Raw genomic sequence first — 72,089 nt, forward strand, 5'->3', positions numbered from 1 at the left:
CTTTTTTATATGGGCCAATCCGTGCCGATCCATATCATATCAGTATCGTATCGATTTTCAAGATGACCAATACACTATTCGATATACTGACCTGTTGAGTCAAGCTATGTCGAGCCTTGGTATGCATGAAGTTATTTTTACTTTAGGCTGGGTTTGTCAGGTAACCGTATCAACATACATAACACTCTATTCAACGTTGAACATGGTTTCTCCGGTGTCGGTGATTTTTCATTGCTCACCGCCCAAGATGCTTTGGATGCCGATAACGATTAGTTTTTTTATGTCTTCTTTTTTAGAAAGATTTCTTTTCGGCCTCTTTGGACAAGTATTTCCAAGGGGCATCGCTTCTCTATAAATAGAGAACCCCTCTGGCAGTTTAGACATTCATTCTTATAAGTGCATCTGCTTTATTAGACAATATAGGTTCAAATTTCCGAGACTGCGAGTTCGACCTAGAATGCATACCAAACACAGCTTTAGTCTTCTCTTACCAGGTATGGTAAGCCAAAATCTTCCTAGGGCGCACTGTCACTTCAGTGTTCTCTGCCACAAGAGCTAGCCCCTCTTCTAAAATGGCCAAACATTTGACCTGGCGTTCTACTCTAGATTGTTCTGAAAATTTTAAAGGCAGAGACACCAAACAAAGAACATGTACAGAACTGCCTTAGTTGAAACCTTCAACTTCCTGTTTCAAAACTAATCAGAGAAATTCTCAGCTCAACTAAGCCTTACACATCTAAAGGAATTGGCTCCTGCAACGCCATTCAACCCTACTCGGTGCCATACTTCTAGATCAAGCCTAACCAATGAATGTGTTTTCTCAAAACTTATCTTGAAGTTATTTTAGGCCTGCCTCTTGCTCTTTGTTTTTATTTATTTATTTATTTTTTCATTCATACGTAGGCCCCAAGGAGAGTTGAACTCATGGCCTCTTATTCATGAGGCGTGGTCCTTGCCAACTGCGGTATTCTCTTGGGACCAACCTTGTGCATGTATCCAACCTTGAGGCCAAAGGTTCGTAGATGCAATGTATCCCTTTGGGATTAGCTTCTTGTTTAGCTTCTACAATCAAAATAATGTCACTCCTCCTTACTGGTGCATTCAGAGATCTTCATTGTATGTATCGATACTACCTCTAATGACTTTTTATTATCTCACCATATATTAGAGTTACAAAAACCCTAACTAGAGAAATTCATTTCATTATATACCTTTTGTGGTTATGTGCTACATCTCCATATACTTAAAACCCTATCTGTCAAATGATCAACAAAAACAGTTACGGAGGATGACCAGTTTAATCTGTTAAACAGCTTGAAAAACCTATAGATTGATAAAAGAGAAGAGACATGTTAGAAATTCGTAAAATTGCAATTTGAACCTATATTGTCTAATTCTTCATTTCCCTCCCTCCGAAAAATATCACCTTAAAAACAGATAAAATCCTTGCAACTCCTAAAATTATGTTGAATATTTACTATTTATTTATCTTATAAAAAAATTATATGAGCATTTCACCATGAAGTAATGATAAAACATTAATGCTGCAAACTACTGAGGCCCATGTAGCTTGAGGTAGTGTGATCATTATGATTGCAGAGGAGAGTATTCAAACTTGCCTTGGTTTTGAAAAAGTGGAGAATATTTGATTGGGTGAAAATAAGTTAGCACATGATCTGGCTAATTTGAACCATATCATAAATTTCTTTTTGTATGATCACATTGTAGATATGTAATTAACCTAACTAGTTTACTTGGGTCACAGAAATTTTTTTTTTTTGTGGCTAGTTTTATACAATCACATTCTTCATATGGCAATCTTTAATGCTACCCTGCCTTATTTCATGCTTCTAATTGCCTATTTAAAACTGGTCAGGTGTACCTCTTAAAGCTTTTGGAAAATCTCAAGCATCAGTTTAGTCTCAGGTGTACTTCTCTTATTACTTAGTCTTACATACCTGAATTTAGGGGTGGCAACGGCTCGATAGGATTGGATAATAGCCTTAGCCTTGCTCTCTGAGTAGGTTAGAGGATCTTTTACCCTTATGTAACAGGATTGGGGAAGGATTTGACCTGGAAAAAAAAAAGGTTATGGGCTATGGGTTATGGTTACAAGGATTGGAGTTTGGAGTTGACATACAAGAAAAGATACATAATTATTTGTGACGACCTTCCTCACAAAGAGATCTTCAAACCAATTAATAGGAGGCAGATTTCAGTAAAACGTAAAATTCTCTCATTTTTATTGCAGAAATTTTGCGCAATACCATTAAATATGAAGTTACAACATAACATGAAACATATTGGGGCCTAAATCAAGCCTTCAGGAAGAAATAAGAGCTAAAACCTTAAAATCATCACTATTGTACATCTTCATTATGAAGGCCACCAGACATGCCGACTAGCACGAAAAAAGGCTAGTAACGACCATATCCCAGAGGTGGCGGTGGCCTTTTACTTGCTCCTCTGTCTAATGCAGAGTACCCGTTATTGAATTGCTGCGGGTAACCAACAACCCTTTGATCTGATTTTGGTACCCACACACCTCTCTGTTGTCGGTGTTGATTACTAGCTCCAGATGCTTGGTAACCCATGTGACCATTGTATCTACCATCTGGAAAACTTGCTCCAGTTGCAACAGGGATTTGTGCTACATATCTAGGAGAGTAATAACTGGGTCCCCTAACATTCTGAAATGGACCGGGAGGATGGTTATGCATGGGATGCTCTCTATTATGGGAAGCTTGCTGGTTACTTCTTACATGCTGAGGATGATGAGATGATCTTTCATAAGGATTGGGAGCAGCTGGTGGAGCATATGGTTGCCCATAACCATGGTCTGAGTGATTCTTAACGCTGGTTGTAGGTGAAAACCTACTACTGTGATTGGTATAATTAACCCCAGGTCGTGCTGTTCTCTGATGTTCAAGATTATGGTATCCACCTCTCTGATGTTCAAGATTGTGATATCCACCACCATTTGCATAGGTGGAAGGGGGTGCACCATACGTACCCACAGCATAAGGTGGTGATTGGGCATGTATCTGCTCACGCCCATTGGTGTACCTCTTTACCTGTAAGCTGTTAACAACGAGCCTACGTGCTGCCTCACCGAGCTGTCGACCTGAAATGGTTCCAGGGGGGTTTCGCCTGAAAGAAAAAGGCAAAAACCAGAAGTCTCTAAGCTTCTCTTTACTCCCATATTTCCTCCATCTATTAGTCATTTATAATCAGATACAGCTATGGGGGGCCATAATTCTTGCCTGCAACCCCAACCCCCCAACAAAAAAAAAAAAAAAGACAAGACAAAACCAGACTTCATACCTGCCATTGTCAAATGGCTTCCTCCCTGTATCTTCATGCCACAAAATGGGCGGTGGCTTGAGATCCCCAAGAGTAACAGTCTACAACAGCACAATAGAACACTCATATTATATACTGCACAGTGCAAGTGTACAACCAGAGCCAGAACCCACATGTATCAGCATCAAACGTGCATACATATTTCAATGCAACGCACAGGTACTAAAAACACAAAAGCTCAGCCAATAGCACCAAATAACTTGAAATCACCAAGTTATGCAGAAATCAGCATTTCGTGTGTGTGTACTCAACTAACAGGAACTGCTTCCTTGAGCCACACAAGTCGAGGTTCCATACATTAGCATCACAATCCTACTAAGACATTATTTATGGAAATTCCACACAAACTCAGGCCGTGTGGGTACAAATGCCTGAGTACTATATGTTACAAGTATGCTTCTAATACATTTTTAGAAACAATCAATGGTAAGGTAGTAAGCCATTATTATGAGCTGGAGATGAATGATTGGTAAAGCTTTGTGATGCAACCTAAGGTTTCAAAACCCTAATTAGGTCGTTAGAGCAATAGTTGTCAAGGCGTCGCCGTCCAGTCGACTTGGACGCCTTGGGTATCTTGTTGGTGTCGCCTTGATTTTGGACCCTCTCCAACGCATTGGTTTGCCTAGACGCCGTGACAACTATGGTTAGGGCCCACCTCAAGATAATATAACCTTCCCAAATTTTAGAACAGTTTTGGACATTTTTGGAAAGACACAGTTTCTTGACAAAATGGTAAATAATTTTTAAGGAAGGAACTTTGTGAAATTAAAGCTCACAATAGGAATAAATTATGGAAATTCAGAAAGAAGGGTTTTGAGTGAATAACCAAAGAATCTGGCCTAGTTGCAAATAGAAGAAGAAGACTTCTTCAACCTCATGATCCCTGCTACTGAGACTCCCCTCCTTTCCTTTGATTGAACACAGGATTGACCAAAGCTTGTGAGACTTTAGGCTTAAGTTCCCAACGCCCAGACCACAAGTTTGACCAATAACAGACCAAGAATGTGACCCCAGAATTTGGGGCTGTACCAATAAGAAATAGAGAAACTAAAGAATCTTATCAGTCCACAAAGGCACAAACTAGCGTTAAACAGATCACACAGAGAATATTTGATCACTGACTCGATTGTGGAGAGACTAAGCTAAGAACACAAAAGCAAGAAGGGAAATCATAGAATCTGCTATTGATTAGCTGAAGAAGAAATTCCAGTTCACCATGAACCACAGATCAGTTCCCCATGAACTGACTGAAGGTTGCCCATCCACCATTCACCCAAGAGAACCATTTTCTCTATGGAAGAAACCAGAACCTCAACCATTCCATTCCAACCAATTATGTAGTTACAATATTTAGACAAACCAGTGAAGAAAATAAGAAACATACCTAAAACTAAAACTCAAAAGTTTGAAAGCTTCTACTCATTGTATCTTCCTACTAAGAACTAGATTCCAAACAAAACCAAATCAACCTGCCCAGGCCCAAAAGCCAATTGCATAGTAACCCAATAACCCATATTCTAACTACATCACTTTGCATTCACCCATGATAACAAAACAAAATCAACCTGCCCAGGCCCAAAAGTCAATTGCATAGTAACCCAATAACCCATATCCTAACTACATCACTTTGCATTCACCCATGATAACAACGGATTTATGATAGCCAAGGATTTCAGTAGTGACTTCTCTAGGCATATCAAGAAACTCCTATGTTCCATGCTATAATGAAGGAGCCCAAACACATAATTGGTGGTTGTCTCATGTAGATATATCCATGAGTTCCATGTTGAACATTGTGCAAGTTCTAAGGAAAGAATACGCGCGTGCACACAAACACACACACATATATATGGGAAATGTTAATATTCACCAAGGCTAATCAATTTGGTGTTACAAATGGCAAACATGGGTGTTCATAGGACCCAACACTTGTAGCCTGTAATGAGCATCACATGGCCCAAACTGAGTTCAACCCTTTTATAAAAAATTATAAAATAAAGTGAGTTCAATTTTTTTTTATTCAAGTTACAGAGTGTACCATTTTAATAATTTTTAATCAGTGTGGACTCATTCCCCAAACTGGATGCTCAAACTGAGATGGGTGTGGGTCCTCCATTAGGAGGCACCATGTTTTTCCCACATGGCAGTTCATGGATGTCACCAAATTCATTAATTTAGAGAAAGCTAAACAAGCAGAAACCACTATAATATAAGCCTTCTTATATTTCCATTAGCTCATATGACATAATTACTACAAATCCTCTACACTTATCATCAGGACATCAGAAAGCTATAACAATACAAAATATTTGATAAATTAACATTTGTATTTTTTTTCAAGATATAGCACATAAACTTCATACTTCCACTATGAAACAAAGAAGGTTGATATTTCCTACGATTTTCCGACCTAGAAATTCTAGAGGATGAGATCATTAACTACAGCCTATAGATTCTCCATAAGTAAACTCAGTATGAAATCATACTCAGAATCTCAGATCACAAACCACAGCAAAACAATGCAATAGAGAAAACATGGACTTACGTTGTCCCAGCTCCAGAAAAGTCCTAGGATAGACAATATACCATATTCAAAAAAATTACATGGGGAAATAACTAAGTGACATGAAAATTAGCAAAGAAACAAAGATCACTAGTAAATTTGGCAACAGAAAATGTACAGTGCAGATATGTCTACATGTAATTTGGCTTGATCACTAAGAGATGAGTAGACAAGTCCTTATATTTAAAATATTAAATCGGTATCTATTTTTTTGGTAGGTGATTACTTTTTAAATATAAATGTATCTAAACCAACAAAAAAATATGGCAAAATATATGATAAGACAGAATAAAACAGCGAAAATTTAGAAAGGCATGCCATAAAACAGATGAACCTTTCCGCATCTTCTAAGATGAGATTTCACACATATTTTTCAAAAATTTAGTACATATAAAAATTTATTCGCAAACTATACATGGATTTACTATGGGCAAGCTTTCTTTTTTTCTTGCTTTGATCCCTAACAGACTTGCTTCATCAAAAGAAAACTGAATCATTCATAATCTACCATAGGGGGTGCTTAACTTGCAAATAATTAAATAGAGACAAAAAGCGTTCTAACATGGAGTGTTTGTTATGTTGAGGATAGAAAACTAAGAAGAGAACAAAGCAACTAGTAAATGAACCTCATCCAGACTGAGGGATCTTACCTTTTTGGGGAATGTAACCCCTGCAGGTGGTCGAGTGATATGCTCATGTGTATCCGGAAGTCTGTATATGGCACATCTGGAAAACAGAGAGAATATAGTAAGGAAAACAAACAATACAGAAAAATCAGCCATCAATATAGGACTGGTTCAGTTTATCTATCTTCAGTTTCAGGGAAAAGCTTACATGACTTGATTGTTCATAATGTCTTCCATTCCAGCAACAGGAGACTTGAAGACTGGAGGGCAAGGATCTCCACTACAAAGTGATAGGTACCCATTCATCCCACCACTGCAAGTAGCCCTAAATAATCAGAAATTGAACCAGAAGTTCTTAAAATGAAAATATCAAAGTAAACAAATGCGGAACTAAATCCAGTTAGCACACAGGAATTATTTCAATTACATGCAAACTGAATATCAAAATAAAATGTTTACAAAATGAGGACTAAATCCTGTAGAAGTAGAACACAAGTTAGTGAACTAGCAAAAGGTATATTAAGAGAGTTGTGGTAATTCAGAGCTGGGAATCCTTGACCTGACCCATCAAATCCCTTCTATTTCCAGGATATGGTGATACAAAGCAAGACCAGCAGATCTAGTTGCCAGATCTCAGACACAGGCTTCTCAACCCAAAACATAAAGCCCAATGATCTAGTGGACTCTATCAAGTGGAGTAGGAAGCTTAGGGAGACAGCAGTGGTGCTAAAAGAGATTGAAGACGTGGTATTCTTTGTTCATCTTTTTCAGATCGACCACCATGCCTTTGTTATTCATGGTATGGCAATAGGAGTAAGTTGCAAGCATTAATTTCCTTGGTTATTTCTGACAATAGATTAGGAGTAACTTTACTTTGGACACGAGCCTTAGTTATGCTAGTAGAATCTTACAGAAAATTTTCTGGCCAGGCCAACTACTCTAACATAGAGATATAAGATTATATCTTTTTTTTTGGTCTTCTAGGTAGTGCGTCTAACATATATGAGTATAGAATCAGATTGTATTTCTTTTAAAGCACTGGTGGGTACATTGCCCCTCTCTCATACTTCTACTATATGCTTGTGTTTTCTTTCATCAAAGTTGTTACAAATTAAAAAAAAAAAAACAAAAAACAAAAAGCAAAAAGAAAACAAAGCAATCTTCTATCTCAAAATGGTTTCCTTGTCGTGATTTTCACAGAAATTTTTTTTATCTCAGTAATATCAACCAGAAGGCGGGAGATCTAGATCCAGCCATGTAGCTTTGCTCCTCTGATCTCACTGTTGTAGCTTGCTACACACAGAAACCCAGATTTTAAGACTGCCATGCAGCCATATTCTCATAATACCAATCTACAAATCTATTCATTGAAGATTAGATGAGTTTTGTCCAGTTTTCTTCTTATTATCAATGGAAGTATGAATTCTGGTTATTGATTTTTAAGTCCACTGCAAAGGCAGCATTCAAATAGGCTGACAAAGCTGCACTAGTATCAACCTGCTGGTTTGGTTTTCTCTTAATATATATTCTGATTGTTTTCAACCAGAACTTGCAAATTTGTTTAGCTTCTTTCTTTTCTGTCCTCAATCAAATCTCGTATCCAAGCATCAATCCAGCTGTTAAGTTTGATGCCTTCACTCAAGACCACGAAGGAAAGAAATCCTTGCCACCTTAAAGACTATGACTATTTTCGAGCTTCACTTGTCTTCTTTTTATGAGCTAAGGATGCAAATTTCCATAAGGTGCAAACAAGAAAAGAATGAGTATTGACATTCTGGTTCAGCATCTAACCCTACTATTACACAAGAAAATGGTGATGGTGTAGTTACCAACTTACCATAGCCCCGCTACGTCCATGCTCAGTCATCAATATCAACAGAAGACAATCCTGAAGAGTGCTGAGGCTGGCGAATGCTGGTCTCTGTTACAAGGACACTTCATGTACTCCCAATCACAATTGTCATTGGAAAGTGGCTGGACACGGGACATCTAGGCGACCCAAGAAGGCGCCCTAGGCATCAGCCTTGACAACTACGTCCCCCACTCCCCCCTCCCCCAATTACCATGTCTAAACTTCATGATACCCAGAAGTTGAAGATTTGGACATGGCCATCAAGAAGAAAATTAACACCCACCCTCTTTATGCCACATTAACTCCCCCCTTCTTTAGGCATATTTTGGCCAAGTCCCCGTACCACTACCTATTTTTATCGCATGTGCCCATATCCTAAGTTTTAGGTATTAGGTGGATCACCACTCCTCAACATGTATTATACCTGATCCCCTGTACCTGAACCCATATAACATAGAAGCTGACCCTAAGAGAGTAAATGAACACCTTATTTGATTGCAGTCCCCATACATGGAAGGCAACTTATATTTTCACGATGGTCGATGGTGCAAGGTAGATTGAAATTAGGCCCAATAATTCAGTTTGTGGCAACAGCAAAAAGTGAATAATGCCCCACAATAATTTGGTGGAAATAGCAACAACCTTCAATTTTACATCTAGACAAGAAATAGGGACTTGGGATGACATGAAGGAAATTTGAATTTGGTGAATTCAGTTCAAATCAAGCAATTTTTACATGATTTCACTCGATTTCAATTGACATAACTGAAATTCTTTTTATTTGCCAAAGATTTGTCCCTGTCGAAATTGAAATATTTAGGGATTCCAACTGAAATTTGTCAACTTATAATTCCATGGAATATGCAAGCCACTTGATGGTTGCAGCAGATTAGTACGCCAGTAAAGAACTTCTCAATAATTTACAGGTTGCCTAAATATTCTAGATGCAAGGACTGACAAAATATTCTGTTTGATTTTCTTATAGCATAGTTTTCTGGAACGAACGATGCTATCCACTCTCCCCTTCAGATTAAGAATGATTTGAATAGGGCTGTGCATTTTTTATGAGTTTCCAGCGATGTTTAAAGTAGAGAGATGATGCCTTATATATAACGGTTCAAAGCTAAGTCAATAAGGAGGATCTAAAGTGGCTTCAGATGTAGTAACCCACCCAGAGTGCCCTCAAAGGCTCTTGCTCAAGTTGAAGATGAGAAAGAGTAAGGGAGAGACAGAAAATGCTTGCCAAAGATAAAACCCTCAGATTGATGGCCAATTGAGTTGATGCACACTTTTTCCCCTCGATTAATTAAATTCATGCACTCTGTTCTTGGGTTTTTGATAATGGGATAGAGGTTAAAACCACTGTTAACTGTTTACAAGTTTGATTGGCTACTGACCGTCACCTGGAGGCTTTCCAAACAGCATTGGAACGTCTGATATACACTTAAAGTAAGATATTATACTTGAGGCATACCATTGCCATTGCCATTGCCACACCAGGGTAACATAGACTATACCACATCTTAAGCCATTTCGTTCATGTGAATCCACAAGTCAGAAGCTGAAAACCAGCACAAGATGTTTGGTGAAATCTGCAGTTGGTGATAATGCAGATCAGCACCGATAAAATGACACCTCTACAAAGGTTGTCAACATCCAATTTGAAAAAACAGTGATTGTCTGAGGTAAAAGTAGTTAACAATGGTTTTAAGAACACCATTATATTCAGGACCAAGGCAATAGTGACAATCCCAGCACATGTAAAGAGTTAGACTCTGCTAGAATGATAGTCGCAGTTTCTCCAATGAAGCGGTGACAAATGTAAGAAGGATGCAGGCTACACAATGATTCCTAAAGAAGGTTAAAATGTTGAACAAGCTATGCCAAAACTTATGGCATATATCAAAGTTCAATTCAAGCAGAGCACATCTAGCTCCCCATCCGAGATAATATCTCCTTACAAGTCAAAAGGATCAAGTCTGACAAGGAGGGAGAATCATAGTTCAAAAACTCAACGAAATTTCGCTAATTTCAACTTGTCCGAGATGAAACAGGAGGCGAAACCCAGAATCAGCACTGTTTCTCCGAAATTTCACTCATTTCGATCACAAATATGCACGATTTCGTAAAAAATTTCAGTCATTTCAGCAGTTTGCCCCCCAAAAATGGCCAAGCAAAACTCACGGAAAAAATACACTTTCTACGAAATTTCAGTATTTCGCTCATTTTGGTCTGACCAAATTGGCCACCCAAATGAGATTTTGAACTATGGGGAGAATAGATGCAGAGCATGAGTAGCAGGTGCATGGGCCATAAGTTCTAATGCAGATTTTACAATTTCAACCTCAATTGATTTCATCATTCATTTTGAATTAAATTCGCTTCGGGATGGAAGGTTATATACTTATATGTGGAATGAAATAGATTGCTACTCGATCTCCCCGAAAGGCCACTGATGTAGAATTTAAGCAAGAAGAGAAGATGGGCTTATTGTTTTGGGTTTGTTTCACTTTCTTGGCTTAAGTTAGGCTTAATTTTTGTTGAATTCCGTGAATATTGGCTAGAGTCAGAGTGACTACAGCCATTCTTTATTTATAATAAGAGAAGGAACATTCTAGAATAGGTACAAGGACAAAATTAACCCTATGATAATTTTACCCTTTTTTTTTTTTGGATGAATAAAAAATTAACCCTATGATAATTTTACCCTTGAAACCTCATATTACAACAATTTTGAATGCCCAATGGATTATATGGGCATTGGGCTTCGTATTTTTGAGTTCTCTATTCTAATGGTAATGGGACAATTCTATAAGCCCAATAATTAGAGATTTAGGTCCCATACGGGATAAAGTAGTTAGTTTCTATTTTCGTTATTTAATAGTATCTTTAGTTTCTAATTTTATTTCCTTGATATACAAGGCACCACTACTACATGTGTGGGCTACTAAGGTTTCTATTTAGTACTTTGCTTTTGGGAGGTAGTAGAGTCCTCTTTATATTGTAAGGGCCATAAAGCTTCACCCACGACTTTGACAGCCAATCTACGTGTGCTTGCATGTGTGTAGAGGGTGAGAGACAGCAAACCTTGGTGAGATTCCAGGCCATCTTCTAGTTGGGGGGCGACCAGAATATCCCTTTCTTTCTTCTTCCACTTAATCCCTTGATCCCTATAACTTGTTTCCTGAACCTGTCTAAGCATTACTTTTGAAGTTGTGTTGCTGATCTATTGGAGAACTTACTGCTGGCAGTTTCTCATCTCTATCTTCTGTCAGTTCACATCAGAGCATTCTGTTTGTTGTTTTTTAATCAAAGTCTTCAAGTCTACTGACCTGCACATGGTGCTACAGGTCTATAGATCAACAGCAACTGTTTCCAGACAAATTAGAAACTTCCATTTCCCTTACTTTCTAACCTGGTTTGCAGTATTTCTTTTAATAACTCAAGTACTGTATTGTCCAGGTGATTATTGTCAGTTTTATTCTCTGTTTTACTCAACTTTCAAATTCTGGTTTTGGTAGTTACTAATTCTGTGATAATGGCATACATACAATCAAACCATTGGATCTAGACCAGACTTTGATATTTTGTTCAGCACCCTAGTAGGCAGTTTCGACCAGCATTCAGGCCCTATCTGAGAAGCTTGTTGTGAGTTATAGAACAGTCCTTGTTTCTGGTTTAATTTCAGTCCTGGTTACTCTTGGTTTTCAGAAAAGAGTTATAGCGATCAAGGGATTAAGGGGAAGAAGAAAGAAAGATAGGGTAAAGGTTGCTCCATTGTGACCAAGTGTGGCTGTCACGGGTTTGAGTCTGGAAACAGCCTCTTTGCGAAAGCAGTGGTAAGGCTGCGTACATTATGACCCTCCCTATACCCCGCTGTGGCGGGAGGCTCGTGCACTGGGTACGCCCTTTAAGAAAGAAAGAAAGGGATATCTGTTGGTCTCCCACCAACTAGAAGATGGCTTACCAATCTCCACAATTGGAATCTCACCAAGGTTTGCAGTCTCTCACAATCGCACACATGCACAAAGTACACATAGGTTGGCTGTCAAAGACTCAAAACCATGGGAGAAGCTCTATGGCTCTTACAATATAAAGAGGAGTCTACTACCTCCCAAAAGGAAAGTACAAATAGAAACTACTAAAAATAGGCTCACACACGTAGTAGTGGGGCCTTGCACATCAAGGAAATAAAATTAGAAATTAAAGATACTACTAAATAACAAAAGTAGAAGCTAACTACTAAATCCCGTACAAGACCTGAATCCCTAATAATTGGGCTAATAGAATTGGCCCATTACAATAGAAAACTCAAAAATACAAAGCCCATGACCCATATAACCCATTGGGTATTCAAAATTAAGCCTAACTTGGCCCAAGAAAGTGAACCAAACTCAAATAATAGGCACATCTTCTCTTCTTGCTGAAATTCTGCATCACCCACTTTAAAGGAAAGAATGAAAGTCTGATTGTGGCCATGGTACAGTAAGAATTGGGTAATATATTTAGGAAAACTAAATAAGTCATATACGAAGTGCTACTCACCTAAATTAGTTAATAGCGGAGCTCTATCAGGGAGAGCTAAAGAAAGAGATCAAACGGAAGGCTTGAACTTATTCCATGTGGTGTCCCAGAAAATTACAGCGTCTTCACTTGATTCACTAAATCCCCGAAGTTCCTTAGTTCTTGTTGACTTTATAACCTTATGGCTTGGATAATCCTAAACCGATTTGAATCCAAGCTAAGCATTTTATGACCCGACCCAGATCAACCAATTTCTAACACAACCCCATTTTCAAAACAAACTACCAACCAATCCCCAGTAATAAAAAATAAAAAAACCGAAAAAGAAAGAATGGTTGCAGACTTGCAGACGACCAAGCACAACCTGGTTTTGATTAAGGTTAGCTCCTTTTTTTGGGTCGACGGTTGGCTCCGTCTTGAACGTAGCTGTTTAAACCCTTACCATTACTGCTTAACTAGTCTCAGTAAGACACAATCCTGACTCTCAATGGGTACTACGTGAACTGTTAGAGATGGGAAATGACCCTCTAGATATTATAAAATTAAATCATCAGTCAAAATGGTGAAATTAAAAAAGAAAAGAAAGATATATTCTCCTAAATTTATCTAGTGTCAACTGTCAAGGCCATCATATTCAAATGACAAACACACATGGAGGGAGAGGGAGAAAGAGAAATCATTCATTCCTTCCACAACAAATAAATTATTGCTGAAGTTATGGAATGCCAACCTCACATTTGGATCAAGTCTTTCTTTGACTTCAATCCGATCCTTGTCTGACAACTGTTTGCAACGGTCATCAAGAGAAAAAATATATGGAGAGAGAGGATGAGAACATGCCACAAAGAGCATGTCAAACATCACACTGTTCCTCCGAACTTCCTCCTCCTACAGCGGCATGTAAAATATCATAAATTTCATTGGAAATAAAGACTGTTAGAGTAAAAACAACATCAAGAAATCAATTTCATGAAACATTTTCTTTTGAGCAACTTACTGTCAATGTATGTTCAATTTTTTTTATCTCAGCAAGAAGGCGTCCTTCATCAATGAAAGGTAACTTCGCGATACCCTTAATAATAAAGAAAGAGAAAATCAGAAAACAACAGAACAAGTTTCCTTGTCAACCTTCCAACCCATAATCCAAATCACAGGATGTTACACACAAGAGAGAGGAACCCCAACCTGCCACGCAAACCGCTTGCCATTCATGTCAACTTCAAAATCTGATCAACACAACCATCAAAAAGTAAATATTTATATATATTGCCTCTGACTGGAAAAACTATTGCTAAAAGATTGAGGCATACCAGTTGGATAAAAAGCAATAATTGGTGAATTTGGATCGCTCATCAATCTTTGATAATGCTTGGGAAGCGCATGAGCACTGGAAATGGGTCTAAACAGTCAGCAAGTAACACACAACATGGTAAATACAAAACACAAAGCATGGTACTAACACAACCTTGCAGCAGGAAAAACCCCCATCAGTTGATTGAATGGTTTGAAGGGAGCACCTAATTCAAAGCTTATGTTCATCTGACCAAGATCCTTGAGATCAGAAGCAAAGGGTGCATAATGATAAGGATAGAACCTGGAAGGACAGGGCAAATGTGAATATTAAGTTGAATCCAGCATGCCAAAAGAGATGAGACTACTATCATGGTTGGATGTGTATAGACCAACTAGTTTCCTTTATCAGGATTTCTGCTTTTATTCTCCCTCCCCCACCCCCCACAACCCTCTTTTTCTTTTTTTCTTTTTTTGGTGGGGGGTGGGGTAGTGGGAGTCACCTGGAGTCATTAAGTGGTGGATAAGCTTTCACATTGCTAGGTAAAGGGAAAACAAGCTCTGAATACAACCCTCCCCATGACATTTGCATGACAAGGATATAAAGGTACCCTTTAGAAGTATACAATATATGTCTTCTCTTCCCTTAGAATAGGTGCACTCCAGGCCCAACAAATCCCGACAAACCCAAATTATCAACAACTTTTACCTTAAATCCAGTGCATTCAGAGCACAGCTATGCTCATATTTTCGCTTTCAAGGGTAACATTAATAGAACAGACAATTATCATGGAGCTCAGAAGAGCCAAAACTAAATAGTTCAATCCTAATGGCTCAAGAAAAAATTTACCATGACCAGATATTTTTAATCATATAAGACACCATGCATTGTTGCATTTTTTCCATTCAAGCGGATTTCCTGCCTGGTAATTCCTAGGCAGAACCCAGGACTAATGATCATCTGTAACATGAGACATATTATATTACTATGATCCTAAACCATTTTGGGTCCAGTAGCACCAGACCAAAATGTTGCAGTAGATGTAACTGAAAAAAAAAACTCTTGAACTAATTGGCGCATAGACAGCTGCGTTGGTGATCAAAGTCGGGCCACCCTTCTACCCTCACATAGCAGCATTGTGCCAGTAACCATTCGCCATAATACGCAAAAATAAGCCCCTTTTTTTTTATTTTTGCCGACAAGGCAGGTTTATATCTGTCTAAAAATTTACAGGAATGAAAGAAACATGTTTACTGGGCCATGTGGCAAGTGTAATCAGGCTGACACTTCAAATATAAGGGGAGAGAAAGTGTTAGAATACATGGATCATTTTGGCCCCTCTCAGAGTGAATAAGATTATTCTTTGGTAACTGGAGAGGAAAATATTTTATTGTCTAATATGCCATCAGATGAGAATGCAGCAGTTGACCAATTTCAAAGATCACGTCATAAAGTAAGGTATACAGGTTAACTACATCTCCCATAATTATGGAAAGGCCAGACAAAACCAAATGAATAACAAGCATAAACCAAAGTGACAAGCAATAAACAATTAAAGGCACACCCACCACTGCCATGAGCAAACCCCTTCATAATAATAGTGCATGACCCAACACAAACCTTCAGTGTATTTTAGGACCTACCAAAGGAAAGAAATTGAAAATTATATTAGCCTAAAGAAACGAAAATTCCATAAAAGACTACAATGAAGTAACACCCTTTTTTGAAAATAGTCAATTAGTCAACTAAATGAAATACGATTTGAAGCAATAGTACATGTTTTTTTTTTTTTTTTTGGGTGAATAAAGTATTTAATTAACAAAGAGAGAGAAAATACAGGGGGGCCCAAGGGGGGAAGAGAGAGACAAACAAAGCCGCAAAAGCCAGTCAAGGGGAGGAACCGACTGGCTGCAAAAGGGAAACGGGGAGGCCCCAGGAGACAACAATGAGTCTGTTCCTTGGGGAGTCCCTTACATGAAGGGGAGGGAGGAAGAAAAGCTTAGAACTAACATCAAAGAAGAATTGCACATGTTAAATAGTAGCTTTGATATTTTCACCAACATGCTTTTATGCAACGTAACAAGAACAAATTCAGGTTTTGATTAACTATAGGATTGAAGGAATTTGGTTGAATTGATTTTTTAACAAATAATATCAAGACAAACAAACTTAGGTAGTTAGATCATGTTAAACTAGTGAGAAGCTATGAAGCACCGAACCTCCCATAATAAATCACTCACACACAAGGTTCGAAGTCTTGAAACCGAAATATTTTGCGAAACTGCAAAATTTCGACCGAAACCTACACAGGTTTCGACTGCTGGTTTCAAGGCCCAAATGGCCAAATTAGGTCCCAAAACTTCTGGAAAACCCTATTTTAGGCCCTCTAAACTTAGTGGAACACTTGGATTGTAAAAAAAAACACCCAAAATGGTAGTTGGTAGTGTACGTTGTACGCTGCTATATAGACAAAATTTAGTACTAGAAAACACATAATTCAATTAAAACCATGGTTCAAAATCTCGCGATATTTCGCCGAAATATCGCTTAATTTCGTATATCTCGAGCTTACCGAGATGCGAAATCAGGTCGAAATGAAAAAATACCATATTTCGTCGATATCTCGTGAGATATCGTGAGATATCGACGATATCTCGTGAGATATCGACAATATCTCGATATCTCGTGAGATATCGACAAATATGGTATTTTGGCTTAAAGTGTCACGTGAAGGGGGCTTTAATACAATATTTCGCAAATTTCGGTCCATATTTCGACCGAGAGCTGCATTTGCTAAGGAATTTCAGTCTTTTGCCTATTCTTCCACTCTTCCAAGCTCTCATCCAACACTCTAGCCATTGTTCAAGCACATTGTTGTCGGATTTTCGCGGTAAACTCATCGGAGGGTCATCTAAGCTCATCATCCAAGCTTTTTCCACTATTTAAGGTAAATTCTATTCCTCTAAAACTATTTTTTGAAAAGACTATGTACAAATTTTGTTGGATGGTGATGATATTAATATATGTTAGACACGGAGGCCGATCTATAGCCTCACGTCGAAATTTTTTTCCATATGTTTTTTTTTTTTTTCTGGTTTTAAAAATTCATTTTCCTACAATTAAAATAGGAAATAATTAGGGGTAATATGACTTAGATGGTAATGAATTAAATATATGTTAGACACCAATGGCCGATCTACGGCTTCACGGTGTCGGATTTATTTTTCTGCTCTTAAATAATTATTTTAATTTTCGCACATACCACTCCATTGGCATCGGATTATGGTGCATCACAACCTTACGATGGATATAGATATGGATCATCATCATATGGGAGTTTAGTGGGGTAGGGGACTATGACTACTACCCCAGTCCCGATCCCCAGGACATCTTGGATCATCTTTTGTAAATAACATCTTTGCATACCCTAGCGGACCTAACTACCAACCTCACCAGCCATACATGCAGCCAATGCCATCGCTCTCTTGGCGCCAACATCATATCACAGTGGATCATCTTCTTCACGGATGGATCGATTGGTAACCCTAGTTTATATCCTAGGATAGGTTACCTACGAGTATGTTGATGATTCCATTTACGTGACACTTGTGGATGACTACACTCGTTTCTTCTCCGATTCTATACCGTGGTCCACATATGTCCTTCAAACAGAGAGCAATGGACGTCGACTCGGCGAGGCATGAGTGGGATTGATCCAGGAGGCACAAGCAACTACTATTAGCAGTTTAGCACTTGTAATTTGTAACTTAAGTTGTGATTTCATTGATCTATGAACTTGTGAGTTGTGACTTGCGAGTTGCGAGTCTTGTGACTTACTAACTTTGACACTTAGTGTATTGCCTTTAAGGCTTTAAGCGAGTTATTGAATATTATGGAGTTTATGAGAATCATGGCACTCATCAATGTGTATTGGCTTTAACTTGATATGTGATGAAGTTAAATACTATTATTAAATATTAAGCGCCTAATCTATGTGTATTTAACTATTTATACATTAGGGTCGGCGACAGTATGTCAATCAAGGTGCAAGCCCAAAACACCAATTTGAATTCACATTTTTACAATTTTATGGTTTAAATGTGTTTATTAAGCTTAAATAAGGCTGTCCATGAAGTTTCGAGGCCTAGATATGGCCAAAAACCCCGAGATGGACCCCGAAATATTGCAGAAAAATGCAATATTTCGGTCATATTCAGCGATATCTCGGATATTTCGGATATCTCGGTAGGCCCGAGATACCGATATATCGCGAGATATAGTACTATGATTAAAACAACTCAAATATGCATTAGGAATGAATAAACAAAAAATTAAAAACCATTTCATAATTACCAAATGTTTTGGGTTTCAGTATCGTTTCGCTAGTTTTGACAATTTCGACTCAGAGGGAAACTTCCTAGAAAACATCAGTTCTTGTGATTTTTTGCCAAACCACTCCCATATCTTTAAATGAACAATTTATTTCAGCGAAATTTCAACCCAAACTTGGTAAGACTCCAGTATCGCATCTGATTTCGTTTCGACCTTTGTCAAAACCGGAAAATTTTGCGAAATTCTAGTCATTTCGACCGAAATTTCAAACATTACTTTTCGGAGCATGCATTTGGGCCTTGAAACCAGTAGTTTGGTCAAACGCCCTCCAACCAACGGAGTACGCATTCTGCATGCAAAATCCTCTCAAAAACCCTGAGAAAGTACTAGAACAGTTTGTTTAAGATACGCAACAAATGGTTCAGGACCACTGTTAGAATATAACAAGTAGCAACAATCCAGGCAGGGGCCAGTACTAAAAAACGTGAGGCACTCCCTCCTGTGCGCCCATTAGCTTGGCGTGGGAAATGCCAATACGCACAGACAGCGTGTAGATCCTCCCTACAAAATTTACTAGAAAATTATACATATTATCTTAAGGAGGTGTACAGCACCCTATGTACAGGCTGCTTTTTCTCATGAGATTAACATAAATTCTCACCTTTATTAATAAAAAAATTACTTTGTGGTATCTGACATATCAAAGACAATTACAAAATACAAAACAGTCACTTAGTTCGATGGAAAGGCCTTTTTGAACTTTTAATGGCTCATTTACAAGTCCTGCAAAGTGCAGTTACTTATTTTCTCCATTTTCTGAAATGCAATATTGTGGAGTTGTACTTGTGAATCGGTACCAAGTCAAGTGGTGATGGATGAGGGCCGGTTGGGGAAGAGGGGGAAATCTGAGAAGAAACTCAGAGTTGCAGGGGAAAGATAAAGCACATAATCAAAAAGTCACTCTCGTTGAGCAAACCCACTTCTTTTCTATTCAATTCTGTGTTTCCAACGTTGGGTACATGCAAATATGAAATTATATAAAGGAAAATAACAAGACTCCTAATTAGACTCTAAGACTAAAAATAACTTGCAATTCTAACTCCATATCCTATTCCTACATATCCAACTCAAAACAAATAAAAGACATAAAAATTAACTAAACTAATTCCAACCCTTGTTGGACCAAAAAAGCGGAGATAGGATGTTGAGATGGATGTGTGTCAAAACTCGGAAGGATAAGGTAAGGAATGACCATATCAGAGCTGATTGGGAGTAGCTCCGATATAGGATAAGCTACGAGAAAGTCGTTCACTCGTTTGAGGTGGTATGGCCATGTGCAACGGAGGCCTCGGGTAGCTCCAGTACGGAGGAGCAATTTAATTCAGATTGTAGGAGCTAAAAAGCCAGGGGCAGGCCTAAATTAACCGTAGGAGAAGTGCTGAAAGACATGCATAGCATAGGACTCGTATCATATATGACTTCAAATAGAGCTGATTGGAGAGCAAGGGTCCATGTAGCCGACTCCATTTAGTTGGGATAAGGCGTTGTTGTTGTTGACAACACAGCAAGTTTCAGCTAAATAACGAGCAACTTAGTGTCCCAGCATGGTAGGATGAAGAGTGCTCTAACAGTTGACTATGATGGGCTTATCAATTTCCATATGAATTTTACAAAAGGCCAAATCAGAGCCAACTCATCTTATTTATAGTTTTCACCAAATAGCCAACCAAAATTTATGAGTATCCATGCGGCACTATTATGCTGAAGAGATGATGTCACACAACAGATGTAACAACTATAAGTAAAAGATAATGAATAAAAGCTTTTCCATGACCAAACCTACAAAGAATGAAATGGGGCTACAATGGTTTAACATAAAAGACATGATGCTTCCTTCCTATTTCAGTTCATTTAACTTACAACATCCTTCCGAATTGTTTCAAGTTCATCGGGGGTTTTTGCAGAAAACTTTTCATCATAGTACCTCTCTTTCCACCCCGGCTCTCCCAATTTGACCTGATAACATGGGAAAACATACCACAGATTAGGAACACCCATTAGTGGTAGCACTCGAAAAGAAAAAGAATTAAATGCAGATACAATACCCCACTTCTTAAGAGGACTGAATCTAATTAACGTAAAGATCATATATAGAATTTTTCAGATAGCATCGGAAGATTTAAACCTTGTCTTCTTCAGGATTTTCAGAGTTAAAGAGGTCAGACTTCTCACGAAGTGACTCCTTAAGCTTCATTTTCAACTCCTCCTTGTTTTCACATATCTAACAATCAAGAGAGAGGGAAGGTTAACACTTCAAACAGAATAACACCCATGAAGATCTATCTATTCTCGCCACTCGCCGGTGAAGGTAAATAAAATAATAAGAACATTAGCCTTGCAGTCAGTAGCACTAGTTCCAAATTGTAGCTTACAGAACAACTGACTCAGTCAAAATTGTATCAAAGCATCCTCCTATTAGGAAGAAGACATACTTCTACTTCTTCTTTAAGATTATTTTCAGCCTCAACAATGGCAGCACCAATGGATGACCCTGAAGACATGCGTGCAACTTTTCGGCCTTGAATATTAACTTCTTTTCTATCAGGTGCTCCAGATTGCTTGCTCTTAATATTAAGTGCTGACAGAACCATGGTAGCTTGGCCAAGCTGATTATCTTTTTTTTTAGATACTGAATTCCCTGAACTGTAACTGGATTCTGTTTGTTGATATGGTGAAGGCAAAGGAGCAGAAGCAAGACGAGAACCATGATAACGGCCAACTGGTACTGCAGAATCAGTTCCACGCTGAGGCTCAGCGTCATCACCTCTTTTTGCTTGTGCCTTTTCACGCTTAATTCTTTCTGACTGCCGCTGCAAAGGAAACCAAGAACTTAAATCAGAACTGAAAATCTGCACCTTAAACCCCTTCCTCTGTTAGTAGATTCTAGAATCAAGCCTTGAAAAGATGCTACTATCCAAGGATATGAAGAACAATGCAAAAAAGCAGTCCAGATTCACTGTTTTAGACCATAAATTGAAATCCTAAATCGTTTACATTGATCACTCCTTTGGGTCATACCCATAAGGATATAAATTATGGCATATCTTTTAGTCCATAGTATTATGCCTCCCCCTTCCCCACCTTCCCAACCAGAAGAGGGCATCAAAGTTGAGTTAACTTGCTCATGCCACCTTTTAACTGATAAAACCCCACCTCATTAGGCTTCTAGTTCCTTGAACATACTGCCAATCTTCTGATGGAAAACAACAACATGATAAATCAGGAAAACGGAGTAATGGAGCTAACCTGATGTAAGCGGGCTCTTTTCTGGAATATTTTATCTTCATAGGACCCTACTGCTTGAATGAAATGCTCTACCCTGCTCAAATTTGGCTAGAGCAGGAGGAAACACGTCCCAGAATAAGAATTAAGCAAGCCATGAAAGGGACGCAAAAAGTAAAATCCAAAGAGAGAAGATAATGATCAAAAGAATACCTTGTTTGATTTGGTCAAATACCCACCCATTGGCCCAAACTCCTTTTTGTACACTGCAATTAGTAAGTTGATTGCACCCTAAATACAAGGGAAAAAATGCTTTATCAAAACTTTCCCAAACCTCCTTTTAAACATGATTGAAGTCTTCAAAAAAGAACATCGGAAATATTTTTAACCGTATTTAAAATTTTCATCAGGCATCTTTTTATCCTCTTTCTCCCCTTAATCGGAAAGGAGTTTCTTCAATATCATCAAAAGAATTAATCAGCCAAATTTTGATTAAAATCACATTTTTTCATAAAAAAAAAAACAAAATAGCATTAATGCTACATTCACTCAAAATAATAGAATAATAACGAGAGACAAAGAGAGTATCAAACCTCGCGAATCTCCAGCGTGGGCATATGTGGCAGAAAATCATTGCCGACAAAGAAACATATGAATATAAAATCATCCACAATGCATTCAAAATCAATCTCAAATGGAGGATTGGGGATCTGCATTTCATATTCCAAGTATTCTCGAAGAGTCCAAATGTTGAGAAACTGCAGAAAGTGGAATTTAGAGGAGCAAGTTTGACTACATTTTGAAAAAAGAACAGGGAAATACATTGAAAAAAATAGGCAAGAAAGAAGAATCATCTGATCATCCTATGGCCTACAAAGACTTCAAAGCAAAGTATGAATCCAATTATCCAAATGTACCTGGTAAGGCTTTTTGGCCACAGCAGCCCCTTCACCTTTCTCATCAAACTCTCCTGACTTTCTCTTTGCTTTTCCTTCACAAGCAGCTGCTAAATGGCCCACTTGGCCACATAGGAAGCATTTGTCTTGTTGTCCAGGAGTGTAAACAATCTGAAAGTTGTCATTTAGGAGTGCAAACTATAAGCAGTTCACATTGAAAAAGAAAAACAAATGTGCAAGCACTTGTACAAATCTTACAAGAAAGGCAAAGACAGACAATGAAGTTTCCAAATATGATTACTTATCAATAACATAGACATTTCGAGAAGGCAACATATAAGATACAACATAAATTTATATTGACGCCACCTTGGCATTGGATTCTCCAAACACATCATCTTTCTCTTATGTGAAATGTGTGGAGATCTTTCCAAATGCACCAATTTCTTTTACAGCATCAATCGATCCACTAGAAGTCTAAAACAACTGGGAAGGGAGGGAAGGTCTTTGTGACTAGTGCCTGTGGGTCGTCTTCTGTGATTAACTTTCTGAGAGAACGAATTGGTTCTCTTTTGGCAGCTCATCTCCAGGAAAAATGCATGCTCTCAGAATTTTGATAAAATTTCATGTCTTTCCAAGAGTGGATTTCATTAATAAAATAATGCAGAAGAGGAACAATGCACACTTGAAATATCAATTCAACGAGCTGTTCTCCATTCAATTCTTCTTTGTCTCCTTAATGGAGGAATTGTAGAGGGGGAGGAGCTCATGATCTCATCTCAGATTTCAGCCTGGAAGCCAGTTTCATCATTTCATGATGATGCAAACATTTTGATCACCATGTTCTCATCGGAAGTATTCCTAACCATTGACCACACCATCCACATAATAAGGATCCAAATTTCAAATTGCCGCATCATGTGCAACATGGTCAAAGAGAATGCTGACCGCACCTCGGTTCACTCTCATGATGTTGACAAAGTGTGGAGCACCTTACTTCAGCATGACTATGGCTAGCCCAAGTGCCTGTGATGAGGAAACCCGGATCAAAATACCCTATTGGGTTCACTATGAGCCCACCTGATTCAACAAAAGTCCAAGCACTAGAAGGGAATGGCAAACTTGTAAATAACCAGATTTTTCAAGGGGCAATTTGGTCGTTCAATAGAAGAATGGACAAAAGGAATTAGATTTATTGAATGAGGGAAGACTTGAAAGTAAAACTAAATAAAGGTTAGGGGGTAGAAGGAGGGGTCTTTTGGAAAGTAGAAATAAAAGGATTGAAACAACACCCACGCATGAGGTTGTTTTCAACCTCACGACAGCCAAGGCCAGAAGAAGGGGAATCTGTTTCAGAGATGGAGATCTACCTCAATAGAAGTCCAATCGAAGTGAGACTTTGGGAGAGGGATCGTTACTCAAATCCTTCTTGATTCCAACCAGCATCAAACTAGAACAGCTGATAATAACTACAGGAAACTTCTGTAATAAAAACCTGGCGGGTAGATACAGGTCCAGGTTTGATTTCAGTTTGATATATTACAACAGGGTTTGATTTAGGGTGTAAGAAACTAGGGCTAGGGTCGCCCTAGGGGGAGGGGACTTCTCTCTCAAGATTCCAGGTTAAACTGGAATGGGACAATGGGTCAGCAGCCCCTTTCTTTTCAGGCTAGCAGTACCGGCAACAGGAGAAAACCATAGATAGTGCTAGAGAAAGAAACCAAACGGTAAAGGAGAAGAGTACTGAAGACAAAAAAGAATAGAGGAGGAAGAAGAAGAGATGAGAGAGAGAGAAGACCAGAGGAAAAGAATCAAACCAGGGGAAGAGAAGACAGCGCCAGTCGAAGCACACAGTCAGTTCTCACAGCAGCATATAACCAAAATTCCATCATTCAAAAGCTAAAACTTCCGTTGGTTATAAACTTATATTTAAAGAGGGAATAAAGACTCCTAACTAGATTCTAAAACTGAAACAAACTCAATCAAACTCTAAAACCAAAATAGAATCCCAAACTAACCTATCTCCTACACCTTTAACTCTAATTAAAACTTCAATAAAAAGATAAGGGAGAAAGAACGCTACCTGGACACGTGCAGTGCGCAGCCCCTGCGCCCATACACAGGGGCACGCGAAATGACCGCCGCACCCCCATGGAAAGGCGGAAAATCCGGAGGGTGCGGCGGTCATTTTGCACGCCCGTGTCTAGGTACAGAGGCAGCACACCGCATGCGCCCAAGTAGCGTTCTCTTTCCCAAAAGAGAATTAAAAAATTACAAAGAATCCCAAAAAATAGAAATTAATAAAATCCTAAAATATCTTACTAGACCGAAACCAAGTTTGGATCCAGTTCATCTCCATCTGGGCTCCCCAACGGGTTTGGGCTGGTTCATGGAAGTGCTGCTGGATCACCTGTTCTGAGCTAAAAGACAACTCCTTTGGAAGATCCTTAGTTTTAGTGCTCGTCAGGGAGGAATGTAACTATGTAAGACAACAATTTTCTAACATCCAATTAAATTATTTTTTTTTGGTTAAGGAAAATCTGCTTCAAGGATACGCATGGTCAGATTTTATGTGCTGTTCGACTAGGTTTTCAATTTGAAGAAATATAGGGATTTAAAGCACGAGAATCTGCTGAATTTGGGAGATTCACGGATTAGCACTCAGCCTTTGTCTTGCCTAGGACTAGCAATGGAGAGGATTTGAGACATGAATCACCAATACCATAACCAAACCTCAATACAAAACCATACCCTCCCCACCCCGACAGACATGCTTGGGCCTCACTAGATTTATAAGGTAACAGGGGCAGGTCTTGAGGTGGGGCTTGGAAGGTACCCCGTGCAACTCAGGATTAGTCTTATTCGGCACTCGGTGTTCATTCTCGTGATTGACTCAGCTCAATATCATCCAGGGACTAGGGCAGCTGTTCCCTTTGGTTTTTCAAACACCAAACACAACCCTTACAATTAAAGTCAAACCATGCCCAAAACATTAGGACCAAAGCTGAAAGGACAGCTAAATCCATTCAATTTTGTGTGCAGACATTGAAAAAAAAAAAAAAAACACATGAAGCAAAAGTACAGATAAGCAAAGCTTTCAATTTTGTGTTATATTCCCCTTCCCCAACCCCTCAAATTTTGGTCCTCCATATAAGATTCAACTCCCTGTCATCAAATTGTATTCATTTACCAAAATTACCCTCCTTCGAAATTTAATTTTACCTCCCCTTGCTACTCTAAGAATTCTATAGTGTAAAAGAGCCATTTATGCTGAATTGCTGATGCCATAAATGCAAACAGGATGGTTACATGTTTACCCAACACACCCACACACACAGAAAGAGAGGGAGTAAGATGTGGTTGGATTAAAACTAGAATTGTAGAAAGCCCTAAAGAGGTAAAAATGGCGAAAAATGAGTTCACTTGGGAACCCATTGTGGAGCAATATGACGACAACAAAAGATAATTTGTTCTCTTTCTTGGTAATTCAGCTCTTATTTTCTTGAAAAATCAACTCCTAGGAAATGAACTAGTTATGAAACTTGTAACTCTTTTTCCGATTCCTTTTTTTTTTTTTGAAAAAAAAAATTGCTATTTGTCTTGCGTTGTACATGACAAGAAATAACATCATGGCACTGGAGATTAAGAAAGAACCCATCCATGCAATGTGTAATTCTCCTCCATGGGAGCAAATTGTATGATCAATCAAGATACAACCACTTCTTTTGAAATTAATATGAAGTTGTTTTCCAGATTTTTATATCGCATGTTGAATAAGAAAATATTTGTGCTTTTATTACTGACAATTTCCTTCAGATTTTAAGACAATGGCTGTACAATGCTTTCCTTTCAAAACAAAAGGAACCTTACAAACTATCACATGATAACAAAATAATATTAAAATACTGGAAGTTCAAAACTTTAATTGTTCACCACCCCCCGAGTCCCCAGATCCTATTTTTTGCATTTGCAAAGACTGTTTACCCTTAAGTAATTCAAACTCCCACATTTGCATCCCCACATGACCACATGAATTTTTATGTAAGATTAGAAACAACCATAAAACCAACCATATTTAAAGCAACAGTGCACTAACCTCTCTCAATATTGAAAAATGCACTTCATGCGTAGCCAGGGCCAACATGATCAAATCTGCATCCTATAGTACAAAACCATAAATTTACCAAGAACAAGCCCAACAAATATAAATAAAGACATAAAAGCAGATTCCGTGAATCGACCAAAGGAAAACCCATACCAAACCATATAAGCAGTGGTGTGTATTCGGATCATAGCCAGGAAGATTTCTTTGAAGGCGGATGTACGACATAATTTTGTGTTCCCCTTCACCAGGAACATTTGCATCCGAAAGGATAACCTTCAAAAGAATCAATTAATAAGCAAAAGCCAGGATAACTTTTATTAACAATTGCAAAAGAACCAATACATACAAGTAGCAATATTGGAGGAAGATGAGGTAAATCAAGGAGAAATAAAAGTATTGGAAGAACGCATTAGAAAGGATAACCTACCTTAATGCCTCTCCATCCTGGGTCATTGTTTAGTCTGAGATGAACATAGTACTGCAGAGCAATTGACAAAACAGCCATGAATTCAGTCCCAGGAGTTATAACATTGGAATCAAAAACTTGTGACTCCTGTTTTGGAGGTAGCTTTCTGCCCTCCTTCTCAAATTCTTGCCGTAACCGCTCTTCTTCTGCTGCCTGGCAAGAGATAATTACCACTCAAAAACCACCACGTATTATAACTTAAAAACTAAACCAAAAGAAAGAACAAAAATGAGAAGTAGATTTTATTCAAAAAAATAAAGTGAGAAGAGGAATAAGGAAATTATCTTAATGCACCTACCGCTTCCGCTGCATCTTTGGCAGCTCTGAAACGCCTAGAACGTTGCTGATTCATTTTAGCCCTTGGAGCTACACCATCTACAGTTGTTTTCAAAAAATCAATCAAGCATATTAGATAATATATATATATATTACAAACATAAAAGTCAGAAGCACCCAATGATGAAACTCACCAATAGCCATATAAAGAAGCTTCCGTGGCCGCACCATCACAAAGAGTCTATCAATGTAATCAAACATGCACTGGAATACCTCCTCAAAAGTCGTTGGAGAAGGCTGAATAAATTTAAATCAATTAGTTGAAACATGTGTGTGAAAAATATATTAAAACCGAAATGAAAAGGATCCAATACATCCATTTTATGGCATTGAACAATCAGATTTTTTTCTCATCCGTTGATAAGATCACTAGTAAAGCACAAAAGAGATATCAGCATGCCACATATTAGCTCCAACTACAAATAAGGGCATATTAATGCTCAAAGATTATACTGTTGATCAAAACAATTCAATGAGTACAGCAATAGAAGACACCAGAATAAAAAGTATCACAATTAATCTGACAAAGATTACCATGAATTATGGGAGAAAATTTGGGGTATAGGAAAAAAAAACACAAGGTTGAATACACAATTCACCAAAAAAGAATAAGTCTACAGACAACTTTCATGCCAATGAATCACTTATAATAATTGTCATTCTAATCAATGTGCCTAAAGTGGTTACTGCATTTGGGCATCATTCAGACTCGTTGATGGGGCAAGCTTGTCCATGTGAGCTAAGACGCAATGAACAACTATCTAATTGATTAGAAGGATCTCCTATGATTGCGACCCAGTTCAGATTTGCACACCTGACTCTCCAACTACTATAGTTTGATTTTGAACAACTAGTTTGAAGTCAAGACTTCAGGACTCATCTATCAGGTAAGTTACTAAGTTGAAGAAAAATGCCATAGCTCCATTTTATATTGAATACATGTCCAGAGTTGAGACTCCATGATTCCCCCATAGGATAAGTTGAAGGAAAATGGTGTTTTCCATGGACGTGAACCTAGGGTTTAGGCAGATCAATAAGTTAAGTTTCAAAGTTAAATCTCTTATTAACGTCATCCACACTAGGGGAGTTATTTTCGAGGAAACCAGACACAGGACCACATGGTGCCTCTACGAATGAGTTTCTTCACGTGGCTATCAGTGAGAAAGCAAAATACTCTGTGTAAAACCTTGTGAGTTGGGGTATAATAAGTCTGTTTCATGTGTCATGTGCGATATCTGGAATTTAAAACCCATATCATCTTGCACTGTGCTCTTTCAAGGAGTTTATAAGCTGTTATGCTTCCCAGACTTTGGTTGATTTGACTATGGCATAAAATACAGAGGAAGAAATTTGTGCATGCAGTAGATCCCCCTCAAAATTGACGAAGGAGGTTGCGTGGGAAAATACTCAATTGTTTTTTGCTTGGTTTGATAGGAGGTAGAGAAGCGCCCCCCCCCCCCCAACCAAACAAAAAAAAAAAAATTTCTCACAATATAATCTCTGTGGTTGAAAAGATGGTGGGAAATCTCTACATGACTAATGTCCGGTGTCCTCTTAGATGAAGTGCAATGCAATGGAGTAGATTACTCTTGGATTCATAGTTGTCACGGCGGTTAGGTGACCCAAGGCATTGGAAAGGGTAAAAAATCAAGGCACCAAGTAGGTGACCAAGGCGTCCAAGGCGCCCTCCTAAGGCGACCAAGGTGCCCAAGTCGTCGCCTAGGCGACACCTTGACAACTATGAGTTGGATTGGGATTTAAAACCCAAATTCTTCTTGAAAAGCATGGGTCCCCAAATCATTCTACTTCAATGGCTAAAGACCTTTTTGTATCATCCTCATCACCCATGTGTGCATAAAAAATGGGGAAAAAAATGACAAATAAAAAGACTACATATGAAAGAGCAGAGTTTATACAGCAGGAAGCATGACACAAAGCTGCTGCTTTAAACATGGGCAAACTAATCAAGACTGACAGCCAGAAACTAGTTGATGAACTATCACTTGTAGTCCATCAACTACTAAACACCTCCCAACTATTATCTTAGTCAATCGTAGTAGGTGCCTTTTGTACCACCATAACCAACCAATAACAAACTGTGGGTTCAAAAGCCTGAACCTCGCAACAAATAGAAAGTCTGTATGAGTGGATTAATGAACTGGTTTGAATTTTTCCACCCCTAAATGAAATCCGAAGTCCCAGTCAAGTTGAAGCAGATGCAAAACATGGGAGAAGAAGAGGCTGAAACAGCCTACGGTTTAGGATTCCCAGCATTATTAAGAATCTAAAATCTGTCTGATCGTGGGTTATTTTGTCAGAGTTATTTTTTCTTCTGATTTCAAGGCCAGATTAGGAGTTGTTAGTTTCCATTCCTGTTTTGATTCTTTATTAAAAGGTGGAATAGGACAGTCAAGTAAGCTGGTTGATTGGTAGTTCTTTAGTTCTATTTTGTTTCTGCATTTCCTTTTCAGTTCAGGATTGAGTCCAGTCAGTCCTATCTCAATATTGATTTGGTCTTTTCAAATCTTACAAATATGTGTAAAGGCATACAGCCTACCCCACAATTTGATTAATTGAAGCTCTCACTTTTCTGCAACTGTGGTTCTATGGATTCAGAGGAACCTAAGTGGATTTCAAAGTGGGCTGTAGGTGGATTCCTGAAATTCACTATCATCCTTATCTCCTATCTTCTTATTCCAATAATGAAGGTCAGAATTATTCATCTTTCTATATCTGTGGTTGCCCTGTTTTCTTCTAAGTTTCAGGTTGCTTTCTTCCTCAGTATCTCCTTACATACTGGTCTGATTTACCTCAAATTCATATACTAGTTTCTGATCTTATTTCCACTGAAGCTCTGGGTTTGTTCTTAAGGGAATACTGGTCACCAGTCAGTTCTAATTCTACTATTAGTTTACCAAATAGGGCTTCACCATAAGTCTCTATTCTGTTACCAGAATTGCTAACATAGAACATAGCAAAATAAGTAATTGAAAGATTTTGTTGGAATTGTTCGTTTGGAATTTCTCGAAAAGCTAATCATACGTTCTTCTCTCCATCGGAACAATAGGGCTGTTATGCTCATTACTAAACTTGTTTAAGAGACAAAATATAACCAAAGTATATCTTTTTTATCATAGGTTAAATCGATCATTAGAAGAATAATTAGACAACAGATTAGGATACATTCTGCCAAAATGAAATTTCCATGGAAGAGAAGCAAATGAAACACTTTCATAAAAATTCTCATAGAGATGAAATTTTCAGTGTGTACAAGCCAGGTCATGAATTAGTAACTGCATTCAATCTCCAAAAAGGTCCAATTGTTTCAAACTTCCTATTTTTGGAAGGGGATATTTACGGAATCCCCATGAATAGGATCAAATGTTATTCCCTGGTATTTACATGAGATTCTCCTCTTTCTTATTCTTAAGCAAGCCTCCGAGAGGGCTTAGTTGATCCATGATTTATGTTTCATCTTTCTGATGTCAGCAGATTCTTGGGCCTCGAATACAGCCGCAAAAATCATAAGGGCCTGGCCCATCATCCACATTAAGTGGACCAGACCCGTAGGCCATAGGGCCAACCAGCCTTGGCTGGCCAACTCATGTGGGTTAGGTTTTTGGCTCACTCAAAGCCAAATCGTGGGGGACAGCTGGCTGAAGACTTATTTGATATCTTTTGTTATTTGTTTCCTAAGTTTCAGCTTTTGTTTACTTGGTCAAGACTTTAGTTGCTTAGTGAACAAGCCTCAATATTCCCTTGTAAGAGGCTTCTAGTTCCGCCAATCGCACCACTGGTCGCACACCTTTTGAGATCATGCTAGGCCTTCAACCATGAAGACCCATTGACTTGGTACCATTACGCCCTCCATAGTTCAAAATCTCGCCAAAATTTCAGAATTTCGGATATTTCGGTGGGTCCGAGACGAGATGGTAGGTCAAAATGAAAAAATGCAATATTTCGGAAATTTCGAGAAATTTTGGTCATCTCGTTTCGGAACTTCCAATCTAAAAATGTACCATTTCATAGAAATTTCAGTCATTTCATTTCGGTATTTCACTCATTTCGGCATTTTGCACCTCAAAATGTCCAAGCAAAGCTCATAGAAAAAATACAATGTTTCGGCAAAATTTCAGAGAAATTTCGGGCTGGTCAAAATGGCCTTCCAAGACGAGATTTAGTACTATGATGCCCTCACATACGGGTAAGCGTTGAGGAGGATGAGCTTCTGAGAAACATCACGGAGGTTCACACTGATGTTCGTCGTCATCGCCATTAGTAATGATAGATACAAGGCAGCCGCTGACCGACATCGTCGTTTCATCAAGTTTCAACCAGGAGATTTGGTTATGGTTCATATAGCTTCAGAACGACTCCCTCCGGGTACCAATCATAAATTGCATCCTCGCAAAATGGGTCCGTTTAAAGTGCTGAAAGCCTGAAACGCATTGGCCCTAATGCTTACATGTTAGAGTTACCACAAGATATGAAGATTAGCAATGTTTTCAATGTAGCTGACCTTACTCTATATGTGGGCCATCATTCGGACGAGGGTGATACTGAGCATGCTTTACGGCTTCCCCCAATTTGTAGCCCCAGTCGACAGAAAAAGAAGATGTCCTCGACAACAAGTTTACTACGATGCGGGGTGACAAAGGCTACTACTCTTTCCTTATCAAATTGAAGGGATGATCTGAGCTTGATTGTATGTGGAGCCAAGCCAACAATTTAAAACATCTTAACACGGATTTCTACGAGCGATATATGTCATTCCTTCATTTGTCAGAATCGAATGATTTTAAGAGGGGGGAGCTGATGTCGACAGATTCTTGGGCTCAAATATAGCTGCAAGAATCACAAGGGCCTGGCCCATGATCCACATTAAGTGGACCAGACCCATAGGCCATAGGGCCAACCCTCACTCAAAGCCAAATCGTAGGGGACAGCTGGCTGAAGAGTTTTTGATACCTTTTGTTATTTACTTCCTAAGTTAGTTTCAGCTTTTGTTTACTTAGTCAAGACTGTAGTTGCTTAAAGAACAAGCCTCAATATTCCCTTGTAAGAGGCTTCTAGTTCTTTCCTTTTTACTTTGTATTTCCTGTTTTTAGAAAGTTTACACTGCTTTGCGCAATAGACTGTGTGAGACAGTGAAGTGAGAGGCCTTGTGGATGAGATGTATAGGAGAGAGTGAGAAGCTCGATCCCCAATCGATTTCCTTGTGTTGAGGTTACTGTTCTGAGATTTATTGCACACCTGAGATTATATTGAAGGTCTTGTGCTATTGCTGGAACTACGATTGAATACTACATGAGTGTTTGGAAGTTTCCCTCCAGTTGTAGATCATAGAGGGCTGTGTTACTCCTTGCGGTTTTACTGGAGTCCTGGACTGGACTTTTCTCCCGAATTTTCGAGCCTCAAAATCTCTCCATCCATCCATCCAGTACTGCTGTTCGATAGTGATTTCAGGAACACCAGTGGTCCATCAACTCTGCGGTAAATTAGTAACTAATTCTGGTTCATACTTTCTACTTTTGAGACCTTTGAATATCTCAGCATCTAGCCCTTGTTTTGGGCTGAGATTTGGAGGATTTATTCATCCCTAGTAGACCCCCACTGTAACGCCCTAGACCCACATCACTAGCATGATATTGTCCGCTTTGGCACGAGCCCCAGAATGAAGAAGGAATCTGGACAGGATGCAAAATAAGAAAGCATTTTCCCTATGAGAGTGATAGGTCCTACTACCTATTCTATGATCCCCAAAAGCTCGTACTATGGCAAGGACATCTAAGGATCTCCCAAGCATAAAGTGTCTCATCTCATCATGAGCGTTTGCACCGTTTGTGATCGTAGACCACCCTCCGTTTGCTGGAATACAAAGAGAGAATGAGCCATAAAGAGCGGAGTCAGCAAGCAAGCAAGCAAGAAAGCCGTTGTTCCCCTGTGAGTTGTTTTGTTTGCCTTCCCTGTCGCTATTGCCTGCAAACCCTCTCGTTTGGTTGATCAGTCAATGTCTATCCATTTTTCTTTTCTTGCCCATGGGCCTCACGGTTTTAAAAGGCCTCATACTAGGGTGGGGTGCTTGAGGTTATCAATTGTCTAGGAACTTCACCCCTAAGCGATGTGGGACTAAAGTTTGTACTCCCCCAACAATCTCCCAAATCCCCTCGTAAATGGCGTTTCTTGGTGGGAACCCCTCAACGATCTCCTAAGCTGGCCGGTACTATGTCGTCTCTTGGGTGTCCATGGGCCAAAGCGGATAATATCATGCTAGCGGTGTGGGTTTGGAGCATTACACCCACTCGATGGAAAAATAAGGCCCATCCAAATGAACCTTTGAAGTTTCTTGGTTTCTAGGGTTTTAGCCCTATTTCTGAACTGTGGCAGGCCATATTTGGCTGTTGTTTATTGTTCTCTTTGGCTGGGGTTATTCAATATCTTGCTAGGCATTGTTAGGAGTTACAAGGATAATTTTAACCTACTGTTCCTACCATTGGGTGGTTATTCATATAGTGTTATTGGGTCTGAAATCAGTGTTGATTTGGTTGTATTTGGGATTCTATTATGGGGTTGAGTCACTTGTGACCTAGCTCTACATTACTTTCATTCCCTTTGCGCTTGTTTCGAGAAAGACATCCATCAATTCCGATTCTTCCTTTTTTTCTTGATTCTTTTCCAATCAAGATGTATGGACCCATGGATCTCTGTCTATATAGATCCTATTCATGAGTTAGCGAAAATCTGCAAAAACTCTATTTGCCTTTGCCTTTCTATGAGTCACTTACTTTTTGCATATGGCATCAACACTCCCTTTGGCAGCATACACTAATTCGGAACTTAATTTGAAAGCCATATTTCAACTCGGTCATTTTCAAGATGCCCCTAATACCTACGAATGGCAAATGATTTTCCTTGTGTAGATCCCATTTCAATGGGAACTTGATGAGTCGATCCACCTAAACGTCTTGCTTTTACTGCTATATTGGGAGTTAACTCACGTATTGCTTGACGTAAAACAGATAGTGGATTTGTTTCTATCTTTTTTTGAATCTTTTTCACGGCTCGATAGAAAATTTGATAAGTCAATGATTTTTTTTCGTGTTTTAGAATACAATTAACCAACATGTTAACTAATCAATTAAGATAAATTGGATTGGATTTTGTAGTTTTTTCTTCAGCAGTACCTCAACATGACATGAGTGTAAAAGAGGTTTAAGAATTAGTTTTCTTTTTAGAAGGGCTAAAATAACTTATTTTAGCTTTTTCACCCCAATCTCAAGAGATATGAAAGATCTCACTCTAGGCCATACATACGGCTTCAATCGAATACAGCTTTCCACAAAATTCTATATGTATCTATGAGATCGAGCATGGAATTCTGTTTACTCACTTGAAATTGAGTATCCTTTTCCCTTCTTTTCCTCTTAGGATTGGGAATCCTGTATTTTACATATCCATACGATTGAGTCCTTAGGTTTCCAAAATAGTGTAAAAAGAAGCGCTTCAAATCATTTTATTCTACTCGAATCTGTTCTAAAAAAGTTGAGAGGGTCGTCGCTTGGAGCGATGGCAAGGTCTCGTTACCACCAGCCCAGTAGCGTGGGTTCGAGTCCTGGGAATCAAACTCTCCGTTAAGGGGGTAAGGTTGCCTACCATCTACCTCTCCTAGACCCTGCGAAACGTAGGAGCCTTGTGCAATGGGTACGGCCCTTTTTCCTATTCTAAAAAAGTTGAGGTGTTTCGAATTGTTTGTTGACGTAGACAAGGTCTGGGAAAACCTTTAAAATGATTTGAATATTGGACCTTGACATATAATAGTTCAAAATTAAATCTATTTAAAAAAAGGATCTTTTGTTTCAAAGTATCCTGCTCATGTCACCTTACGAAACTTTCCTTATTGGGCTAGCCATTCACTTCACATGTTTCTAGAGCTTCACATGGCATCATCAAAGGATACAAAACTTGGATAAGAATCTACAATGCACTAGAAAGCCCTTGTTGATGATCCTTTACTCCAACAGCATATAGGGCTCCTCAAATAATGTGATCTCACACCGGGTAAATCCTTAACCCTTCCTCCACTTACTACGACTATAGAATGTTCTTGTAAATTATGGCCATAGTCCCCCATGATTGACAAATAGGAGTTTAGGCCGTAAAAGAAGGCACCGGCCCATTCCCCCTTGGTTTTCCTAGTAGTACTAGGAGTTTTCTACGCAAGCTTCTGTGCTGTTCTGTTTAACGTGATATGGGCACAGTAATTTCGCTAGCAGAGAAGACTACTTGACCAGAAAATTAGACCTATCTGATCTCTCTACTTCAAGGTATAGAATTTCTTCACATTCAGCCCTATTTCTCTGTTTTAATGATCCTGGCTCTGGTAGACAGTTCTAGAATCTCTCTTTTGGGACTATAATCGCATTACAATTTACAACTGCATCCCACCAGAAGTCTTCCCACAATCAAAGATTATTTTTACATACAATGATAGAAGGATAAAAGCTGGGAAAGTTAAGATTTTGAGGTAGTCTCGCTAGCACACACTTTCTCCATAACCTAATCCTACCTCCTCTACCCACGTCATTCTTGATATACTGAACATGAGATGTTAATAATACTTGCACAAGGGAGAAGATAGTCAATAGTTTTAGCTAGTTGTGACCTGATAATTCACTAGAGCACAAAGCTCTCAATTCAACACAGCCATGACTTAGCCGTTCCTTTTGTATATGTCCTGTTGATTGAAAATGAGTATTTTCTGCAACGGTCAAAAAACTTGTGCCAGATGCAGAATATCCTGGGCAGCTTTTTCATTACATCCAATAAACCCAGTAACTAGTCTCCCTGGTACACAATTGAATGGAAAGTATATGGAACAACACTTTAGCAAATGAGTTTAACCACGTTGTTGCCACCGAATCTGTGCATTTGGATCTTTCAATAAATTATAGTTAATTATCATACAAATAATAAGAGGAGGGGGGGGGGGGGGGAGAAACCAATGGTTAAACTCCCTAAAGTATTAAGACCGGATTAGACTAAGCATGCTTTGTGTACTACACTTATTCTGTTTACCGAAGGAAAATTTAAAAAAAAAAAAATTAGCATTTCATCATTCCCAGCTGAGTACCATTGGATAAGCTAGGAGCACACTACTCTGCTTCTTTGAGTTGCATAAAGTAATCGCAATGAAAAATAAAATAAGAAAATGAAGGTGAAAAAGATGAATGAGTAGATAATAAAGTGGAGAGGAAGAGGTACATACGCGGTCTTCGGGATGAAAACAGGGATGAATGATGCCGTTCATGTCAAGATAGAGATTGTCGAATTCTATGTTGTTAGGGTTAGGCTTACTGGTGTCGACCGGGATAGCAATGTCATTGATCTCGACCGGTTCTTCTTCCACAACATCCACCACCACCAACGGATATTTCTCCGCCAACCACCTATAGAAAGCTGGAACCCCCATGATCCACCGTTCGACCTCGAGCTTCAACTCTTGATGCTCCTCTAAGAAAACAGAAGATCAAAATAATTCAGAAATAATGACCTAAACTCCCAACCCTCTTATTAGATTCAGGGGGGGGAAAGGTATTGAAGAGGGGATGAGAAGAAAACGAGGGAGGGAAAGAGCGTTAGGAATATTCTAAAAGAATTTCGAAGTTCCTCTTCCACACGGAGACGAGAACCCTCACGCTTGTTCTGGGTTGTATAGGTTTAGCCGTTTAGGGCTCAGCATCAGTCGTGTGTTTCCCTCAACAAAATACAGGACATCAGTACAGCTTGACAACCGACAATACCGGTAGATATTTTGGATTTGGATTTAGATTTTTTTTTCTTTTTCATGTTGCGTGTCACCCGCACAGATACGATTTGGAAGACCCATCATTGCAGTAGAATCTGACGGTCCATAAGCACTGATCAGTGCAGCTGGAAATGATCCATCCATGCTTCTTTTTTTTCGGTTTGGGAGAGGGGTCTACCTTATCCGCTTATTAATATCTTACATGTCAAATCACTATATAATAAACGGAGAAGGGGATCACAATGTAAGAATCTTAGGATGCGATAGAATATGACACGGAAGGACACTTCTTAAAGTATATTGATTCAAATCCTTTACTATCGAACAGCCCGTCAGGCCCTACTACCAAGATACAGCAAGGTAGCAAGGTAATAAATGATCGCCTTTCCCCCACTCAGGTAAGATGCTTGGGCAAGGGTAAGGTGGTTATTTCTTGCCTTATTGTGTTTTAGCAATAGGATCTTGCCAGACAGCTCGACAATAGAAGATTCAAATTGAAAGTTTATTGGAAAAAAAGAGTTACTGTCAGCTATGTTTGGATGTCAAGAAAAAATATATATATTTGTTGATAAAGAAAACAGAGGTTTTTAAAAAAAAATTAAAACATGCATTAACTTCAAATACATCCCAAAACAAGTTGGGGGGGGGTGGATGCCCACCACTTACATGAAGAATAAACATTAGAAGAAGTTACAAAAAAAGTTAGGAGATGGGCAAAGGGATTTGTAGTCCTCAAAACATGATTAACAATAGAAGATTAGAATTTAGACAGCAGGTTATAAATGTCATGAACATAAGCTAAAATTTCTCATGGATGAACAGTTGTCTGCTTGATGCATTCCACAAGATTAGCACAATCAAATTCCACCACTATGTTTTGAATACCCAACTCCTAAGATAATTGAAGACTCGTTCTCAAGGTAGCACATTCCACAACACGATAGATATGGGGTTGTCCCTTGAAGCAACACCTCAATCATCCCGGATTAGAGCACCATAACTTGTAGTTGTGTCTTTTAGAATTGCACCATCAGAATTCACCTTTGCACAACCTTGATTTGCATAAACTTGAATACTGGTGGAATCTGATAACCTGCAATTGAGTCTTCTTGCCTCAGATCCTGAATTGCCATGCCCTCTACAGGTGTCCCCCATTGTTCAGGATATTAGACACCTTGCTTCATACTTTGAGTCTTGTTCTTTCAGCCACATATTTCGGGAGACTAATAGCTCAGAAGGCCTTGTCTTGTACGTGTGAGACAATTTGACCACTTTCCACTCTCTGGCTCCAAAATCTTTGTAATTTGGAGACCTCAGTTGTAACACGATTTTATCAATGAATCTTCTTTTTACCAAAAAAAATATATGAGGAGACTAAAAAGAGATTCCCATAGAGGGATTGTTGGTAAACAAAGAGTTGTCAATGGAGATAGCCGCCAAGTCTTGTAGTATCTTGTTAGCCGAACTTAATGTATTACAAGGGTTACATGAAACCCCTTTAAAATTTTCTTTATTTCTTATACGCTAGATCTCCCAAAAGAGAATAGCATTAGATTGAGCCAACTCTCTATAGTCCCTCTCAATCAAACTAAGGACCTCAAACCAATATGTAACCCACTCAGTAAAAGAAAAGTTTGTTTCAGATGATCGAAGGCAGAAAGACTAACCAAACCAGGTCAACCTAGCATGATTGCAAGACAAAAAAAAACACAAATAATAGTTTCAGTTGTTGCTTTGCAACAGTGACAAGATGGGTCTAATATCAAAATTTTCTCCACTAAAGTGGTTTTGACACCTAAAGAATCATGGCAGCACCTCCAAACAAAGGACTTGATTTTGGGGGGGAATGTCCAAATTCCATTGAGCGTTCCAAGAAAAGGATGGAAGAGAGTTTGACCTAGATGATGCAAGGGAAGATGAATCAGAAATAGGGAAAGCTGTTTGACTGAAAATATACCCTTTCTTATCGTGAATTTAGACCCAACAATCATCAAAAACAATGGAACTCAAAGGAATTTTTACCACCTCACCAACAAAATTGATAACAAAAGGTAAACTCTCCAAGCTCTAGTGACAGGATCAATAAGTTCAGAAACAAACTCAAAGTTACAATTCTCAGGCTTCGGATGGGGAACTCTAAAATCTTTGGTAAAAGGAATCCGGGGATCAGACTATATATCAATCGATTTGCCACTGCCAGTGATCTTTTTAATACCCTTGAGAAGGATATCACTTTCAGCCATGACATTTCTCCAACTATAAGAGGATTTTCTATAAATTTGAGCATGTACAAAGAACAATTAGGAAAATAGCGAGCTTTCATACATTTGACCCAAATCGAAGAAGAATTTGTAAGTAAGTTCCAAGCTTGCTTCGCACGAAAGGCCATGTTGAAATAATAGATTCCTAAAACCGAATCCTCCTTCGCTCTTACTCTTAGTCATAAAATCCCAACTAATTCTCTTTTCATCTTTAATTTGACCCCATCAAAATTGCCTTTGAATGCGGTTAATTTTCATTTGTGATGCACTTTGGGTAAAGGAAGCAAGACATCAAATGGCTAGGAATGGTTGAGACAACATATTTGATAAGAATCTCTCTCCCTACATAGGAGAGACATATTTCCTTCCAACCTTGTACTCTATTCCTAACCTTGACAATAATAAAAGAGCATGTCTTTGATTTTGATTGACCAGTGTTAGAAGGATGGTCTAGATAAATGTCAGGGCAAGAGATGTGATTCATATTGATGATTTCTGAGATGTCGATTTTAGTTTGGTCATGTTTGAAGTGATTTTACTTATTACTTACACCTGTATGTTGTATCTAGTTGGAAAGAAGATAATGTTACCACAAAACAAAAGTTAATTTTTTTTTTTTTTTTGGGTAAAAGATCATCTATTGAGAAGAGCGAGAATAAGACAAGGAATCATGGAGGCAAAGCTTCTGGAACCAAGTAGAGGAATTTGGCCAAACCATCCTACTCGCTAAGGATGGGGCCTTCTGAGCCAGAGAGTCAGCTACACTGTTAAACTCTCTTGGAACATACACAACAGAGAAAGATTGAAAACAAGTACATAGGCGAATAATGTCTTGAATCAGAGGAATAGAACTTGGAGGCGGATGGCTGGCTGAATTGATGATGAACTTAACAACTTCCAAGCAATCTGATTAGATAACAATGTTGTCAATGCAGTCCCCAATGGCTTGTAGGAGACCAGCTCTGATTGCCAACAATTCACCCACAAAAGGAGAAGCAAAGATCATGGGCTCTGAAACAGCAACTGCAGGAGTCCCGAGATGGTCACGAACAATAAAACCCAGACCTCCCAAGCTTCTTTCAGAACAAATGATGCATCGCAGTTCAATTTATAATATCCTTGAGCCAGTGGGATCCAGTGAGAGATGTGGAGATGATTGGCAGGAGATGGTTTGGGAGCCGAAGCAGTTGGATGAGATGTGGCCTCATGGAATTCTGACCAAGCTCTCTGAGCAAGATGGGAAACTTCATGGGGAGCTCTGTCGATGCCTTTGAAGAGGAAATCATTTCTAGCAAGCTAGATAGACCAAGCTGTGAAGCTGCAAAAAGATATTTCTTTTTTTGCATCTTGTTTTCCCAAAGAAGAGAACGATTTCCAGTCCAGAATCCAAGAGTGAACAAAAGAATTAGTGGAGGTTAAGCTTGAGTACGAAAGATGGGAAACAAACTAGACAGCTCTGGAGAAAGGGCATTGCAGCAAAATATGATCTATTGTCTCCTCTGCTGCTCCACAACAAGGGCATTGGGGGTCTAGGTGGATATTCTAGCGGAGAAGAGCAGAGGCACTAGCAAGGCCACCGACGGCGGCTTTCAAAATAAAGGTTCTGATCTTCGGGAGAGTATTACATTGCCAAATGGACTTCCAGATACTCTTTGGAGGAGCTACGGTAGGGGATGGAGGGTTTGCCATGTCGTCTAAGTTGCAAGCAAGGTGGTAAGCTGTTTTGATAGAAAATTTATCATCTTTTGAGCCGCCCCAATATAAGTAATCCTCTATAGGAAACAAGGACAAAGGAATTTGAAGAATAGCTTCTCTGTCGATGGGATGGAAGAAGCGATGCAATACTGAAGAGTTCCAAGTCCTGTTGTCTTGGTCAATTACATCTGAAACCAAGAGGTGGGGGCAATCTTTCGTCTTAGGGTGTTGGATCATAAAATTATGGGAAGATGAGATCCATCTGTCTTCCCAAATCCTAACCATAGAACCCGTTTCCACCTGCCAAAGTAACCCAGCTTGTAAAATTCTCCTTCCTTCCAAAATGCTTCTCCAAGCCCATGACAGTTGGGAGCCTATGCTTGCATTGAGAAAATTTGTGGTTGGGAAGTAGATATCCTTCAGTACTAGAAGAGCCCAGAAAGATGTAGGATCCTGCCAAAGTCGCCAAACAACTTTAGCTAATAAGGCTTGATTGTGAAGTCTTGGGTCATGGAAGCCTAGGCCACCATTATCTTTAGACCTGCACATTCGAGACCAAGAGATCCAATGGATCTTGCCTCCATTTTCATTCTCCCCCTCAGAAGAATTTAGCTGTTGCCGAAGCCAACCGTTTATGGTGCTTTACTGGAAGTTTAAAATGGGCCGAGGTATATGTGGCCATTGAGAGGGCCTTAGTACGTTTTGAGGAGAATTTCTTTGCCAGCCTGAGAGAGTAATTACTGCTTCCGGCCTTCCATACGGTTGATAGATTTATCATTTAAGTCATGAAAGAGTTGCACCTTAGAGACTCCAAAGTCATATGGAAGGCTTAGATATTTGCCAGGACCACTTACATAGAGGATCTTAAGAATCTTCGAAAACCACCTTTTGAACTTTGTAACCGTATTGGGGCTGAATGTTAGGCATGATTTCTTGAGGTTCACCATTTGGCCACTAGCTTTGCAATAGAGGTTTAGGCAATCTTTCAAGGAATTTACCAAAAAAAAGATCTCTTGAAGATTGACGGTGGAGAACATAAGGCAATCATCGGCAAATAGCAGGTGGGTAAGAGGAGTAGCTCGATTCTTCACACTGATTCCTTTGATAAGGCCAAGATCTTGATGGTGGGAGAGGATGCAGCTAAGGGCATGGGAGCATAGGATGAACAACGTTGGGGAGATGGGATCTTGACGAAATCCACAGGTTGGGGTGAAGGCTTTGCCTGCAGAACCATTATGAAGAATAATGTATTCAACCGAGGAGATGCAGCTCAAGATCATTTTAATCCAATGCTCACTGAAGCCCAAACGCAAAAGCATGTGGCGAATAAACATCCACTCCATACGGTCATATGCTTTCCTCGCAGTTGAAACTTAATTGCATCACACTAAAAAAGGTGATAAGATAATTTAACCTGTTTAAAAACATAGGAAATGATATAGGTAATTTTATGTGTTAAAAACATAGGAAGTGATATCGATAGACCTTACATAAAATTTCAATTTAATTTCAATCTATGTTATTCAACAATTCACATGTTGACATTGTTTTCTCGGTCTTAAAATTTTCAAAGTTTTCTTTGTTGGTTGAGCAGAGAAATCTCTCCTTTAACTGTGATTGACTCTTGTATTGTCACTAAACTCTCACTCCTTATTGTACATGGTTGAAAATATCCTTACCCGTAGTAATTCAAAGGGCTAACTAAATGCCCTTGAATGTGGAGATTCCCTCTTCCCCTCGGTTGTTGAGCAACTCAATCCTAAACCTATTTCAATCTTCAAATCTTAGGACAACTTCAAATCCATATGCCGATTTTTTGGACTAAGTTTTCATTAACATATGGAGTAGAGAAGTATCTTCGTTACTGGTGAAGTGGTCGTATGATTGGACTCATATGTCATCATTAAATTCCCACCCCTTGTCATATGGGTCGGGGTTGAATATACCTTTCCCATATTAATCCAACAGGTTAAATGGCCTTAGACGTGGAGATTCCCTCCTCAACATGGGTGTATTGAAACTTGATCCTAACCATGGTTTCAATGTTGGATTCAAATTGAATGAATCGACCAATCTCCATTCTACCACTTCAAACTGGTTGATTCTAAGGTTTTTGGACTAGATCATTGGGTTTCAAATTTGAGGGACCAATTAAAAGATTTTTGGGATGACCCGATTCAAATCCTTGTGTGTTTTTATTTTCCGGGTACTCTTAGTAGCGTTTGGAATTTATCCAAGTATGATTCCATAGATACGTTGGATACTGATCCGACTTCTCTTTCGGGAGCCAGTGGCTAGGGAGCAAGGTTCAAAATCCATGTATCAGACTTGGGATCGATCATGGCCGATATCTTGAGTTTGATAACAATTTGATACCGATCCAGATCAGTCAAACTTAGCTTGGATCGGTCAAAAATGACCAAAATCCAGGCTTTTCTAGATCGATAAAAAATATTAAATCGGTATGGATCGGTAAAAAATTCAAAAAAAGGGTAAAATACCCCCAAAAAATGGCAAGTCGCGGGTTGGATGTCCGATCGAACCGAGTTGACTAATCCAAGAATACCTTGACAAATCGATCTAATCTCAGGATCTGTCATGGCTGATACCAATCTGATCCGGCCGGTATCGGCCGATCCAATCTGAGATTATAAACCATGCTAGGGAGTGTCCGATCCAATAGAGCTGGGCTGCTAGGCGCGTCGGGCTCGCATCCCGACGCGATACATTGACCATCATGCCAAAATGGTGGCTAGACAGTACAGTACATGCGGGAGAATAATATTTCCCTTTACTTAATCCCAGAATATCCAAGAAGATCACAAAAAGTTGCCCAAAAACAACAAAAAATTCAATCAAAGATGACGATAAACTGCGAATAAACAGAAACTAGAAAACAACAGAGCAACGTATAAAGTACAGCGAAGAAAGTGGTGAGATCATTGAGAGGGATTGATGGCGGAGGGGCGAACAGAGAAGAAGACAGAGGACGGCACTTATAGGTTTGGATTTTGGACCTTGGATTAGCGCCATTAAACTCTTTGAAAGTGAAACACTTTACTTTCCTTATTCGTTTATTTATTTTGGTGGACATTAAAGCTTCTGAACTTGTTAGTAAGGACTAAAGAGCAAAGTCGCAAACGTGTGGACACCTTTCCGTGTCGCTCTCTAATTGCTTTTCCCATTAAAATCTCCACCAAATGTGGAAGGTAGAAATGCATCATCGGATCCATTATTCCATTCTGAGGAGCTTCTTTCCTCACAAATGGCTCAGACCATTAGAGCACACTTCATCAGTACTTCAATCTATCTTCAGCCCAACTTTAAGACAGCCAAAACCGTCATAAGAGAAAATCGAAGCATTAAAATCCAAACCAAACCTATCTATCACTTCAACCTTCTAACCAATTTTGTTGATTCTCATTCAATTTCTGATTCTTATCCTGTTAAGGGTTCCTCTATGATCAGGAGTTCTCTGATTGATCCAGATGGTGGACCTCTTGTTGATCTCGTGGTGCCGGAGAGTGAAAGAGCGTTGAAGAGAGCCGAGGCCGAATCGATGCCCAAGGTCAAGCTTACCAAGATTGATATTGAGTGGGTTCATGTACTTAGTGAGGGGTGGGCGAATCCCTTGAGAGGGTTCATGAGGGAAGATGAGTACTTGCTGAGTTTACATTTTAATTGTCTTCGGTTGAGTGATGGTAGTGTAGTTAATATGTCACTTCCGATTGTTTTGGCCATTGAAGACGAGGATAAGAAGGCAATCGGAGCGTCTCCTAATGTGGGGCTGGTTGGGCCAAATGGAGATTTGGTTGGCATCCTTCGGAGGTCAGTTTTTTTTTGGTATAGTTCTTAAATAATTTCTTCTTGTGTTGGCTGTGAACTTGTAGATTTTACATGTTAGGCCTTATTTTTTTGCAGAAAAAGAAAAACTTAATGATCCTTTTAGAGGTACTCACCTACTTCAACCTGTCCCTTGTTGGCACTTGGCACCTCATGGTGTCCATTTGTTAGTGCAGATGATATATATATTTTTTCTTTATAAACGTTGTGCAGAGTTTTCAGGCTGCTGTTTATACTCACTGCAATGTGTTTGGAACTTTAGATGTCTAGAAGAACTTCCTGATGTTTTTTCAAGTTTGAAGTCGATGAGGTTTGCTAGGCTGAAAAACAAGACACTAGAAACCTACTCGAAACCAAAATCCCAGTGAACCTAAAATCTGAGAAATATGGCAGAAACTTAAATTGAACAGAACTTGTAAACTGTAAACCCAATGAGACTGAAACTGATACATCATACAGGTCCTAAGGGGGTGACTATCTGGTAAAAATATTAATGAGAACTAATGGTTAGATGGGCAGAAACATGCAAGGGCAGAAATTAGTAAGTTAAGAAACTAGTGTATGGCATGATCTATCAATCCGATGCATACCATACTTGGGTCGAAGAGAGTAGAAGGGGAAGGGAATAACATAGTCAAATCTCAGCCCAAGATGATGGTAAATTCTCAGAAATCGATGTCTGAGGTTCAAACTCTGTTGCTGTCAAGCACCTATCACAGACTGATGACAACACTTAAGAATAACAGAATATTGAGACCTTGGAGTCTGGAGAGCACTATTAACGGATTAAACTAAGCACAAACAAAGTGCTGATATCACCTGATAAAAGATCACGACAGTGAGGAATAGCTTCTGGAATACCTGCTGGACAGTGATGAAAGAAAGAGGAAAAGAAGGGAAAAGAAGAAGGGGATATGACCATAGGCTTCACCACCAGTCCCAAACCAAGGATTCACCACTTTGGCTAGCAGGTATGAAAGAAAGAGGAAAAGAAGGGAAAAGAAGAAGGGGATATGACCATAGGCTTCACCACCAGTCCCAAACCAAGGATTCACCACTTTGGGTTGCCACTTGCTTCACCACAAGGTGATGTAGATTGAAGCATGAAGAAGACCAAAGGAAAAGAAAAGTTACTGTTCACATGAACAGTACATCGCGACACTGTTCACGTGAACGGTTGATATGGACGTGAACAGTACCCTGCGACACTTATTGGGTTATTATAAATAAGTATGCGGCTGAACAAAAAAGAGACAGAGATTGAAGAGAAAGAGCTATTGATGAAGCTGTGAGATGTGGCAACAATGAGATATCGTGGGTGAGAAGCCCTGGGTGAGAGGATGATGGGCTGAGATAGCTGATCCTATTCCCCCTTTCTATATCCCTTTCTTCTTCTTCTTATCCTTTATGTTCTTCCTTATATGTAACAGAAAATAGCAATAAAAATTCAGTTTCAGTTATTTAGCTTGTTCTTTTATTTTATTGATCCTGCTGCAATCGATCTCCCGCTGGTTTCCCTGGTTCGAGGTCGACTTTGCATTACAAGGGCTGTGGCTAATTCACCACAGTGCACACACTCATATAGAGCTAGTTTTCCAAACCATCAAATCTGTGGGCCAGTGTGCCTTTCTTCTTTATTTATAATCTGTGATCATTACAACCAAATAGGAAACTCTCTAATATAGTGAGAGATCCTCTACTACAAAGCAACAATGAAAATTTAGTATCTCTTTAAAATAGAAAGTCCTGAACAACTAAGAAACAATAAAGTTTAGGAACTCTTCACAAAACAGAAAGCCCCAAAATAACAACTACTAAGTAGCATACTTGCTTTCTTACGAAGGAACTACTAACTTTGAAATAAAAAAAAAAGGGCATCCCAATGCACGAGGCTCCAGCTACAGCAGGGTCTGGGAGGGGCAAATGTATGCAGTCTTACCCCCTGCGAAGCAGAGGATGTTTCAAAGTTTTGAACCAGCAACCACAGGTTGCTATACCGTAACTTAACCATTGCGCCAAGGCTCACCCACTTTTGAAATAAACAGCTACTTAAAAATAATAAACATAGAAATTTGCTATTTTAGACTCCACAAAATATTTCAGTAGTAAACAAAGATCTTCCAACAGGATCCTCCACCAAAGTTGTCCATTGAGGGGGTCACACAACTCATTGTGAACAGTACTGTGTGAACGCATCAGAAGTACTCACATACTTACCGAATTTGGGCTCTTTACAAGAGGGATTGCAATTAAATGGTATGTGGGATTAACCTCTAGGCATGGACTCAAGCCAAGTTTAAAAAATCGGAATTAGGTGTGTGTGACAGGTCTCCATTGATTCCGATTCGAATTGGCCAGAATTGTCCGGGAAGTGGTCAGACTTGGCTGAACTCGGTCAGACTCAATAAGTGAAGAATCGAGGTTTATCGTTATCAGCATTGGTCGATTCCGATCCAATTTTTACCCTGAGCTCAAGGAAAACACCTTTAGGCTTAAAGGTTCATTCCTTTAGTTCGAGGTACACGACAGACTCATGTATCAAACCATGACATGTTGGAGGCCAATGCTTCATAATTTAAAATAATTTTACTGTCACAATATTAGGACAACATTTTATTTTATATGCATTTCTTTATATATATATTAATGAATATACACATAAATTATTTTGTATCTTCTCTCATTATTTACAACATCTCAATTTGGGCTTGGTTAGTAGAATATGTCTTTAAATTATCCCCAAGGCTGGCAGTATCTTTAGGTAAATATACTCATTGTGTATACTAAACGAAGCTGGATTATTATCTACCTTTCCTGCCTTATAGTAACAAAATATTTGAGCAATTAAGAATCTTTCGCTTGCTGCTCCAAGTAAATACATACTAGCACATTATTTTGGAACAAAAGTTTACTTGTGAGCAACGTCTGAAGGTTTTTCTTTAGCCTCTTTGGCAACTGAAATTTCTCATGTCATGACTTGGCATTTCTATCTTTATTGCATGGACAAAACTGCCTTGGCCAGAATTATATTGCATAGAAAACCTGTGATCCTTTTTTTTTTTCTTGTCCTAGGTACCATTGGAAATTTATTGATTAAAAGAGAAGTCACCTGTAGTTAGTCTAAACAATTAAAATGTTGTAGTCTATGATTCTACACTTGACCATTACAATTATACTGCCACAACCCCAACCACAACCATATCTATTATTATAGCAAAAACACTGTGTGATGTACGGGCATTATTGAGAAAATGGAAATATGTGGTGGAGAAATGGTTCCCTGATAAATTGGAAGGTAGTGAGGGATAGAAGTGAGTTGTTGCCTTAGCCTTGGCATTAAAGCAAATCTATTTTCTATTGTAGATTTGGATTTTTTTTTTTTCAGCAAGAACACTAGTTTAGTTTTGTTCTGAAAAATCTTCGTTTGCCTGTTTAATTATATTATGATATTATGATAACCATGACACAAGTCCATGAGATAGGCTTGAATCCATGAGTAGATAATACGAATGCCATGATGCTTTATATATTAAGGATATATATACCCGTGTGATGATCAATAATAATTAATAACTTTGAATAAATTTTTTGATTTTTTTTTGTTGTGAAGAATCGTTTTGTTATCCATTTTACACTCCAACGATGGGAAATCAAACACTTTTTACAATTTGTTATCTGCTTCTAAAATTGTCTTCTTGTTTTTAAAGTGGGTTCATGATATTCCCTTTATTATTCCTTTATTTTTTTCTTTTCTGGTGTGGGGGGGTGGGGGGGGGAGTGTTCAGTCAGGCTCTTGGGCAGTTAAGTGTAGTGATTCTTTTCCTTCTGAATTGTTTTTCCTAGCTCATTTCCCCCACCTGAACCTGGTAACTTCTGGGTTGTCCATTTCATCTTTATCTCTGAAGATTTAAACTCCCCCAAGTAATTAGGCTTTCGGGATGGAAGTTAGTCAAATGAAATTTTTTAAACTCTGACATGCCTCAAGTGAGACAAAATAGTAGATACCTTTCCTTGTGCATGCTTGATATGCTTAGGAGAGTTGTCATCCACTTGTTTATTCATTACCAATTTTCACTTGGAATTTGATGTGACTTTTATTGATTTGGGTTCTCCCTAACAATGTTGTTGATCTGCTATGGGGTGCTAGATGCTCCATTGGTTAAAAGAGGGGCTCTTCTTTGGAGATAAGTGCTGTTGGCGGGTGCTTGGAACATGTAAGACAAGAGTTGTAGTGGGATTTTTACTGATAAGAGGTAATTTATTTAAAAGAATATCTAATGTAGTCCTAGATAGGTAGGAAACCTACTAGGAGCCAAACAACAAGATCAAACAACAAAAGGGGCTGCTGGTTCGAATGGACAGCACTAGGATTTAGGTCAATTCCTAGGGTTTGGGTTGGATATTGGGAAAGGGGTTTATAGGGTATTAATGGGCAGGTCTAGGGGGTCAATATGGTATTAAAAGGTTAGGGGTTGGATGAGTTTTGAAATTCTGCAATTCTGGACAGAATTGAGTTGCAGGTTTTGGGTTTAATGGAGTGGAGGAATGGAGGGGTTAGAGTGGGAGTTTGGGGCTGAAACTTGGATCGAGTGTCAACAATGATGTAAGGGATGTATGCTGAAAGTTTGGTTTGAAATTGATGGACAGATTCGAAGTTATGGAGGTTTCCTAGTAGAAGTAGGAGAGAGGGGTAAAACTGTAATTTCAGACAATCGGCTGGGTGGATGGTGCTGAAATTTGAATCGAGTCTCTCTTAGGGTTTGAGGAAGACTCGATCAAATTTTTAGCAGGTTCTAATGGTTAGATTTGGCTGGGTAGAATTCTCACGAAAATCACCTTGTATGTGACCTTCTAGAAGGAAGAAGAATAGTTGCAGAATTTCTTACTTGTTGCAGGTCTTCAATGGCAGCAGCTTTGAAGATGAACAATGGGGTCTCCCGATCTTCACGATGCAAGGAGATAAGTAGCAGCCCTCCCGATCTTCACGATGCAAGGAGTCGATTGGAGATCCACCAATCCCTTCAACCTTGATATTACTCACAAGGCACACTCACGATGGAGCAAAGGCAGCAACAAAGGCAGCAAGCATAAAGCTAATTTTTATTAATCAAATTCGTATGTAATGCTGGCCTCCCTTACAAACTTATATAGAAGACTCAAAAATAGACTTAGACACTAAAAAGGAATGGCCTAACCTTATCCCTAACCTATTAGGTAACTTAAACCAACTAGGAAACTAAAATACTAAAAGAAATAGACTCAAAACATGGCTGGACTTATAGAGTCCTAATCCAGCCCAACTTACATCACATGACTACTTAAGTTGTCACATGACCACTTAACTAAGTCACATGATCACTTAAATTGAACCAATTGGATGCAACCAATTTGAACCGGTTCAATTAAAAAACATAAAAATAAACTTAGTATTGGGCTAATCCTACATGCAACCTATATACCCATATTTTAGGCCCATAAAAGTGGCCTATTACATTAGAAACCCATGGGATCAAAGGCCCAAAATGTATGTAACTCAACCCTAGACTTATTCCCAATGAAACAAGCCCTATTTGGTGATGAATCTGCATCAACATCATTGTGATGATACAGTGAGCATTCACTAGTTTATACTTTCCAATATTTTATATAGACACTATGGCCTGAGATGGTCTTGGTTTCCTCCTGTTCCTAACTTTTTCAACCTCAACTCTGAAGGGTGACTTTTCTAATCAGGTATCCCTTTTCTGTTACTGGAGGTGCTTTTGGGAACTGTTAAATACCCATGCTTAAGATTCTGTAAGGGTTATTGTTGAGGACTATTTAGTTAGAACAGAAACTAAATTGCTTATTTATTGGCCTCAAGAAACTTTGCCTTTGAAATTCAATGACTTGACCATAGAAATTTTGACTATAGTTGTTGGTGGCTCGTTTACTTCTGGCTGAGTAACCCAGGACCAAGTCAAAAAACACTGGCTGTTTTGATATTACATTGGGTGAGCTTGTTATTTTTATAGATTTACGTATCCTGGGCCAAAATATAAAGTCTAAGTATTAGGTAGTAGGTATGAATTTAGTTTTAACTTTGAAGTTTTGGAACCTTGATATGTTAGGAAGCCTAGTTTCTATTTTTCAAAATCTTAAAGTGAACAAATCGATCTTGTAGGATATTCCCTTTTTTAGAAGTTTATTTTTTCTCAAAGAGAGAATACAAGTTAGGATTCCTAAAATTTTTAGGAAGTTTCTATTTTCCTAGTATACATTTTCTTTACCCAAGAGCCTTATATATAGGATAATTTTGAGTTGTAATCTGCTTTTAGTTATTTACCTTTATCGTAATTAGACTTTAGATTGTAATTAGTCAGACTCTTGGTAGGTTTCCTACTAAGAGTAGTTCAAACCTACCAAGAGTAGTTTACTTAATATAATATAAGAAGAGGGTTAGACCACATTTTTTTTTGGATGAATAATGTTGTTTGATGGGTAGACCACATTAGAAACTACTCATTCTGAATCTATCGTTGTTCTTACTCACTCTCCTTGCTCCATTGTATTATTCTCTCTTTCTCTCTCTTGGTTCTCTTCTTCGTCTTCATAGATTCTGGTTTATTTGATTTTGTTACAATATACATTATAATCCCCACAGTTTTGGTGAAGAAATTGATGGGGTTTGGTGTCCTCCCGTGGTTCTTCTTCTCTTATATCATCTCCCTTCTTCTTCTTTCTCAAAGTTGTTCATGGGTACTTTTCACAATCCCAGAATAGCTGATTTTTTATTCTTCTCCCTTTGCTCTGTGAATTCTTTAAGAGTTTGCTGATTTTATAATGTTACCCGGAAGGGGCCCTTGAGGATGGGAGAGGTTATACAAAACCCTAACCAGCTTAACCGGTGGAAGGGAGGCGGGGGCTTGATTTGTATCTGTGCCCTTTCCATCCCTAGTGTCAGTGTTCATACAACCTTTGCATGCCTGGCTGGTTGAACTGGTTGATCAGTAACCTCTTCTCAGAAAATTGGTGGATCAGCCCCCACCCAATTGCCTCATCTTTTCTAATTGACTAGTATGGGAAGGTGTAATGCTTTTGATTATCAGTAGAACTGGTTGACCTGGGACCTAAAGTGGGTTGAGAGCTGGGCCAGTTTTCAGAATGTTGACCCAGGAAATTTATGTATTGGACCCTGTCCTATTTTATAATGTGACTGGGGTGGCAATGAATAGGGTTAGGCTTGTGTAATTGCCTTATCCTCTGTGGGGTGTAAGATGTGATTACTCTCATTCTGTAGGGTCTGGTAAAGATTTGCACTAAGGGTAAAGATTCTCATTACCCCTGCAGGCTGCGGGTAAACTGGTAGGGTGGGTAAAGTACATAGATGATATTTCAACCTATAATTTCACTATTGGACCTTGGGCAATGGAGTTCAAATGGGCCTTGGTTATATGTTATGGGCTTATCAACAGGTTGTGGCTATTAGAGTATTAGGGAATGGGATGGGCTGGGCCTTCGCCCATAGATTAATACATCATGTAAGAAAACTACAAACCCCCTTCTAGGTGTGTACATGGGTAAACAGGAAGCATAAGAGTTGTTTACCCTTATCCCACATGTTTAACTAGCTGGGTAAGAGATGGCTACCCTTATTCTTCCCTTTCGCTTGTAGGGTAAAGAATCTTTACCCATAAGTCAGCTAAACGGGTGCCATTGCCACCCTTAAATGTGACAGTGGTGTTGTACTGTTTGTCTTTTGGTCCTTGTCGTTTTACTCTCCGTTCTTCTGTTGGCAGTGAAATTTTTTGGTTATCCATTTGAAATGATCTTCCTTGTCTCTTTGTTATTTGGACTGGTGCTAACTAATAATAAAATTTTAAAATAATATCCATTTTTGCACAGTGTTCAAATTTATATGCACAACAAAGAAGAAAGAATTGCTAGAACATGGGGAACAACAGCACTGGGATTACCTTATGTTGAGGAGGTAATTAGGTTGGCTGGAAATTGGCTCATTGGTGGGGATCTGGAAGTGTTAGAACCTGTCAAGTATAATGACGGTCTTGATCACTACAGGCTTTCTCCCAGAGAACTGCGGAAAGAATTTGACATGCGTCAAGCTGATGCCGTATTTGCTTTTCAGCTGAGGAACCCTGTGCACAATGGCCATGCATTATTAATGAATGATACACGTAAGCAACTGCTGGAAATGGGTTATAAAAACCCTATTCTGTTGCTTCATCCTTTGGGTGGTTTTACAAAGGCAGATGATGTACCATTGGATGTTCGGATGGAACAGCATAGCAAGGTTTTTCTTCTATGATTTCTTTAGTAATTATATGTAAAATGTAGACTTTTCCTTTATAACTTTTGTTCCTTTTCAGGTTCTAGAAGATGGAGTTCTTGACCCTGAGACAACTGTCGTGGCCATATTCCCATCACCAATGCATTATGCAGGTCCAACTGAAGTGCAGTGGCATGCAAAGGCACGGATTAATGCAGGAGCTAATTTCTATATTGTAGGTCGTGATCCTGCTGGTATGAGTCACCCGACAGAGAAGAGAGACTTATACGATCCTGATCATGGGAAAAAGGTTTTAAGCATGGCTCCTGGCTTGGAGAAGCTAAACATTCTGCCATTCAGGGTATATCCAGTGTGACATTTTTTTGATGCTCCACTGCTTCTCTAATTTCTAGGGATATATTAATGCGGTCAATAGGGAGAACTGAAATTTTTTTGGGGGCTCAAAATATGGAGAAATTTCAAGATTTCTAGAAAGTGTATAGATTTCTTGTTAGTGTAAAAGATGTTTTCCCATTTATGGATAAAAAAAATTTAAAACTGTGAAATTCCTCCTGGAGATGGACTATTCTCGTTCCTTCTCCTATATTTCCTGTGAACTTGTTTTTGAACAATTCAAACCAGACCCTAAAGGAGAGGCGGGGCCAGGTGAGGAATCCTGCATGTTACTGAAATTACCTCTATGATGTTCATTCAACTTACAATACTGCAATGGCTGGATGTTGTAGAGACAATTTTGTTGGTAAGTCGATAATATAGATTGTTTTCTTCAGTTGTATGGATGACTGGAGGTTGGAGCACTCCTTCCATGATCTATTTATTTGTTCCATTTTTTTAATTAATAAGTCAAGCTTTTATCAATGACCATAAAACAAGCACACTACTTCTTGCAGCCCTGAGATAGAGCTATACTGAAAACATTACGAGATGTCTTTATACCGAAATAAAAGCCAGTTTCTTCTAATCTCGTTTGTATTGTGTTCCCGGAATTCTTGACTATTCAATCCCAAAAGAGAACCTTTTCCTTTGTAATTCTAGCCACTATGAGGCTGGTTTTTGCATGCAAAAGTCCTCTTGTTTCTTTTTTGCTATATGCTCCATGCCACTGCTTCTTTCCAGCTCCATAAGAGAGTAGAGATGTCATTGTCAGATGATGCAGTTCAGGCTATTCTCCTCAAAAAGGCCTGTGTACACCTCTGATGTATTATGTATAGAGCCAGTGTATAATACTGGGGAAGGCTTAAGAGATATATGCTTGATCACATTTGGAAGACAAATGGAACCACTGTTAAATACTGTTCTTCACAACCTGAATTTCGGTAGAAAACCCCTTAAAATTCCAGAAATTTCCTCAAATAGTTATCATAAATCATCAGAATACTGATGGATTAGCATTCAGGATCATATTTAGGATTGTTGATGAAGCAGCAACAAGTACTGCTTCCTTACTAATTACTATGCTATATCCATCACTCTAGAGTTGGTTAGATGAGGAGGAACAGCTTTTCTTGAGGCTGTTGACCTTGTTGACTAAAATTACAGATCTTTTGAATCCGTCATGGTTCTAAATAGACCTTGGGAATATTGTGGGGTAGCAGTTATTTAGCAAGTAGTAATGGTCTTGTGCTAGTAGATTTGTCTTAATATTAACATTGGGCAGTTAAGAAGTGTCATATAGAGAAGCTATGTGTTGCAGAGATGAGGATGTTAAGATGGATGTGCGGCAAAACTATGTAGGATAAAATAAGAAATGAACGTATTAGAGCTGATTTGGGAGTTGCCCCGATCAATGACAAGCTTCGAGAATGTCGTTTTAGGCGGTATGGCCATGTTCAATGGAGGCCTGAGGATGCCCCAGTACGGAAGAGTGATCTGATCCTGATTGGGCAGGCCTAAAATGACCATAGGAGAGGTTGTGAGGAATGCCATGTGTAGTCTGGGTCTTGTAACAAGTATGACTTTGGATAGAGCCTATTGGAGGGCAAAGATCCATGTTGCCGATCCCATATAGCTGATATTTTAACTCCCTGGGCTGGGACTCTTCCCTCTGACTGTCATTTCTCTTTTTCGCACTTCTCATCTCTTTTGTCTTCATTTCTTGCTTTTCTCTTACTTTGATTTGCCAGGATCCATGTAGCCGACCCCATTTAGATGGGATAAGGCTGAGTTTGTTGTTGTTGTTGTCTCTGTAGCTCCTTGAATAGAGCTTATTGGAGGGCAAGGATCCATGTACCCGACCCTATTTAGTTGGGTTAAGGCTGAGTTGTTGTTGTATTGTCTCTATAACTGCTTTTCTGTTTTAGTACCTTTTTTTTTTTCTTGTTATGATGGCATATTATGCTTTAATGTTGTGTTGGCCATCCATACAACCATGCTATTTGAAGTTTTATGGTTCTCATTGAATTTTGCAGGTTGCAGCATACGACACAGTGGCAAAGAAGATGGCATTTTTTGATCCTTCACAGGCTAAAGATTTTCTATTCATTTCTGGCACCAAGGTAGGGGCAATGGTCTTTCTCGTTTACAGTTGTGCATTTGATTACATAAATAACTACTGATAATATTCAATCTGAATTGTTGAATTTGGTGTAGGAAATAAACTCCTATGATCCTACTTGTACTTGGAATAGGAAATCCTTGACCAAATAGGAACAGGAAAGGAATCCCAATCCACTAGGATAAGGATAGAGCCAAAGAGGACTTCAAATCTTACTTGGGGGGGGGGGGATGTGAATTCCTATTCCCATTTCCCAATAGGATTGGAGATTAAAATCCTAAATCAACTGGGAAAGTGCAAATAGATATTCTAATTGAAAAAGGAAAATAGAAATAGAAAAGAGCCAGGAAAGAATCAATGTGACGTACTCTCAAAATTTGAGGTAAAAGTGGAAACTAAAGAAAGCAACCAAAGGTCCAAAAAAACTCAGAATTAGCCCAGATTTTAACCAAGTGGTCCACTGGACTTAATAAGGTGTCAGGAAAGGATAAGCTGGATTTCTTTGATCAATAATGTGGTTCAGCACTAAATGCTATGTGAGCAGCTTTAAAGAGAATAGAATCTGGTCCTGAAATCTGTTCTGATGATCATAGTTATCAAGGTGGGAAGGCGATCATGGCGTTTTAGAGGGCCAAAAATCAAGGTGACACTGCCATGGTGGCCAAGGCGGCCAAGGAGTCTGGACGCCATGGCGTCGCCTTGGCGATGCCTTGATAACTGTGCTGATGATTGAAGTGCTGAGAAAAGTTAAAATCAATGGGATGATAAAATGACAAGAATAAGCAGAATTCTGTAATGCCGGACGAAATATGAAGTAGAACGAACATTCATAAAAAAAATATGAACTAGGATGAAGATCCAAACACATAATTTAGCATGGAACTATAAAGAAATTAGAAGCGAGAAAGAACATCATTCAACCGACCTGGTTGATTGAAGGGAGAGGTACTAAAATCGATTCTTCTGGAATCTCAATAGAAAATTGAAATGACCAGAAGAAGAGTAGAAAAGATGGAGAGACGAGCAGATAACAGAGAGATAGAGAAGAAGAATCAAAGAGATTATAAAGCACCCCTTCTTGAATTTCCATGTGGGCTACAGCTCTCAAAACAAAACTTTTATCTGAAAACTCTCCTGTCATGTGGTTAGTGGTTACACCAAGTATGGAAAGACTTGATGTTGTGGGCCCACAACCCATATTCCTCAACTAAGGAATTAGGCTAAAATTAGGGAAACTGAACCAGAGTTAGTGCAGGGCAGATTTAGGAGAAAATTGATTTTTCTTAGTAGGCTGACAACTGTTCTGCTGGCATCCAAATTAGGGTCGAGAATTGACGGTTTTGATTTGATATACCAAATTTGGGTGCAATCTGAATTGAAAATATGAAATTATGAGGAAGTTCAGTGGTTAACAGTGAAGAGAAAACATGATATGCGTAGGAGCAGTTCAACAGGCCAAGAAACAATCCTGTTAACGATTGTAACAGAAAAGAAGCAGCAGGAGATAGAGCTTGATCAACCAGGCCATGACCCTGGGAATATACCCATAAACCATTCAACTGATTGGCATCCTGCAATCCTTCAAAATTCTCACTTTCTGCATTACTTGGCTTATCAGTCCCCATTTATTCTAGTACTGTCCTAAATTCCCTAGACTTGATGACTAAGCAAACAGAAAAATAGAAACTTCTAGAAACTACTTGAACTAGAAAATGGAAACTTATTAACCAAAATTTTCCAAAAACCCAATATAGAAACTAAGAATTAACACCTAATCCCTTATAGATTCACTAACCCCACCATATGGGCTTATAAAATTGTCCAAATTACAATAAAAAAACCCATAATTTAAAAGTCCAACACCCATATAACCCATTGGAGGCTTAAAACTGGTGATGCAACCTTGGGTTCCAAAATTCTGCTTTGGGGTCGTTGCGGGCCCAACCATTCGAATAAAAATCCAAATATGAAAATATAACGGCAATTCCATAATTGAATTGAAGTTCAGAATCCGTTAGAAACGAATAAACATACCCAGTGGCAGGATGGTAATTAATTTCATAAGAGCAGGACAAATCTGAAATGTAAAATTATAATGGGAATAAAATAAAGTCAACCTATGAAAAAAGGTACTTTTGCATACTTACCCAAGAGTTGTCCGTGTAATTAAGGAAAGATATCATCTTCAACCTTAGACTCTCAACAGTACGCATGGAAGCCAAATCAAAAACTCGATAGAACTCTTCTACTTTGAGTCCAAAATCCAAATCCCATGAAACATTGAAACTACAGGACAGAGCTTGCAACCATCTAATCCTTTAGTCCAACCCACCTGAGTCCCATAGACTGAATGAATCTTGGGTCAACACCTTGCTGAAACTAGAAGAGGTGGTAGCAGTAAAACAGATCTGATTTCAAGCTGATTTTCTCTCAATACCATAGTCATCAAGGCGGGAAACGACCGTGGCGTTTTAGAGGGTCAAAAATCAAGGTGACACCGCCATGGCGCCCTAGGCGACCAAGGAGCCTGGACGCCGTGGCATCGCCTTGATAACTATGCTCAACACGAAAGCTTGTAGGAGGGTTTCACACCCAAAATCTCAGGGTGAACGGGGCTGCATAGATGTGTTAGAGGGGAGGGGGGGAATCCTAGATTTAGTATTTTTGGTCAAATCACCTTTATTTCTTAGTGGAACAAAGTGTTGGGGACTACTACAATGCTTATTGCCTTTCAATTGAACCCAAGAAGTGCCAATGAGATAGTGGATGATTTGGCTAAACAAAGAGTGGTGAGGCCTAGACTGTCTTTTGGGAGGCTATTCCGTTATGATGTATTGGGGACTATGGGTGTATGGGGTTGATGCCTATGTAGCGCTGTGTACCTTCTTGTATTCTTACATGTTGTCGTATAGTATGCTGCATTATTTCTTTCTCATTAATAAACCATTGCCCCCTCCCCAAAAAGAGAAAAAAAAGCTGGTTTCAACCACTGTTAAAGGAGATCATATTGGCAGGAATCCTCAATCACCACGCATTGTCATACATTACATGAGATACCCTACATACGCAATCATTTATATTCGAAAGAAACTGTCACTTGGAGTCACATTAAGGTTTTGGCATTGGACGAGTTTAAAGGTCATTACAAACAGCTTCCCCCTCCCCCCCTCTCTTTCCCTTTAGAAATTCTAGTGTTGCTTGGTGGGTAAAAATTGAGTTGCTTTGCTTTCTTTGAATGTTTGAGAAGTTATTATTGTTTCCCTGCGGATCGAGAAGATGATATATGACTGATCAGAGCTTACTTACTGGAACTACTTTGTGGTTGACTTCTTGTAGATGCGGACTTATGCAAGAAATGGCAAGAACCCTCCTGATGGTTTTATGTGCCCTGGGGGGTGGAAGGTCCTAGTCAATTATTATGAGAGTTTGCAAGCTGAAGAGGCTAGTCAACCACCAGCAGTTTTGTCTGCTTAGGAATAATTTCAAAAAGAAGTTTCCAGAAACAGGGTGGGAGAACTGATTGGAATATCATGGAGCAAGGTACTCTATGGACGACTGGAAGCACAATTCTAATTAATTTCTGTCAGATAACCATAAAAGTTGAGCATGTGCAACTTTACGAGCCTGCTTCTCTTCTTTGCTTATTGAAAATCAGGGTGTCGAGCATTGTTTTTTTCATAAATAAGCATTATATGATTCTTTTGCTTATTTGCTGTAGAGAGAATCCATAAACACTAAAGAAATCATTTGTGGTGTAAATAATTGATACCCAGAATCATATTCCTCCAATCTTTTCTTAATGTTCATTTTTCTTGTAAGATTCTCTCATTTTAGAGACTGCTGGGTTTTGTTGTGGCATCCTAGTCCAGGTCACCGGTTCCTGCTCCCTGATCTTGTGTGTCTGATTTCAAACTAATCCGTAACCCAAACTGTGTACTTGAATGTGGGATTCAAGTTTTAAATGAACCTCAGAATTTTTTAGATATCCAATATAGGCTTTAGTCCCTCGACTGGTAACGCTTCTGATGTTGCCTCACAAAGTTTTGATGCTGAGTCCCTTGACGTTGTTGCAGTATTTCTCCTTCTTCCTTTCATTTTGTCGTTTTTTCTGAGGATTAGCTGCCATGGGTTTACTGCCTCATCCAGATGGTGTGCACATACTTAGTGTAGCTATATTATCATGATTAAGAACTGAAAGAGTGTATTAGTATGATGTTGAAAGATTATGATTTTTCTGATTGGATTTCATTTTCCTTAGTTATCTGATGTTCCCAAGGGTTAACTGTGATGCCATGGTCCAGGATTTAGCATGCTCATCCAGATGAGACCCAAAAGGAGTTTTCCAACCAATGGCCATTCCTTGCTTTAATCATGTTTCCTAGTTGACAAATGGTGGCCACAGTGGAGTCATTGTTCATTTATTTTTTTGGAACATTTTTAGTTCTCGTCTGTTTTGTCCACGAATATCAGCAAGGCAAAGATTTATTTGTTGCATCCCTAAACCTGAAGTTTGCGAAAGCTATTCGACCATGAACATGAGCTCAAAACATCTGTAAGTTGCTGTGACAATTCATGATTTTTGGTACAATTTTGGGATGCGTCGTGGTGTTATGCTGACATGACTCATATAAGTGAACTTGAATTTACCACCCCCCAACCCCCCCAAAAAAAGAAAAAAAGAGGGGGGGGGGGGGGGAGAGAAGAGAACAAGCTAGAAAGCTGCACTTTTCATACGGTAATTATAATATATATAGAGGGTGGTGAACTTTGTGAATATCCTGCCAGAAATTGCACTCTCTGCCTGAGCTGTGTTAGACCAGGCAGTCCAATTATTTTTTATGGTACAAATAGGTGTTCTATGGATTTGTATATTCCAAGACATGCTAGGTGTTTGGTAATCAGAGCAGTATCATCTGCAACTCAAGTGTCATCCAGTATTCTGGCAGTATCTTGTCTACATCCTTTGCCCTTTCGTGTCTTTTCGAAAGTATTCATTAGTCAATCTTAACTAGAGAAGAATTTCGGACTCAGATGATCTTAACCATGAAGGATGTGGAGCTTTTATTTTTTTTTTATTTTTAAGACTTTTTTCCACTATTTTCAGACCCTATTTATAAACCCCATTGTCGTGAATTTATTAATGGAAAAGGCAGTGAAAGAACCGAGGCTAACAATTTGGAGGGAGGTACCTTTGTCAAAATTTCCTTGTATTAACTAATATTGGATTTGTTAGGGAACCCAGTTTTTACTTTTCACAATTGAGTAGGATTAGCACAATTGGCTAAGACCACTCTCACCTCTGTACTTAGTGAACCCTTAAAAACAGCTTGAGAGTTTGTCTGTCAATGCAGTGCTTGTTTATCTTCTTCTCCTGATGATGCGTAATTGAAGTTGGGAATGAATGAGGATGATAATTAGTCTATTCTGGGTACAAAATTTGTGATGAGCCTCTGAGATTGGGTGATCAAACCAAACTCTTCCTCTGCCCAGCCAGCTTAGAAGAGAAGTGACTGGAATTATGAACTCTCACCAACATAAACAGCTAAGTGGCCTTTGGGAACCACTAATAAAGGATCAACAACTTAAGTCTGAAGAATCTGTATGTTTGGCAGGAGACAATTAATATGGGAAAGCTGATACCCGATAACAAATTAAAGGAATGAACACAAAACAAACAAAAAAATATATTTCAAATGGATAGATGGAACGTATAACCGTGGATGCATGATTGCATGGTATATATTGAGGAATGAGGAATGAGGGAAGACCATATGAGGTTTGTGGTCCAAAACGGTGTCAAGCGATACTCTGGCTTATCTTGTCTGGTTTGAAGTACTACACATACATTTTATCAGTATATTTGTGGAGAGCCGACATTTGCGGGTGATGTAGACTTGCAATTTAGTTATAGGCCACTGTTTCTACTTCCATAAAGAGACACCATATTGGGATTTGTAAGCTCCTGCCCATCAGAGGTGCTTTTCTTTACCACATATTAATCCTTCTTCATCCGTGTTCTCCCCTCCCCCCCCCCCCGCCCCCCAATAATTATCACCTCTAGTGTTTGCGGGCACCTTCAATTCCTCTAATAGGGGGAGTGGACCTCATCTTGGGCAGTGTTTTCAGGCAGGGGGTAGAGTGATCATTTCCGCCCCCATGTGAGGAATTGAAGGATTTGGAGGGGATAATGATTCCCCCCCCCCACCTCTCTCTCTCTATGTTTTACGCTACAAGTACTTTTTAAAGCCTTGATCAAAAGATCTACGTACATACCCTTGGAATTTTTTACCAAAAGGGTGCAAGCAAGGCCCTCACTGCTAGGGAATTTCAACAACAAAGTGTTCATGATAATAGAATAGACTGAGTTTACCTTTACCCACCATGGGCAATGCTGAAAGGGATGGATAGTTTTGACCCCTATCAATAAAGGGTGGAAGTCTGTGATGGGACCATCATATGGTCATATATATCACCAATGGTGATCAGGGAATTCTTCCTCACCCCCCCCCCCCCTTCTTCCACGTGAGTTTTGACATGCATACAAATATGAAGTTGGAAATATATGGAAACTAGGTCAGTCAGGATGATATCACAATGCCACATTATTTGTTCACTTTTGGAAATTTTTGAATAATGGTGTCAAAATCAACTTCCACGTGAGTTTTGACATGCATACAAATATGAAGTTGGAAATATATGGAAACTAGGTCAGTCAGGATGATATCACAATGCCACATTATTTGTTCACTTTTGGAAATTTTTTAATAATGGTGTCAAAATCAAATCGAAATCGAATAGAGTTGTTCACATTGGAACCATGAAATCATTCAATAAATGGTCTAGTTTGGTTTAAAATTATGAAATCATTCAATAAATGGTCTAGTTTGGTTTAAAATTATGAAATCATTTAATAAATGTTTCAGTTTTGGGGATTTGGCTCCTCTACAGCGTACCCCCGAGCTGGACGACTTCCAGCGTGGCAGCAGATGCCTATACGTCTGCAAGCACAACATCAAACGGTGAGGACGAATGAAGCACATCTGAGAGTGGCATACATGCGATGGAGAGAAGCCAAATCCAAAGGCGCAGTGGCAATTTAATTTGATTGATATATATAAGAAACTATCACATATAACCCACTTTCAATATCCATCTCAACATGTTTAACAAAATGGATGCTTAAAACAAAAGGGTCATGCACGAGACTCCCACCAATGCGGGGTTGGAGGGGGTCATTGACGTACACAGCCTTACCCCAATTTTATGGAGAGACTGTTTTCAAAGACTCGAATTCGTGATCACTTGGTCACAATGGAAAATGTATGCTTGTTGATGTGGCAAAATAGTTGATGTGGTATTTATCAGCCTAGCTAGTTTTTGGTATCAAGAATTTGGGATGGGGATAAGACGTCATTGAGATATTTAAGATAGATAATTGGAAAGTCTTAAAAATATGAAAAGTAGGTTAGTTAATACTTTTTCGTAAGAAGATATATATATATATATATATATATTTTTTTTAGGGTTAAAATCCTAAGAAGATATATTTTCTCCTCCGTACGAAGGTTAACTTGAATATTAAATAGAAAAAGGAAAAGTTCCCATGACCAAGGGAAAGCATCAGCGTCTTTATCTCATTTGAAATAGTTTTCTGCATCCCAATAAAATCTTGTGTTGCTGTCATTGAAATAACATCAAACCCAACCAATTTCACTTGTGAAAATATTACTTAGAATCTTGTGTATTTTATTATTATTCTTTTTTTTTTTTTTTGGGGGGGGGGGGTTATTGGAACTGGTAAGATACGGACTGATATGGCTGATCCGTATCAATATTGATATTGATATCAGTAGTGACCGATACTAGCGCCGATGTTGTGAATAACTAAAACCTTGGATCTCAAACTTCCATGTGGTTCAATACCATACATGCCAAATGATTTCACTGCAATTACCACCCAAAAAGCAAAAAAATGGCATGGAGATCCTGGATTGTAGACTAGAAATAAATTCATGGTCGATTGCCACCCAAAAATCAAAAGAAAAAAGGGCATGGAATCTAGACTGTGGACTAGAAATAAATTCATGGTCTATAAACCTATCTTTGTCACGTTAGGTATATCCTAAGATCTTCTACTCATGTGTTAAGTTTAAGCCACTCGACATGAAAAACTTAGAAAAGATTAAGTAGTGATTGGAATATTAGTAGATATACATGGGAATACGTGGCCAATATATATTTTTTTATGAGAAAAAGAAAGTAATATATAAGAAGCAAATATTTGAGTGGGGGAGACTTGAATGGTATTGAAATCTTATTATTCTTCACCCTTTACGAACAAAAAAAGAAAAGCAAATTACATATATGGGCTTCTCAGAATTAAATCTGAAGAATTGGTTGCCACGGGCTAGTGATCAGTCCTGCCATGAATTGAAGCTTTCAGCTCCCTTCATACTTTCTTTAGTTTCCTTTCTTGTTCTAATTATTCTCTTCCAATCTCATAAGCTAACAAACTGGGAACTCAAACGAGAAGTAACAGCAATGAAGGTCTCTTCCTTGCATGGAATTGTGAGAGCACCCATTGGATGATTGAATTGAAATTCTTCTTCAGCTAAACATAACAAGCCTTGGAATGAAGGATGGTTCAAATATGATATCGGAATCACAAATCTTCTCTTCTGGGATGTTTCTCCAACATAAATTGCAATGTGACCTTTAGGTACTGCTGCTGCTTTAGGAATTTCACTCTTGCTGGAAAAACAACGAGACTGCATTTTGAGTTTCTGCTTCGCTTGAAGAACCTTAGAAGGTAAATCGATACCCATAACTATATACAATTCAGATCCTCTACGGCGCGCTATCCCTGAAACTTGGAGCAAGAAAATCAAGAAAACAAAGATTGGTGTTGGAAAGGGTGGTCTATGTTGCATGTATATATATATATAGGGGCGTTGTGACCACCCTGCCCCCTGAGTGGCAGGCCCATGTGCTTGGGTGTAGCCTGTGCTACGGCACAGAGAATATTCTCCCATATATATATATAAAACAAGTGACGTAAGGTGGTGTTGTGGACTTGTAGAGTACTACTAATTCTTCCAAGTGAAGACTTGTAGAGTACTACTAATTCTTCCAAGTGAAGCATGTGGTGAGGAGATGGGGATTGGGTCTAGGGACCTAATTTACCAATGATCACATGCTTTTGCTCATTACCATGAAACAAAGACTCTCTCTCTCTCTTTCAAAGATAGCACCTGTGATGTGATTAATACCAAATTATTTCTGTATTAATATGTTAGAGTTAACCCAAGACCTGATTTCACTTGATGCGATGAACAGTCTTTGCATATTGATATTACACCATCTTCTTTATAAATGGAAAGCATAACATTATCTTTCAGCAAACTATAGCCAAAAATCTCTCACCTCTCACTCCTCTTCTTCGATCTTTTATATACGGAAAACATTACACTGTCTTTCAAAGTATCCTAAAACGATGCAGAAAAGAATGGAAATCATACAATGCACACAAGTATTTATATAGTTTGACAAGATTAATTGCTTACGTCAACAGTGAGATGAGATTTGCTTCACTATCAATGGAGAATAGGATTACAATGGCTACTATTGCAATTTGCAATGCATGGGAACACAAGAAGGTATTCAGATGCACCGACTAATTGTTGCTATCCAGATTAATCAGGCCGGTTGTTGTTGATCGATGTCTCCAAAATATGAGTCTATGTTGGGTTGATAGCCAGATATTTCATTCCTTTAATTATTTGAGTTGATGATGGCTAGATATTTCTGAAAATTCTGGTTCAATGCTTGCTTAATTTGTGTATTCACAATAAGGAGTATAAATACATGAGTGTGATATCCATACAAGGGAAGAAAGATACACAGTAAGAGATATACAAAGTAACAGAGAGCTATACTGGGAATGAAAGATTACATAATATTAAACTAAAGATGGTGAATGACACACCATTTGAAGTTTGGATAGAAAGAATCGAAGACGCACAAAAGTGTGAGCCTTGATAAAAAAATCCGTTACTTAATATTCTGATGAGAAATGTGGTAAGAAAAGTGTTTCTTGACTAAAATAATGACAAACAAAATAACAATCAATTTCAACATGGAGAGTCAGACCGATTGGTCTCTTGTCTTTACTTGGCCGGATATACCGTCAAAGTGAGATTGAAATGGATTCAACATGCATGGATTCAGAAATATCTTCTGCTGTGAGATCCAACAGTGAGGGAGTCTCAGTGGGGGCAGGCTCTTGCAAATTAAACATCAACTAACGTGTGTAGAGAATCAACATAATTAGTGGTAACTGTAAGAGGGTCAAAAGGGCAGGTGTCCAGAAACAAATCAAGTATTTGGTTAGAGGGAGCTAAATCAAACGACCGATTTTTTTTTTTTTTTTTTTTTGCTAATGGTCAGCAAATGAATTGGATTAAGGGAAATTTACACATACCACCCCTGAAGTTTGACGAAAGGATATTTGCAAACGGTAACAAATAGGTCAATTCCGTCAGTTCATGATTAACACTGTTAAAAATTAGACTTGAACTGACGGAATTGCCCTTACAAGAAAAGAAAAGAAAAAAAAAAACACCTGCAACTCATCTTCCCCAATCGATTTTGGGGAAGATGAGTTGCAGGTTTCAAAACCCTTTCAACCCTGATTCTTCACCTCATCTTCTTCTTCTTCCTGGTTCTCACGCTCCTTTTCTAAACCCTAACCCAGAGCCAAGCGGGAAATAATTTCCCAATTCCAATCGATTCTCAACAGGTTTTGCACCAATTTCGTTCAAATTTGAATCGATGAAGGCAAATCCCATGTTCCAGTCCTGATTTTTAAAGCTTAGACAAGCGTGGCTCTAGTTTGAATAAAGAATTACAGGTCGAAGTTGAGAAGAAGAAATGAGATATATTTGGCGTGAGACAAGAAGGTCTTCTGATCCAGTGCTGCCATCTAATTGGAATGAGATTTTAATTGAAGCAAACCCAGCTCCCTTCTCCAAAGAAGGCGCAGGAGATGGAGCCATCTCCATGGCCGAAACGGAAGCGAAAATCGCAACGATGCAGCGGAGAACGGTGAACACGAAACTGCTGGTTTGAGCCATTGATGAGAATCAAAGAAAATAAATCGAAGCTCCCGACAGATCTGCGAAATACTAAGAAAAAAATCTGAGACCAAATTTTTCTTAAACAATATCCAACGGTGAATAGGTTGATTCGGATATGAATTGGCGGAAAATTATCACCTCCAGTTTGCTGACGAGTTCCGTTCTCTAATGATGGTGACCGGCGGTGTTGCTGGTAGGGTATTTCAGTTTGTTAGACTGAATTGGCTGCGAAACATGAATTTCGAACGTTTGATTCTGACCAATTCAATATAACTGATTCACACCTCAAAACCTAGAAATTCCTTTTTTTTTTTTATCTGAGGACCGATTTTAGGGTTCTCGAAGACAAATTCTGATCAGAATTGGCACTGACCGTTCCCGCGTTTTAAAACCCTGTAATCAAGGAAAGAAAGGAATTAGGAAAGGAAGGATGGGTCGTCTTCTTCCTTGCGCACGTGGAAAACTGGCATTCGACGGGGTGTTCAATCTCTGCCAAATAGGTTTGTATTGACTCAAAATTCCAGGGATGGATCAATACCTCAATGCTCTATCAATTCCAACCCACAAAACCTTGAACCAGAAGTTGGATATTGTTTAGAGAATTCTGAAACAGATTTTGGTGGAGTAATGGGTAGTAGATCTGATAGTCGATGTAGTTCTCACACTCCATGTGCTTCTAGTTTGGATATTGTTTAAGAAAAACCCAAAACCTGCAACTCATCTTCCCCAATCGAATTGGGGAAGATGAGTTGCGGGTGTTTTTTTTTTTTTTCTTTGTAAGGGTAGTTTTGTCCATTCATCTCTTATTTGTTTTTGGATGCTTCTTAGAAGGGCAATTCTGTCAGTTCAAGTCTAATTTTTAATAGTGTTAGTCATGAACTGACAGAATGGACCTATTTGTTACCGTTTGCAAACCTCAGGGGGGTACGCAGAATTTTCCAAAACTGAGGGGTGAAAATATCCTTTCGTCAAACCTCAGGGATGGTATGTGTAAATTTCCCTTGGATTAAAGAAAGAGAGGATACATACCGTTGAATTACTATTCCACCTTCGCCAAAGCTATCTATAAAAAAAGCGAAGCAACCAACAAAATAAAAAATGACGAAGAAAACCTATATCTATGTCTCATTTGAGCATCCCATAATACTTCATGAGATATGAAATTAGGAGATCCATCCCAGGTTGTAGAAGTCATAGATGTGGCTGCATGTTTGGCCATTAGATCTACAATACTACTAAATTCACGGTAGCAATGAGTGATAAACCAAGTGACTCATCTAGATATTTCTTGAAGGATCTCCATTGCTATTGAAATGCTCAAGGAATTGATACATTCCTAATGCAACTCACCACTGAGTAAGAGTATGTCGCTCTCCACCCAAAGTCTCTCCATATTCATTTCTTTTGCATGTTGAATGCCAACAAAGAAGGCTGCAAATTCCTCAAAGAAATTGGTGGACGTCCTTTCATAAATTGCAAAACAGCTAGAAGGTGCTCCATTGGTGCCATGAAGAATTCCACCTACCCCAGAATGGCCAGGGTTGCCCAAAGAACAACCATCAATATTTAGCTTATAGAAGCCTTCCTTCGGCCTATACCAGATCACTGCGTTTATCCTTACCACAACTGACAGAGTACTAATGACATGAAGCCTACGGGAAAGTAACAAATCAACGACCGACCTAACATTGATAGATGCCACCAAAGAGAACTCCACAAGATCACTCAATACTGCTTTGGTTACTAAAGCATGCGGCCGTGTTTGATTTTCAAACCTCCTACGATTCCTTCAGACCAAATGTGGAATGGCACAAATATAACTAAAGGAATCCATAGCTTCCGTAAAGAAATAACCGAAGCTTTTTGTTTCCACAAAGAGAAAAGCTCTTCAGAGGAGGGAAACCTGTCCAAGCGACATTAAAAAATTGCAAGATGTTCAACCAGATTTGTGGCGCACGCCAGGAAGATATGGTTGAAGGATTCTTGATGCTTGAGATAAAGATTACATCTACAGACCATTAGCACCCTACATTTCACCACATTAGCATCTGTAGGAAGGGATCCATGTGCAAATATCCAACCAAAAACAAAAAAAAAATGAGGAAGGAGGCCTTTTGTCCATACTATGTTGGACCATCCAACCATATTAATTTTCCTTCTTAAACCATACCATTCTAAAGCAACTGTGAAGCAACAACCAGACTTTGAAAGAGACTAGATCCGTGATCTTGAAGAAGTGTATAAAACATATTGTTTTCCCAAAAAATGACTTGACGAGACATTCTTAATCTTTGAGCAATCGGATCATAACATCTATATCCTTTATGTTCAATGCAATTACCCAGGAAAACACAAGGGGGAGTAGAACAAGCAGAAAATTTGTCACGCTCATGTTTTGGGTATTTATGAAAGCAAAAGGACAAGTGTCTTCACGAAACCACGTGAAGCCTTCATGTACGGGGAGCTGTTCTGAACTCAAAAGAGATGGCCTTTTGATTTGAGGGATATTACCCACCCACCTATATTACATATGTGATTTTTTTTTTTTTGGAGACAAGTTTGGGAGACATCAAGATTCATGTCTTTTCTTACCCTTTTTTCTTTTTTTCGGTGAACATGTCTTCTCTTACTTGTAAGAGGAAGAGCACCAACGCGCATCCGACGGTTGGGCTCACGTACATCATTTGCGCCCAATTATTGAATGCATACTAGAGAGTCACCTGCACGGGAGAGGATTGGTTCTTTGTTTATCACCCTTTTAACTACTCTTACACCACGCATTGGACTCCTCTATAGCGCGACATAGTGTGTAGCGCACATCCAATGGCCATGTGTGCTCGGGCACACAGCCCAACACCCTGCTTGCGTGTTGGGCTATGTGCCCGAGCACACAGGGCCGTTGGATGGTGCACTACACACTGTGTCGTGCTACAGAGGACCCGAATCCCTTACACCACAAAGACAAGTAAGGTGGATAAATATTAGATTGGTACCCATTCTATTCCCGGCCTTAAAATGGCTGGGTATAAGGGTGTCAATTGCATCACGATTCATGTCTTCTCTTACTTTTTTTTGAATAAACATGTCTTCTCTTACTAGCGAGAGGAATTCCCGAATAACCTCATTAGTCTCATACTAGCTCCCATGTGAATTGTTACTATACATGCCAATATATGCTTTTATTGTGAGTACCCCCAAAAAAAATAAAAAAAGGCATAAGATTCCTGGACGACAAATTGACAATCTGGAAACAAAGCTGAAATTTTTTGGATTGATATACCCAAGGTCCTCTTACTTAAATTTTAAGTTTAGATCCAAATAAAATGGCCACATCACTATTCCATGTGGCGCAAATAGGTGCGCAAGATCAGGTATTCGTTTTTTCACAAACGAGAGGTCATCCCCACACCCCATGGATAGGATCCAGCTCCTATCCAATGAACCCACCACTCAGGGAGTGCCTAATGAGACATTCGATGGCTGAACTGGCCAATTGACACACATCCTTAGTCAGTCAACCAGTTCAACCCAACCGTTGAATGCCTCATTGAAGAGGAGCCTGACGCATGGATGGTGTGAGATGGGATGGGGTGGTTCCGTGCAGGGGAGAGGAACTAATCGGAGTGTTTTTGCCTGAAAAAGTAATGTGTGCGGGTGTCAAATGTCTCAAATATAAGTATAGGAAGCAAATTGAATATTTTTTCACCCTTTACGCACATAAGAAGAAAACAAAATTACATGGGCTTCTCAGAATCTGAGGGATTGGTTGCAACGGGTTAGTCAGTCCTGTGCCATGAGGCCTCAGCTCTGGCTACTGGGCGCCTTCGATCATACTCTTCTTGGTTAACAATCTCATGATAAGCTTATTACAAGCTATAGCTAGGTACTCAAACGAGAAATGACAGCAATGAAGGTGTCTTCTTTGCATGGAATTGTGAGAACACCCATTGGATGATTGAACTGAAATTCTTCTTCAGCTAAATATAACAAGTCTTGGAATGAAGGATGATTCAAGTATGATATAGGAATCACAAATCTTCTCATCTGGGATGTTTCTCCAACATAAACCGCAATGTGGCCTTTAGGTACTACTGCTTTAGGATTTTCACTTTTGCTGGAAAAACAACGAGACAGTATTTTGAGTTTCTGCTTCGGCTGAAGAACCTTAGAAGCAGGTACATCGGTACCCATGACTATCCTTGAAACTTATAGCACTATCGATCACCAAAAAAATTTTAAAAATAGGAGCTTTGAGCACTTGCAAATGTGCGGATCAGGTGTTTGATGAAAAGCTTGACTATCTTGCATGTATATATATATATACATAACAAGTGACGTGATCCACCTGCTGTTATAGTCTTGTGTAGTGCTAAGTCTCCCAAATGAAGCATGTGGTGAGGAGATGGCAGGGTATTGGGTTTAGGTACCTAATTTACCAATGATCACATGCCTTTGCTCATACCCTGCAACAACCTCTCTCTCTCTGTCTCTCTGTCTCTCTGAAGTGATTAGTACCACACACAAAGAAAAAAACAAAACTGATCCATGTGAGTTTGTTAACCAATGGGAGTACAAACTTACTGAACATGCCGTCCAAGTTATTTCTGTATAACAAGAAGTAGAACCCTAGACCAGATTTTACTTGAAACGATGAACAATCTTTGGACACTGATATAACACAATATCCCTTACATATGGAAGGCATTACCTTTTCTTTCAAAGTAGCCGGCAATCTCTAACCACTCATCCTTCTCACCCTCTTCTGCTTTCTTAAAAAAAATTCTAATGTCTCTTTCTGCTTGCAAGTATTCCCATTTGTAACGCAAGGGAACACAAGAAGGAATTTAGATACACCCACTGACCACCAGCTTTGGCTACATTTTTTTTGGTAGAACAGCTTTGGCTACATTAATCTGGCCAAATGTTGTTGATG

The 72,089-nt window shown here is 38.9% G+C and overlaps 4 protein-coding genes across 8 annotated transcripts; 1 reads left to right on the forward strand and 3 right to left on the reverse strand.

Annotated features, from left to right (window-relative positions):
• Positions 1-2,326: 2,326 nt before the first annotated feature.
• Positions 2,327-37,201, reverse strand: LOC122661961 (5'-3' exoribonuclease 3-like). 4 transcript variants are annotated; one of them, XM_043857483.1, is made up of 23 exons: positions 36,902-37,201; positions 27,771-27,873; positions 27,599-27,675; positions 27,262-27,453; positions 26,988-27,107; positions 26,826-26,888; positions 22,751-22,900; positions 22,427-22,591; positions 22,047-22,124; positions 21,841-21,944; positions 21,044-21,479; positions 20,737-20,832; positions 20,472-20,567; positions 15,788-15,858; positions 14,394-14,522; positions 14,239-14,315; positions 14,114-14,154; positions 13,926-14,000; positions 13,659-13,816; positions 6,761-6,877; positions 6,577-6,652; positions 3,325-3,404; positions 2,327-3,150 (listed from the first exon to the last, which is right to left on the reverse strand). In XM_043857483.1, the coding sequence occupies exons 1-23, from the start codon at positions 37,103-37,105 to the stop codon at positions 2,418-2,420; spliced, it is 3,441 nt and encodes a 1,146-aa protein (XP_043713418.1). In that variant the 5' UTR covers positions 37,106-37,201; the 3' UTR covers positions 2,327-2,417. The 4 variants fall into 4 exon arrangements, with proteins under 4 accessions (XP_043713418.1, XP_043713420.1, XP_043713419.1 ...); XM_043857485.1 differs by having other exon boundaries at positions 21,044-21,421; positions 21,858-21,944; positions 36,902-37,199; XM_043857484.1 differs by having other exon boundaries at positions 6,761-6,865; positions 36,902-37,197.
• A 7,150-nt stretch (positions 37,202-44,351) lies between these two features.
• LOC122662103 (ATP sulfurylase 2-like) lies at positions 44,352-59,801 on the forward strand. 2 transcript variants are annotated; one of them, XM_043857660.1, is made up of 6 exons: positions 44,352-44,399; positions 44,866-45,225; positions 53,125-53,530; positions 53,607-53,867; positions 55,936-56,022; positions 59,358-59,801. In XM_043857660.1, exons 1-6 carry the CDS (start codon positions 44,353-44,355, stop codon positions 59,493-59,495), a joined length of 1,299 nt encoding a protein of 432 aa, XP_043713595.1. In that variant the 5' UTR covers position 44,352; the 3' UTR covers positions 59,496-59,801. The 2 variants fall into 2 exon arrangements, with proteins under 2 accessions (XP_043713595.1, XP_043713594.1); XM_043857659.1 differs by lacking the exon at positions 44,352-44,399 and having other exon boundaries at positions 44,628-45,225.
• Positions 59,802-64,519: 4,718 nt separating this feature from the next.
• LOC122661789 (auxin-responsive protein SAUR21-like) lies at positions 64,520-64,846 on the reverse strand. The gene has a single exon (XM_043857295.1). It carries the CDS (start codon positions 64,844-64,846, stop codon positions 64,520-64,522), a length of 327 nt encoding a protein of 108 aa, XP_043713230.1.
• Positions 64,847-71,035: 6,189 nt separating this feature from the next.
• LOC122661790 (auxin-responsive protein SAUR21-like) lies at positions 71,036-71,347 on the reverse strand. The gene has a single exon (XM_043857296.1). It carries the CDS (start codon positions 71,345-71,347, stop codon positions 71,036-71,038), a length of 312 nt encoding a protein of 103 aa, XP_043713231.1.
• Between the last annotated feature and the right edge of the window lie 742 nt (positions 71,348-72,089).

Source organism: Telopea speciosissima, chromosome 5, assembly GCF_018873765.1.
Source record: "Telopea speciosissima isolate NSW1024214 ecotype Mountain lineage chromosome 5, Tspe_v1, whole genome shotgun sequence".
In the NCBI taxonomy this organism is placed as follows: Eukaryota; Viridiplantae; Streptophyta; class Magnoliopsida; order Proteales; family Proteaceae; genus Telopea; species Telopea speciosissima.

Coding starts and splice junctions, on each gene's coding strand:
- LOC122661789 (XM_043857295.1), bottom strand. CDS start 64,846: ATGGGTATCGATTTACCTTCTAAGGTTCTTCAAGCGAAGCAGAAACTC.
- LOC122661790 (XM_043857296.1), bottom strand. CDS start 71,347: ATGGGTACCGATGTACCTGCTTCTAAGGTTCTTCAGCCGAAGCAGAAA.
- LOC122661961 (XM_043857483.1), bottom strand. CDS start 37,105: ATGGGGGTTCCAGCTTTCTATAGGTGGTTGGCGGAGAAATATCCGTTG. Junction 21,480..21,840: donor CAGGTTAGCTCCATTACTCC/GTTTTCCTGATT, acceptor CTACTAACAGAG/GAAGGGGTTTAAGGTGCAGA. Junction 20,833..21,043: donor ATCTTAAAGAAGAAGTAGAA/GTATGTCTTCTT, acceptor CTTGATTGTTAG/ATATGTGAAAACAAGGAGGA.
- LOC122662103 (XM_043857659.1), top strand. CDS start 44,663: ATGGCTCAGACCATTAGAGCACACTTCATCAGTACTTCAATCTATCTT. Junction 45,226..53,124: donor TTGGTTGGCATCCTTCGGAG/GTCAGTTTTTTT, acceptor ATTTTTGCACAG/TGTTCAAATTTATATGCACA. Junction 56,023..59,357: donor TATTCATTTCTGGCACCAAG/GTAGGGGCAATG, acceptor GACTTCTTGTAG/ATGCGGACTTATGCAAGAAA.